Source organism: Lampris incognitus, chromosome 21 (assembly GCF_029633865.1).
Source record: "Lampris incognitus isolate fLamInc1 chromosome 21, fLamInc1.hap2, whole genome shotgun sequence".
Classification (NCBI taxonomy): Eukaryota; Metazoa; Chordata; class Actinopteri; order Lampriformes; family Lampridae; genus Lampris; species Lampris incognitus.
This window is the reverse complement of record NC_079231.1, coordinates 10799210-10856721: the sequence shown is the minus strand read 5'-3', so window position 1 is coordinate 10856721 and position 57512 is coordinate 10799210. Positions and strand designations below refer to the sequence as shown.

At 45.8% G+C, this 57512-nt stretch overlaps 3 protein-coding genes across 3 annotated transcripts; 1 reads left to right on the top strand and 2 right to left on the bottom strand.

Annotated features, from left to right (window-relative positions):
- Window positions 1-5619: 5619 nt before the first annotated feature.
- Window positions 5620-25235, bottom strand: map3k2 (mitogen-activated protein kinase kinase kinase 2). Its single transcript, XM_056301334.1, has 17 exons — window positions 24925-25235; window positions 23824-23896; window positions 23014-23132; window positions 22523-22563; window positions 22334-22433; window positions 20591-20704; window positions 19967-20063; window positions 18815-18945; window positions 17635-17714; window positions 17363-17427; window positions 17069-17161; window positions 16141-16374; window positions 15425-15573; window positions 14719-14850; window positions 12899-13028; window positions 12412-12589; window positions 5620-11761 (listed from the first exon to the last, which is right to left on the bottom strand). Exons 2-17 carry the CDS (start codon window positions 23876-23878, stop codon window positions 11542-11544), a joined length of 1938 nt encoding a protein of 645 aa, XP_056157309.1. The 5' UTR covers window positions 23879-23896; window positions 24925-25235; the 3' UTR covers window positions 5620-11541.
- Window positions 25236-29790: 4555 nt separating this feature from the next.
- sumo1 (small ubiquitin like modifier 1) lies at window positions 29791-39120 on the top strand. The gene is made up of 5 exons (XM_056301043.1): window positions 29791-29876; window positions 30538-30612; window positions 32299-32376; window positions 32769-32840; window positions 32965-39120. Exons 1-5 carry the CDS (start codon window positions 29865-29867, stop codon window positions 33031-33033), a joined length of 306 nt encoding a protein of 101 aa, XP_056157018.1. The 5' UTR covers window positions 29791-29864; the 3' UTR covers window positions 33034-39120.
- Window positions 39121-47621: 8501 nt separating this feature from the next.
- On the bottom strand, window positions 47622-50817 carry fzd7b (frizzled class receptor 7b). Its single transcript, XM_056300981.1, has one exon. It carries the CDS (start codon window positions 50238-50240, stop codon window positions 48564-48566), a length of 1677 nt encoding a protein of 558 aa, XP_056156956.1. The 5' UTR covers window positions 50241-50817; the 3' UTR covers window positions 47622-48563.
- Window positions 50818-57512: the final 6695 nt, after the last annotated feature.

Genomic DNA, 57512 nt, shown 5'->3' with positions numbered 1-57512 from the left:
AGAAGTGATAGAGTTCATATATATATATATATATATATATATATATATATACACACACACACACACGTATGTGTGTGTTTTGTTTTATAGGGGTTATATTTGCCTTTTCCCCTTCCTTCTCTTACGTACCTGGACTGGTTTTCGTTGAGAAACGATTAGGGGCGTGATTAAGCGGCGTTTATAAGATGACGTCACTGTGAGGCGCCTGCGCATCCCCTGGAGGTAGTTAATGGCGGCAGTTTGCATCCGTACGCCTCAGGATACATCGCTTTGAACACGCTGTTCGGGACGCTACGCTTCACACCTTTCCAGATCAACGCCGTCAACCTAAACTGAACTAGAACACCAAGACGGAGTCCGGCGCTTACCGGAGCTGAGACCCATACGGACGAGGCCTTGTCGGAGGGACCTACTAACTGCTAACCCGCTACCTCGGTAAGCTAGCCCACCTCCCGCCTGTTTCTCTGGTCCTGGAAATCAACCCTTCTCTGTTTCTGCCCTCATTCATATATTCTCTACACACTCCTGGTTAGGACTAGTGTTGCATGCTTCACCCCTGACCCCCTAGAGCCGAACTAGTCCGTAACATAATGCGGGGGCTCGTCAGGGATTTATTCGAAGAGCCATGCATATTAATGTTTGATAAAAGCGGTTAGCGATCAGTTAGTGGGGTACATCCAAGCGTCGTGTTTGTGAGAAGAGGCGCAACTGAGTTGGGATCAGCAGCGTGTTGCCGGTGTAACCGGTTATTTTCTTGCCCGGTGCGGGATTCGATACGGGGTGTACTGCGCCACAAGGCGACGTCACTAACCGCTCGGCTAAAGGGTCAGACCCGTTAGCTAGTGGCTAACGTGTCTTATTAGTAGTTTACACTAGGTTTAGAAGTAGGCCGCGGGCATACAGCTACGCGCGGAGTAGCTGCACGGTGCTGACCTATCACTTAAAACAGACGGCTGTGTATTGTAACGTGCATGGATAAGAAGACACGCTGGCCGCTGGCTGGCGGGTCTGACCCTTTAGTCTAGCGGTTAGCGATGCCTCCTGCGGTGCGGGCGATACGGGTTCGCTTCCCGGCCGCGGCAGTTCCTGTGGTTGCGTTGGCCCCCGAATTCAATACAGTATGTATGTTAAACTAAGCTAGCTAGAAGGGAAGTTAGTGAATGCATTTATAGTGTGTGTTGATGTTAAAACGCGGATATGGGTCTACAGGTTGATAACAGGTCGGCTTGGCTGGTTAGCTGATAGCTACTTGGCTAACGGTGGCAGGTGCTTTGCTGATGCGTGCTGCAGGGTATCGGTTTGTGGTCTGCGAGAAACGGCATTGCCGTGAGCGCTCTGTGTGTGGCCTGTTCTTATCAGCTTCTGGGAATATAGCGTATATATGAGCTTTGACACTGGGTAAGCATAAAACATTTTAATACACTTAATTACACATTGTGCCAAGCACAAATGTTATGGGTGAGTGCAGTGTCAAGGAAATACCATTCAGGGAAATTGATGCCCTTGAACCCGCTAATAAACCATAAGCGGAGTGTTACAGTGGCGGACTTGATGATCAAATTACCAAAAAAATAAAAAATTGCCGGTCGCGACATAATGTTCCAAAGCAAGGGCCACACACTTCGCCCTTCGCTCATCGATTGCCTCAATCGGATCGTTTTGGATCTTATTGGAAAGGCCAGAGAAAACGGCAGACGAGCTTAAATGGGTGGCTAAATTTGCATCATCCTTTGCAATGAGATGAATGAGTTCCACGCAGTTGCCACGGTTGAAGGGGTTGCCTTCCTCATCGCCCCGAAATGCTATTTCTTGCTTAGCTAAATAGCAGGTGGCATCAGTCAGTGTGTTTAGAATATCTCTGGTCTGCCTAAGCTTCCGGTTTGCTCATCGAGAGCTGAGTCGATGCGGCTGGTGCCAGATGTCTTCAGTGCTGCTTGGCTTCTGATGTGTGCTGCGGTCTTCTGGTGTTTACTGAGCGCCTGTCAGGTTATTAGTGTAACCCGGTGGTAAAGGAGTATTAGTGTAGAATGTAAAGAAATTCATTTAAATCCTTATAAACTCGGAAACCACCATCCAAGCCCCTGTTTCTGTTCTATTGACATTTATGCTACTGTCGCTTTAAGAATGGATGCGTATTGCTGACGCCATCACGCTGTCAGTAACAGTGGCGCCCCCAGAAATTTTTCATAGGGGTGGCCAAATGGGGGCCACTGAAAATCTTGGGGTGGCACACCAAAACCAAAAGCCATGACTGAATTTCGGGAATTCTATGATGCTGTTGTAGTATACTGTATAAGCTAGCTGAAAACTGTCAATATGAGAGTTAAGAAAAATATACATTATTGATTTAAATGAACAGCACCTAATGTAAAATATCAGATAGAAGCATATTATGCATAATCAGAAGCATATTCTGCATGTGCGACTCGTGGCTGGGGGAGCCAGCGGTGTGGGGGGGGGGCAGGGGTAGTATCAGGGTGGCCGTGGCCGCCCCTTGGGGGCGCCACTGGTCAAGAAGTGAACAATGTTCAGCGTGGCCACGTTTTGTTGGACGGTGCAGAGCAGAGAAGGCGAACAACTGCGGACCAGATGATGGCGAGGGTTTTGCGTCCGCCATAAGAGCTTTCAACCTTTTGAGGTTTGTTAAAACCGTTTACAAATGTGAGTCGGGCGGTAAGAGTTTTGTTTGTCTAACTTTGAGTTGCATATGTATGTTTGTGCATAAGAACAAGAGTTAGCTAATCGATTTCGCTGTTGTAGACTTCAAGACGATAGGCTAATGCTAGTACAACAGTAGGCTAATGCTAGTACAACAATAGGCTAATGCTAATACAACAGTGTAGTAGAGGTTGTTTTATTTTTATATTTTCTCATTGGATTTGGATTTATACAAGTTTCTGTTGTTGTTGTTGTTTTGTTTTTGTATTTCGAGCTGCATTGAATTGAATTGAAACAGCTGTTCCCTCCAGAAGCCCCCTCTCACACCCACAGAGCTAAAGTGGCATGTTGTGAACCCCTCACCTTTTACCTATCCATATTTTTACTATCGGAATAAAGACCCTGAAATTATATTTGAATGTCCCGTGTGTAATTCCCCCGGCTTCATTAAGGTGCCCGTAGCCCGCCTTAGTCCGCACGCTATAACGACGTACAGGAGCAGCGGAGGAGGCGGCTGGTCGCTGCGCAGCCACGTAGCCGTTTCTTACGTCCGTACCAGGCTTGTTGGAATCCCCTCACGGCCCTTCCCCTTTTAGTGTGAAGGTCTTTCAACGCTGATTTCTGGCGGCCTTTAGAAAGTAACTCAGTTTCCCGCGTGAAATCCAATTTGCGAAACCCCCGGAGGTCACTGGTGTTTACAGGACTACGGTCCGTTTCCACTGTAACGTTAAAAATGGTCGACAGTGGTTAGCTAGGCGCTAGCACACAGACCCGTTGCGTGGAGGTGGACGTGATGACGTCGATAAGGAACGAACTACTGATTGGTTTGTCACCCAGGGCATGTTAGTAGTGGGCTGAGGGAACAAGTTCAACGCCCGTGGTGGATAATGCATTTTTCTAGGGGGGGCGGGGGGGGGTGATTGAGAGAGATTACACCTGCCGACAAAATTAATGACTGCGGTTTATATATTTGCACTTTTAATATTTCAGTGTTATTTTTTTCTCTTTTCATTGGGTAAACACTGCTTGCCTTGCTGATATGCACGACACGTCCCTAGAATATAGTGACTTATGAGCGACCTCCTGTTTCGGGTTATATGTTTTGTCGGTAAGGCTATTTGATAATGGTTACGTTTGAGGTAATTTTGTGAGAGTCTTGTCTCTTTTGTTTAGCCTATTTTTGTGAGAATTTGATAACAATAACCATGGCAATGTTCAACGTAGAGGGGTTTTGTGGGAGTGATTTTGGGTGCAAGGAATTGCGTAAGCTTAAAAAAAATGCTTGCAGTAGCTCAATATTGTGAGGTAGACGTTACTCCAGAGACTAAAAAGCCACAGATTGTTGAGACCCTGATTTCAGTGTTACACCTAAAAGATGCCGTATATGAAGGAGCAGATCGAGAGGTTAGTCAGATTCCGCCTTGATGAGAAGCGCTGTACTTTTAACAGTTATTGGGATAGAAAAAAGGAATACAGGAGTGCAAGCAGACTATGGCATAAGACCACAAGAACTGTGAGGCTTTAGTTTCCTGGCGCAGTGGTTAGCGCGGTTGCCTTGCAGCAAGAAGGTCCTGGGTTTGAGCCCCAGGGTAGTCCAACCTTGGGAGTCGTCCCGGGTCATCCTCTGTGTGGAGTTTGCATGTTCTCCCCGTGTCTGGATGGGTTTCCTCCGCATGCTGTGGTTTCCTCCCACGGTCCAAAGACATGTAGGTCAGGTGAATCGGCCGTACTAAATTGTCCCTAGATGTGAATGTGTGTGTCGGCCCTACGATGGACTGTTGGGCTGTCCAGGGTGTCTTCCCGCCTGCCACCCAATAACTGCTGGGATAGGCTCCAGCATCCACGACCCTGAGAGCAGGATAAGCGGTTTGGATAATGGATGGATTATATCAAAATTTTAGACAACCTCTCAGCATTGGTAACTTGTCCCACACAAACATACTCTTTGTCCCACATTTGGTTTGTTGGGATCTGGTCACCCTAGTTGTAGTACATCAGGAAAAAGTGAACAAGTTCACAACCCCCTTCAATAGGACACCCCACAGAGTCGTGAGTAAAACAGGGAATCAAGTAGTTGTAGAATCTCCAGAAGGGAGCACACTATTCTAGAAACACTACATTTGTTAAGAGATACCGATCCAGTGGACCAACAGTCACTCTGTGCACTGGAGGAGACGAAGAGGGGAGAGGACAGGACAGTGGACCAGGATACACATACTATCACTGTGACACAGATGATACCCACACCAACAAACAACCAGACCTCAAATGATTAAAAAAATCACCCGATAGAATGTGATTACATCACATTGTAATCTGTGCAGAAACTGTATGTGTGACGTGTAGTGTGTAGACAGTAGCAGATGTTGAAACATGTCTCTAAGCACCAGTTGTTTGGGAAGATACAGGTTTGAAAACTGTAAGAAAAAAAATGTGCAATGTCACTGTTGACAGCTGTTTGCAAATTGGTTTCCAAGGAAAAGGGGACGTCATGGATTGGTTATTTGTGATACCGCTCAGTACCCGTAGTGAGGACGTCATGGGGAGACGCACTGTAAATTGAACATTGATGTTATAAAGAGAGCAAACTGTTTGATACGTCTGTCATGGATATGATTTAATTCATTATAGCTACTCGTCTGATTGAATGTATTAAGACAGACAACAGCGCCCTTTTCGCTAGCACGTGAGCTAGCTACCTCACGTGCTAGCGAAAATGAGGGAATTTATTTGGACAAATTTAAATCTACACCCCTACATCTACACATTTTCATTTAGTTAGGAGTTATCTAACCTGCAGATGAAAGTTATTTCATAGCTTTAAACAATGGAGTCTGATTACCCAAACGATGTCCCGCTAGCTCGTGTTTTACTTTGGAAATTACTGAATTTGTTTTCCGTACTTTTTCAGACCCGTGTTGAAAACCCCGCCAAGATCACAGAAGTGACTCGTTAGTGTGAAATAAATATTTTATTGTTTGTCATAGTCATAATTGTTGTCATAATTATGAACACAGAGCGCCAGCTGTTCCAATAATCCAGAGTTTTGCCAAAAACAGCAACCATTTCAACGGCACCGGTGTGTCTCTCAAGACGCAACCATGCATAAAATCTCCCATTAAAAAAAAGAAACAAAAGAAAGTAAAAAATATATTAAAAAAATTATGCATACCACTGATATACAGATCTGATATAAACAGGCTTATTGGTCACAAACCAATTAGAATTATAAACATGGCTTCTTTTACAATACAGAGACCAAACGTGTGGGATACAAGTGTACTTTTCTTTTTAAAAAGGGTACTTTTTCATTTTATACATTTGTACAGAACCTTTTTTTTTGTAATTTTGTTTTTATTTTGTCCCCTACAGTTAAAATGCCCAAGGCATTTTGGGCACCTAGTCCATTGAGCACAATTTGCAAGGTACGCACGTGTACAAGTACACTTGTGCACCTCACACACACACACACGCACACAATCTCTCTCTCACACACACACATACACAAAAAGGAGTGGCAGCAGTGGCTATAGACACAAAAAACTTGTAAAACTATTGTGTGTCTGAGGAAAGGGTGGTGGGGAGGTGGTGCTTGCTTGCTATTGGCAAATACTGTCCCATTTCCAGGTACCAAGGATTTGAATCCACTGCAGTGAATTAGGCCATCTAATGGTGAAAATGAAACATTACATTCATATACGAGTCATCACAACTGAACCACAAATCAAAACACGGACACACACGCACGCACACACACAAACCTGTGTAAAAATAAGAAGTCTTAAATGTGCAAAAAAGGTCATCATTGCTAACAGAAGACACGTACAGTCGACACTCAGCCGAGCTGCGTGACAGACAGCCAGACAGGAATCGCGAGGAAGCATCAGTGAATTAAAAAAAGAAATAAAATAAAAAAGCTAAGCAACGTACCTTTCAAATAGTGCATACTGGTAGTGCGTATTAAGGTCAAACCGTGCCCATGGCACAGTTAATCGTATCATTGATTTTAAGCGTATCCATCTGTATTGAGCAGGCATTATGGTTATATGTGGAACTACTTGACGCTCCCAACTCCACCCACACACACCGAATCGCTGACCAGTTTACTTTCCGTCCCTCTCTGAGAACTTTTCTTCTTTGTTGTTGCGAGGCAACAGGAGCTTTTTATTTTGACGTGAATTGGTGGAGGCCATGACTGCGATGCCACTGAGGGAGATATTTGTTTCAAACAGGGCCCTGATTATACCCGCGAAATGCAAACCCCTACTATCCGTGTGACGGTGCTATCAACGATTCCCATCTCTCCGTACGAGCTAAAATCATGACGGCGTGTGACAGGGAGGGCTGCAGACCAGGACAACACGGCCATTCACAACAACGGTGACGGTCTGCATGTTGTATGAGCTCAACAAGTTTCTTTTCAGGAAACCAGGACTGGCTGGCCTGTGTGGAAGTTTAACTCGTCCACAAGAGATTTTTACGGGAGTTCTGTACACCGACAGAAACGCCCTCCTCTGCAGGACATCATGATTGTTTCCGTGGTTGAATCTTACAATTTTCTTCAACGCAAGTGGCAGCAAAAACTGCAAACGGGTTGAGATGAATTGCAATAAAAGTTTGACTGTATTCAAGAATCGTTTTTGTCTCGAGACAGTTCCTCAAACAGATTTTATCATCTCTCTGGTGGCAGACCATAATACACAATTCACAAGCAGAGTCTGCCTGCACTTGACCAACGGCTGGAGTTAATCCTCCATCCTGGATTAACCCGAAGGACCCTTCACGAAAAAACTACTGAAGCAGATTTGCAGATATACAGCCTGGAATACAGGGTGAAGACATGAACAACTATCATCTATCAGTCTGGCGCGTGTCCGCTGAAGTAAGGGTGAGAAACTAACTAACGTACCAATGAGACATGCTTGCTTTCAGTACCTACAAAATTACGTACTACTCTAACATGTACCAGGAAAGTTAATTTTCAGAGCAGCAAAGTATAACGGGTCGTTACTTGACAAAAGTGGTTGGTGGTTCAAACTCGTTTAAACTCCTAAATGACAGCGTGTTCTCTCAAACTTCTTCCCAAAAGTGCTATAAACTTGGCTCACTCTTGGCCCCGCTGGTATCCTTATCAGACAACCAAACGAATCTCTCTCGCACTTCAGAGATAGAGAAAATCTGTTACCTTACGAGTTCACCAGCATTCAGCCTAGGGCTGCACCATAAGGACAAAAAAGACCAAAAAAAACAAAAAACAAATTCAGAATATTTTAGTATCTATTGTAATTTGAATTGAGATATACTGAACACTGGAGCTAAAACCTCATCTCTTCTTGTGACGAGGGCAGAAGCAAGCATACATGCCTGCATAGCAAGGTGATGTTCATAGTAAAGCACTGGGCTAGCTGTAGGAGGTCTTTTGGTATAAGGTCTCATCTGTGTGCAGATATCATAACAAATCATCTCATCTCATCATTGGCTGCTTCTCCAGGGTCGGGTTGCAGTGGCAGCAAGCTAAGTGGGGCACTTCAGATGTCCCTCTCCCTCGCCCTCCAGCTCATCCTGGGGGATCCCAAGGCATTCCCAGGCCAGATTGGACATGTAGTCCCTCCAGCAAGTTCTGGGTCTACCCCAAGGTCTCCTCCCAGTTGGACGTGCCCAGAAAATCTCCAAAGGAGATGCCTGAACCACTTCAACTGGCTCCTTTTGATGCGAAGGAGCAGAAGCTCTACTCCGACCTCCCACCGGATGTACGACCTCCTCACCCTATCTCTAAGGCTGAACCCAGACACCCTATGGAGGGAACTCATTTCAGCTGCTTGCATCCGCGATCTCACCCTTTCGGTCACTACCCAAAGTTCATGACCATAGGTGAGGGTTTGGAATGAAAATTGGCTGGTAAATTGAGAGCTTTGCCTTCCAGCTCAGCTCCCTCTTCACCACAACGGTCTGGTACAACGTCTGCATTACTGCTGATGCTGCACCAAACATAAGCATAACAAGTCATTTCAGTGCTTAATGCTTCTGACCCTGCCACATGGATAGTATGTGCGGCAACTGTGACAAAATGACCGACTTTTTTTTTTTTTTGGATAGTGACTGCATCACTGTGCCGACCCTGCCTTTGGGCGTATGGCAAGCTACGTCGTACCTGACGGGAGGAACAAAGCTCAGCGATGCTGTGAGCTTGTATACCGTACCGACTCAGTCAAACCATGGTGTAAGCCGGAAGAAGGAAAAAAGGGATGTTTGACGGTGAAAACACTGATATGGCACGTGTGTCATGTTTGACACTGTTATCTAGAATCTCTGGTTCTACAAGCTCCCAACTTTCCTTTCAACGTGTATAAAACTGACGCAACAGCCTCAGAAAGCGTCAAGTCACACATATACAACCTTGACTGTGCTAATTTCCCACATCTTCCAAAAACCTGTAAAATCATTACCAAATTCCCATTTCCCCTCAGGGATGAATAAAGTATTCTGAAATTATTTTCTCCGTATTTTTCCAGATCTGCATGGGAACAGCATATGATCTCACCCATGAGAGTTGTCCTTTCACAGGCGAACAGCTCTACAAGCCTTTAGACAAAGTAAGAAATTATTTTCAGGCTTAACAAGCAAAGGAGATCCACTCAGCATGAAACGCCGGTGACAACAGCATCATACAGCCAGACCAGTGGCCAATCAGCTGTGTGCTCCTCTTCCTGGGGCAGTCATATGGCTCCAATAGACAGACTAAAGGACCAGTACCAACACTCCTGCTGAGACAACTCTGAGACCTGTTGAAAACTGTCTGGTCACGTGACAACAAAACAACTAAAGATCAGGGTTTGAACTGGTTTTTGCTTCAGACATTTATTTTTTCTATACCTGAACTTCTTGATCTGATTTAATGGCTAACCACTTCCACAGTGGGTGGGTAAATTTAAAATGTAACTAAAAGAATTTAAGTCAGTCGTCAATTCAATTCACCTTTACCTATGAGAGTGGAAAAACTACACCAGAAACAGACAATATTTATCGGCCACTGACTAAAGGTAAATTTCCACCCACAACGCACCTCTCCTGATTCTGTACACCAAATTGACAGGCGATCTGCCATGTCAGAGCTGGTGATGTCACCAGGTGTACGCCTGCTTTGACCAATCCAGTCAATGAACACTTAAAGGAGCATAGAGGGGAGAGGTTCACTTGAAAAGTAGATCCTCAGCTAAAGAATGTCCCGCGAGCAAGAGGTTAAAGGTGCACTGTGTAATGTCTACTGTCTACCTAAGCGCTGACCTCTATTGTTAAGTCATGTGAATAACAATAAAAAAATGTTTTTTTAAATAGACTCAAAGCTATGCGCATCCTCAAGAGGCCTGTGAAACAACAAAACCGCTCCACCTGCCCGGCTTCTGTGGAAACCAGAAAACTGAAGAGGCATTGGGGGTCATAAGCCACTACCACTAACAACCTGCTGCCATTTACAAGTCATATTAGCTTTCAGGAAGGAAGAAATATTACACAATGCACCTATTAGAAGAGGCACCGATCTATGTGTAAGTACCTGGGGTTCTGCTTTGGTGAATTGGCTGACTGACATTCAGGCATTCAATCTCTTTTGCAAAGCAGAAAACTAGCTTTTACCATTGACCAGCCACAATGGCAGGTGCCTTCCAGAATTCATCAGCGACATTCAAAACTCTAAAAGCCAATTGAATTTCTAATATAGAATACAAATCTTAATGACGGCGATTACCTGCTAATGTGACTGGTCAAGACAGACCAACCAAAACACTGTGCAGTATTTGGCTGGTGGGTGGTGTTAGGTTCTGCCCTGGTATCAAGATGCCTGAGCTGATTCAGGACCAGGCAGAGATCATAAATCCCTGTTACAGAGAAGGTAGAGATGCACCTTAGGGCTGAGCTGAGATCAGCTAGAATTGAGCAAAAACGGTGCGAAGGCAGTACAGTAAATTGGAGCAGCACAAACACTGAAAGATCCCACTCCACCCATCTTGTTCTGTGCCATTCAGAAAAATTTACAAAAATTCTGTTCCGTAAACCCAAATAGAAAAAAGAACTAAACAAAAGGCACGTGTCAAAGAATGAAGAGTGAAGGAGTCAAACAGAGTGAGGACAGACAACCTGACAGACACTTTAGTAAACAGACAGGACAAGCCAGAGAAAATGGGATCCACTGCTAGAGTGGATCAACAGGTGAGGACCTAACAGTCACAGTTAGCCAGATCAAATGCCTACTGCACAGGAAGCTGTGACACAGAGGGACCCTGGTTAAGGGCAGAATCGTGACTGTGTTTAGGAGTGGGGGGGTTGTGTATGGCGTATTCTGATAGGGTTCGGTTCTATAGCAGCGGGTCCAGGATAAACCTAGCGCTCTGGGTTTTGGCAGCAGAGTACATTCTGGGGTCGGGTCAATGGGGAGAGGAGGGGTGGGAGGAGCCACTCCAGAGCCATTCACCATTAAGGTCCACAACACCAACATCATCCCACTCCAAAACAAACAAAACACAGGAGAGAAGATGTACAAACGTAAAAAAAGGAGACATATTTAAAAAAATTTCATCGTTTAAGAGGGAAGTGCATACCCCCTTATATCTGTGAAATTAAGGTGCAGCTTTGCGGAAAATAAAAACTATTTACGGCCCCTATAGCAGTCTCCTAAAAACAGAGACTGAGGAGCAGGTACCCGCCCCTTCCCCCTCATATGCACATCCCTTCTTTAGAACGCTAAATCTTCCCATCTAGTCCTCTCTGGTCCAACGGGGTTCCTGCATTTAACTGAAGGGTGTGAGGTCAGAGGCGGGGAAACCCTATCAGGTAAGGCCATGTCTGGCAGTTCAGCAGGAGGCGGGGTCAAGAGTCAGGGGGATCAGGCTAATGTACAAATATGTGCCTCAGTAGCTCATCGGCGGACGGCCGCTGTTTGGTCTCCACAAAGATTCGCTTGAGGAATTCTCGGCAGTGATCTGAAACGTGAGCGGGCAGCACTGGGTTCGTTGGCTGGGTAGCAATCTTAAAGATGGCTGCCATGGCCTCAAACTCTGCCCAGGGGGGGCGTTGGGTCAGCATCTCCACCACGGTGCAGCCTACGCTCCTGTGGGTGAGAAACAGCACCAACTTCAACAGACAAGGCAAAACATCGGTTGTATACTTCAACTAAAGTCAAATTTACCTTTCAAAAGACTCAGCTTGTGTCAACATAAACATGGGTCTAATGTGTGGGACGAGAGTTGTGCAAACATTTTATTAATATTACATACAGGCAGGTAAACAGAAATTCTACTGTTATTGCTAATCATGCGCATCTAAATGTATACAAGGTGGTTGTGGGGGCAGGACAGTGATGTCTGTAATGTTAAGTAACATTAACTGGGGGGATTTTACAAGAGGGGAAATAGATCTTCTATCAAAGACCTTCATAATTATTTTTTTTTATTGTGTCAGTAATTCTTTGTTGCTATGACAGCTGAAATTCCATACAGGACAAATTAAACACCTTCCTTCTCACCCATCGAAAGGAGAAGAAATGATGATGAGGAATGAGGAGACTGGTGCCCACAGATAGAGTGGGTATATCTGTCATCCTTTAGGTCACATGTAGCCCCGCTAGCTTGAGATCAAATCCCACTAGGATGTACATCTTCATCTCCCCCTCAGTCTTTCAGATATCTGAATTACGGCTTGGACCACTGCTGGCATGTTTGTGCTGATGTGTGTGTTGGTTTAATGATGTTCAAGCCTTACCAGATGTCAGCCTTTCTGCCGTAACCCTCTCCACTGATCACTTCCGGACTCATCCAGTAGGGGGTGCCGGTCACAGACTTGATGCCCGTTCCTGAAAGGCAGATGGTCTGCAGTCGTCGGCTGGCCCCAAAGTCCCCCAGTTTCACGTTGCCCACAGAGTCCCGTAATATGTTGGCTCCTTGAAAAAGAGGAGGATAACTGTCATGTCAAAGTTAAAATGGTGAATTTTAATTTTCTGCTCATTAGATTCTACGGAACGTAGCACAAGCTGCTTTAACTGTATCTCCCTCCACAACTGACTCTAAAAATTACCTTTCATCTTGGCTCTAATTTAATTTCTGACTGCTCTGTTATTTCATATTGTGATGGACAGAGGTTACAATTACAATCTGTAGTCAGGGTACTGTGGTGCTGACCTTTGACCTCCATTAGATTTTAAGATGTACCATCAAGTATGTGAGTGTTCCTTCACCCTGCCTCCACCTACCTTTGATGTCTCTGTGGACAATCATGTTACTGTGCAGGTAGGACACACCCTCCAGGATCTGACGGGTGTAGCGGCGCGTCACATTTTCCGTCAGTGCCCCGTACGATTTCAGCTGGTCCTTGATTGAGCCCTGAAAACCACAATTGGACCCCCCCAACCCTGGCAGTGTTAGCGCCATTGTCTACCCATTGAGCAACAAAGAATCATGTTTGTAATTTTTCAGGAGTGGAACAAATTGAGCTTAAAGGGGAAAATTGACAGTTTTCAGCCGTATAATCTCTATCCATCTGCAACAGGGATGGCGTATGAAAAACACCTGTGGTTGTTCCTGTACCTCTGGGCCAGCAGTGAAAATTTGATTTTTTTTTCTGTCCGCCAAGTGGACACATCATGACGTCATCTGGCAGATAGAAAATCAATAGCTTAGTGTAGCTTGGGTTTCTTATCTCCACTCTACTCTGAAGGTGCCATTCAAAATCACATCCTTATTCCCTCAGCTAAGCTTTGTTTCCAACAGCGGCGATGACGTCCCACAACATTAAAGCAGAGGATTTAATACATGACGATACAGAAGCTTGCGCGCAATCTTTTTTGGATTTCACCCCCTTTTTTTCTCCCCAATTGTCAGTTGTACTTGGCCAATTACCCCACTCTTCCGAGCTGTCGTGGTTGCTGCCCCCCCCGCCGATCTGGGGAGGACTGCAGACTACCACATGCCTCCTCTGATACATGTGGGGTTACCAGCCGCTTCTTTTCACCTGACAGTGAGAAGTTTCACCAGCGGGACGTAGCGCATGGGAGGATCACGCTATTCCCCCCAGTTCCCCCTCCCAGCCGAACGGTGCCTCGACTGACCAGAGGAGGTGCTAGTGCAGCGACCAGGACACATACCCACCCACAAACACGGCAAATTGTGACTGTAGGGACCCCGACCAAGCCGGAGGTAACACGGGGATTCGAACCGCCGATACCTGTGTTAGTAGGCAATGGTATAGACTACCACGCCACCTGGACGCCCCCACGCAATCTTTTCTGGTATGTGTAGGCACTATGGGAAACTGGGCATAACACCAATTTCTCCATCAATATCTTATGAAGTGAGGATTTTATTGCTTCAACGGACTATATTACCCATTAGTGCTGACTGCACATGCCCCAAGCTATCAGCAAAATTCTACAAAAAAATAAATTCAATATGTACTCGACTCGGAAACCCAATTTCTCTCAGTATATATTGCCATATTGCAGCTGCAGCTGATGAACCCAGCCACTGAGGATGCACAAGCCAGTGCATCCTTAGTGCCGGTCCCAAGCCCGGACAAATGGGGAGGGTTGCGTCAGGAAGGGCACCCGGCGTAAAATCTTTGCCAAATCAAATATGCGGATCATAAATGAGACTTACATACCGGATCGGTCGAGGCCCGGGTTACCAACGACCCCCACCGGTACTGTTAACCAGCAGGGTGTCGGTGGAAACTATGCTACTATTGGGCGAAGGAGAGGGAGAGGGGGAAAGCATGTACGCAGAAGACAGGAAGAAATGGAAACGGATGATCTGCTGTGGCGACCCCTAACGGGAGCAGCCGAAAGTAGTAGTAGTAGCAGCTGCAGCGGATGGAAAGGCTGGCAGACATATATCCTTGCTTGACATTAAACCTTTGTGTCTGAAGAACAAACGTCACGTCTGAGTGACAGCCTGGCAAATTGAAGTGGAAAAAAATTATGTATCATTTCAGTCAGTTTATTAACTGAGTGGGCTGCCTCAGTATGATCTGTACAAATGAAACCTCGTGTTCTGTATGTCTGTGAGCAGGACTCACGCCAGGCATATACTCCATGAAGATGGAGAGTGTCCGCTCCATGGAGTCCCTCAGACAGCCGTAGTACTGGACGATACGCTCATGGCACAGGTTCTTCAGCAGCTGGATCTCACACTCCAGGGCGCTCACCTCCTAAACCAGAACAAAACAAACAAATGGCATTTCCTACGGTTTGGAATTTAAATAGAGATGAACTAATGGCTGCCACACACATTCCATCAAAAAATTTCAAACTGTCTCCAGCCCAACACTTCTTAACAAGATTTGATGTTCAGTCTGACTTTCAATATAAACAGTGTTCAGTATCATGTATGCAAATTATAGCTGTGCAATATGACTGCTATCTAGGTCATATCACTGCCGATAAAGAATACGGGAAATACTGTGAAATGGCCGTGGGGCATCAGTAAGTAAATTAACTATGCCCATCTGTAAAGAAATTCAATAGTTTCATGCCAATCAGCTTTGAAACGACACCATATGAAAAACTATCCCATAAATTCTCCCCCAGGTTTTACACCTGCTTTTCAATGGTGCATCACCACTCTCAGGACAGACAAACATTTTGCTGCATCTGTCAGAAGGAGAGACACAGAGAACTAAGATAACTTCCTGCTTTGGATTGAATACATGGGAAGGTAACGTCACATCGTGGCTATCAGAAATGTTTATACCCCACAAATGAAAATGACCCGAGGTCTCTCACCTTGCTGGTCTCAGGGCTCTCGGGGTCAAACTGAACCTGTTTAACAGCCAGCTCCCTCCCTGTGTCTGCATCATAGCAGAGGAAAACTCGTCCAAATGCCCCCTGGCCCAAAAGCTTACCCAGTCGCCAGTTGGTGGGGGCACGTGGGGCTGGACACACAGATTGGAAGAAATTCAAAATTATATGAGACATCAAATACAAATCTCACCACCAGCAAATAACCCCCCCTTCAACAGTCCTACCTCTGGCTGATGAATATGAATTTTACTGCAACAGTCGCCTTGTCTTAGTTATACTGGATTTTCATAAATATGACTGATTGTATCATGTGATACATAAACATTATGTAAACAACTCTTCAGTAAACTGATGTTCGTTTTAATACAGGAAAACAATCTGTCAAAGCAGGCATCAAGGATTAGGAATCTAATTCGCCTGAATTTAAGTTAAAACATTTTTATCAGCATTTACACTTAAGCAGGATAATGAGAGTGCTGTACAGTGTGTGTGTGTGTGTGTGTGTGTGTATAATATATATATATATAAGTAGTATCAAGGACCTTCTTGCTGTGAGGCAACCGTGCTAACCACTGCACCACCGTGCCGCCCCACTATGAATAACATGCACTATATAAATAAATTCTGAATGATTGATTGTGTTTTGCAAATGAAAAAGGCTCTCTTTCTAATGAGTACATGGCCCACTTGGTACTCACAGCGGCTGGGGGGACTAATATCCATGACGGAGAGGGTGGGCGTTGGGGCTGGATTGGGCTCGATGTCGCTGCCCCGCCTCGGTCGCCTAGCGGGCCCCGGAGCCTCTTCCAGGTCGGGGGTGAAGACACTGCTGCCACTGCTGGTGCTGGGAGACTGCTCTGTGGGGCTGAAGTTGACTGGGGACCGGAAGCCGTGGACCTGGGTCCGCCGGGCCCGGGGGAAGGTCTTCCTCCCTGCCATGGAGGGGATGAAGAGAGTGGAGGGTATGGAGGGAAAATGAGCTTGAATCAAGGAATGAACAGTTCTTGAGACCTAAATATAACACATGGTCTGTTTTGTTAGCTATTTTTGAGCTGCATGTTTTAAGGACTATACTAATCCAACAAGGAGATTTTTTTTTTGGTTGGTTTTTGGACCACCCTCCATAGGAAGGTCAGAGGTGAGTGACAGCTATGCCCATTACAAGTTCCCAGAGCCCAAAATGATGTCTTAAAATTGTTTACTTCATCTGACTAGCAGCCAAAATGGCCCTTAAGTATTCATTTCATAATCATATGACTTGGAGAAAGAACCATATATTATCCAAGTGACCTCTCCAGTCTGAAGAGGTCACTTGGATAATATTTGGTTACGTTTCATCACTCATCCAAGAGACCTCATCAGTCTGAAGAGGTCACTTGGATGAGTGATGAAACGTTTCTCCCACTAAATGTGTCCAGATGAACTGATTCAACTTTCTGTTTTTTCCTAACCTGGAATTACTGAGTATGTATAAAGACAAATACATATTAGCATTTGTGAAGCTGTAACCAACAAGTGTTTGGTATTTTCACTTGATAAATGACCAAGATGACTCAAAATCAACTCAACAATGCTATGTGCAATTCATATCTAAGCTCATGCAAGTGCCTCTACACACTGACTCACCGTCACTGTAGTCCTGTAGGCCAAACGGGATGCCATATCGCCGAGGATAAGTCCCGCCCTTCCCTGACTTCTCAAACACTGGGATGTCGTACTCTGAAGGATATGTGTGTGTGTGTGTGTGTGTGTGTGTGTGTAGGGGTAGTTCAGGAAAGTTAAGAGTAAACACGTTAGACATTGAAATTATAGTCACATGACCACACACAGGATATACAAAAGAGAAGAAAAAAAAACCATACCAAGTCAAAAATGCATGGGGTTTGCAGCCACATGAATGTGCGCACACACACACACTACCTGGAAAGTCTTGGTGGTTGTCTGGGTAGCTCTGTGCCCTTGGCATTCTGGACTTGGGGTAGTCACTGTGTCAAACAAACACAAAGTAACAATGTAAATGGAACAAGAATAAAATTAAATGAGGAGGTTGAAATCTCTCACACAGAATTTAACCCTCATTTATTCAGGGCTTGGATTCAACCTCTATATACAATTGAGGTCTCTTAATTAATCTTGATTAATCATTCAATCACAGCATGTGGTGGCTTTTCTCTGCACATGGAGGTCCTAACCTGTCCAGTGGGCTGTCTAAAGAGGGACAGCTTCCAGATGCAGAGTTCTCAGGACTGCTCATTGACAGTGGGTCCAGCATCTGGAGAAAAAATACAAGAAGAGAATGTCAGGATGAGGGATACATACTTTAGATCCCTCACAGTCTCGATCTTTCATTCTTTAGACATGAAGCTATCTTTTAGCCCACCTGTCACAGTGGCTGCTAGTGGCCAAAACTCCCCAGCCAGAGTAGATGACACATAACAGATCAGCCTTCACGTTTAATGGCTTAAACAGAGGCACAAAGCCCTGCATGTATGAACCTGAGGGCCTCTGCTTTGGCAAGTTTACCAGGAGGCGTTCAGGGCTATGTTTCAATCAGGCAGGTTTTTTTTGGGGGGGACTCCCCCCCTTTTCTCCCCAATTACCCGACTCTACCGAGCCATCCCGGTTGCAGCTCCACCCCCTCTGTCGATCCGGGGGAGGTCTGCAGACTACCACATGCCTACAATACGTGTGGAGTCGCCAGCCGCTTCTTTTCACCTGACAGGAGTTTCACCAGGGGGACGTAGCGCATGGGAGGATCATGCTATTCCCCTCAGTTCCCCCTCCCCCCTGAACAGGCACCCTAGCCGACCAGAGGAGGCGCTAGTGCAGAAACCAGGACACATACCCACATCCGGCTTCCCACCCGCAGACATGGCCAATTGTGTCTGTAGGGACACCTGACCAAGCCGGAGGTAACACTGGGGATTCGAACCGGCGATCCCCGTGTTGGTAGGCAACGGAACAGACCACCATGCCACTGGGAAGCCAATTGGGCAGGCGTTTAATTCTCTGGGGCCCACAGAAGTCATCAGCAGGCAAAAAAAAAAGAGTCAGATACTCAAAGAAATGACAATTCAGTACATCCTTAACGGGAATCGCTCACACACACTTCAAAACACAGAAGGAAACAGAGTATGAGAAAGAGAAGAAGAAACAACGCATTAGAAAGAGAGAGATCATAGAAATATTCAACAAATAGCATTCTGCATTTTCTGTCTGCTATCAGCCTGCTAACTTCTGGTGTCAACACACCCACCACTTCATCTAATCTTTTCTTGGCTCATGTAATCCTTTCAATTCTACCCCTTGTGCATCCACACGACACAGGTGGCTGAACATACCTGGTCCATGCTCTCAGGTGGGTGAACGTACCTGGTCCATGCTCTCAGGAATGAATTCTCCCTCGCTGTTGATGCTGGTGAAGGAGCCGTTCCTCGCCACCTGCTGGAGGGCATCAGGAATGTAACCGGGGGGAGGGGAGCTACGGTCCGTGGAATGGGAACCTGGGAAGGTAAAGGTAGGAGTGGGGGGATGGCAGGCAAGTGAGAGGCTTTTTATTATTGACACAGGTATCAAATTACTCATTGCCTCATTGATCGGTAAAGCGTCTGCCTGCAGCGGCAGCGGAGGAAGACTCCTTTTACAAAACGCTATATCTCCATTTGAGAGAAAAGTCCATCATTCAGCGTCTCTAAACTCTGATAATGCCTGTAAAAGTAATTTCGTTTTGAGCAGAAACTAAACTTACCTGTTATCCTTGAATAGATGTCACTGTCTGAGTCGATGACTCTAATTTTGTAATAAAAAATGTTGCCCCCCTCCCTTTTTCTCCTCAATTGTATGTACTTAGATAATTACCCTATTTTCCGAGACGTCCCAGTCGCTGCTCCACCCCCTCTGCTGATTTGGGGAGGGCTGCAGACTACCACATGCCTCCTCCCATACATGTGGAGTCGCCAGCAACTTCTTTACACCTGACAGTGAGGAGTTTCACCAGTGATGGGAGGACCGAGCTATTCCCCCCAGTTCCCCATACCCCCCGAACAGGCACCCCGACCGACCAGAGGAGGCGCTAGAGCAGCGACCAGGACACATACCCACATCCGGCTTCCCACCCGCAGACACGGCCAATTGTGTCTATAGGGACGCCCGACCAAGCCGGAGGTAACAGTCGCCATTTTCAAATGGTGAAAATCTCATTTTGGAAAACTCCATAATTTTCTAGAACTCACAAACCATAAATGAAGGTCATTAAACAAAAATGATTTCACTCCATTACACAGATGAAATACCTTACATATGAAATGTAGATGTTAATGTACTGTTTTCTGACCTGTTATGCGGCATAATCTACAAGCATCTCGTAATTGAGAAATAAAATCTATTGATCTCTTTCTTTAACCTCTTTATCAGATTCAGGGTCAGAGCCATTCCCAGCAGGCACTGGGTGTAAGGTTGGAAAATATTAGGATGTCATGAATGAACAGCATTATGCCAGGGGAGCATCAATGAGATGGGGTTTACCTATCAAGGCCAGCATACTCTTCTTGTCAGTGACCCTGAACCCTGTGTTGTCCAGCTCTTCATGGGATGGCAACAGGTCCATGTTAGAGGAAGAGGTCTGGAGGCAAACCAAGACACAATGTGCCATTAACATTTGAGAAACAGCACTGTTTGTCAGGAGCAAGCGGTAAACTACTGAGACAAGCAGCCTCTTTGTTGCTGTTTCCTTGTTAAAAATATTAATTTTGTCAGTCTTAGCCTTTAATAGATAAGACAGGAGATGTCAGGTGAAGGGAGAGAGGGAGAGACATACAGCAAAGGTCCAAAATTATATTAGAACCAGCGACCAGTGCCAGCAGGCATGCTAGCACAAGGTTGAGTATCTTAGCTGATTTAACATGTATTGAGTGCTAATTGCAGCTAGGCAATGTAACTTTCAAGGAGGCAATATCACTCAGACTCAAGATTATCTATAACAGGTATCACAATATAAGAAAGACAGTCAAAAAAGTATCTTCCAGACATGCTCTCAATTGACAAACTTTTCAAGACCTGGGAAATTTTCTAAATAATTTTCCATACTTTTCCCAGTCCCAACAAAGGACCCCGTGTTTGACAAGGACTTTCTCCCTTGATGCTGCTGACCTGGGAGGAGATCTGGAGCACAAGCAGGATCTTCAGGCTCTTCATGTGGATGCTCCGGTCCAGGAGCTCCACTGCCTTGTCCAGATCATCTTGAGTAGTCAGCGGGATCACCAACTAGAAACAGGGAGGGTAGGAGTAGGAAGGGTGAAGAACAGTTGGGAAGATGTGGAGGAACAGAGAAATGCCTTGTCTACACTGGCTGAGATTGAGCCAGGTCTTGGTACTGTTTGGCTTGAACCCAACATCACTGCAGTTGACAGAGCCTGGCAAAACCACATTTCGGCTCACTGCAGTTCACAATGTGACTAGGCAGGCTTGATATGAAGCTGCCCTAAAGCTCCAACATAATGGATATTTACAAGGTTTTTTTTTCCTGATATATGTTAAATGTGTTGCAGAGAAGGTACATATAATTCAGTTTATCAGGATTAGGTTTATGAGATGCAAGTAGGCAGCAGGAAGTTGGCTAGAGATAAAACTATCTCTTCCTCAACTGTCAGCCATTATCTGCTTTCTTACAGTCATACTTCAAATTAAGTTGAGTCAGTTCATCTGGATACAACATTTACTGACAAACATTTCATCGCTCACCTAAGGGCCCTGACACACCATGCTTACCAATGTCGGGCCATTGGTAAGCATCTGTGACCCTAGTTTTTGCGGTGTGTCCCACACCGTCGGCACTAGTCAGACCCCTGTCGGCAGCTTTTCGGCCAATTCAGCATGTTGAATCGGCAGAGCCCATCGATGAGAGAGAGATCACTCTGATTGGCTGTTCAGCTTAGTGAATCAGTGCAGAACGTACACATTAGTTGGCCGTTGGCTGTAGTTTGCAGTGTGTTCTTTAAGTGCTATTTTTTGGCCCAGACAGTAGGCGACATGAGGCGATGCAACAGTCGGCCTTTGTTGCCGCTAGTAAGTTTGGTGTGTCTGGGCCCTAAGTAAACTCTTCAGTCTCATCTGATTGCAGGTATCCCCACCCTTCTAAGCAATACAGTTACATAATGACTGTTTACAATAACAACATTGTAAGATGGCGACAGATGTAGTCTTACCCCCCCCCCCCCCCCCCAGTTCAGGGATGGTCCTTCCCTCTTCACATAGATGGTTCTTCACCATCCCTGAACCGGGGGGGGGGGGGGGGGGGGGCTAAGAGTACATCTGTCGCCATCTTACAATGCTGTGATTGAACACATTCTCAAATCCTCTGTGAATAGTACACAAGGCCATTGAAACTCTAGTTAATGGTCACGCCTATTTGCGTATGACACTGATCGTTGGTTTCGGTCATTATGCAACTATATTGTTTATAGGGGTGGGGATACCTGCAGTCAGTTTGAAGAGGTCACTTAGATGAGTGATGAAACGTTTCTGTCAGTAAACGTATCCAGATGAACTGATCTAACCGACTTTCTTACCTGGATTATTGAGCATGCATGAAGACATACAGTCATGCTTATTGTAACACTTATTTGAGATGAAGAGGATATTTTGTATTTTCAAATCCTGCTGTTATCTGGCTTGTAGGTTATTCAATGGAAATAACAACAAAACCACAACATGGATATCAGGTTATGTGCAAGCTCAAGTGTATTCTTTATTGAGGGAGACAAAAGCAAATGGCCCTCCATGAAACAATGCAATGTTTTTATTTAATCAAAACTGAGCTCATTATAGAGTTGATATAAAATCCCAAGCTTTGGAATTTGTACCAGTATCCAAGGATAGTGTGTGCTCCATTACCTCATTGTTGGTGTAATGAAGGTCCATCGCCTGACCAAAAGCCACTTTGGCCTTGGCCTTCAGGTCATCCAGCTTAACAGGACGTGGGAACTGCAAGATCCTGTGGTGGGTGAGAAAGGAGAGGTCAGACACACCATTGCTATCGGTCTGCAATGAAGCTGTAAGAAATGTGCTTGATTAACACCTTACCGCTTCTCCCCTTTGAACTCAAACTTCACTCGTACGTCATTCTGTGGACAGAGACATCCTTTCAATACCACAGAAGGAGAACATTCATAGTCACACAAATATAGTTTGAATACCTTATCTAATGAATGTTGAGGTCAAAAGATAATGGACTGGTTCCAATCATGGAATTCAGCCCCAATCCCTGCCCATTTCAATTCCATCACAGATTGAGAATGCTAACCGTATGGGAGCCTAATTTTAGTGTGGACCGAGGTTCAGGCTGGTGCCCATTCCAGGACTGGTTCCCATAGGTGTATCATTTGGTCATGTTATTATATTTAAACAACTGTGCTGGAATTGCATTTCTATATATTTTGTTATCTACCAAGAACGATTGGGGCAATTTAATGATTTTCACTGTGTATATTTCTTGAGATGTGAGAAGCTTTTTTTGTGGCTTAACAAACATAGAAAGGTAAAAAAAAAAACCTTTACAAGATCAGACAAGTCACCTGGTTCTTAGGCGAGGAGGCTTTGGGTTTGCTGAGATCTGCCAGGCACATGGCAGGACGGCTGGAGCGGTGCAGTTCGGCCAGGTCCTGCATGATTGAATTCAGTGCCTCCTGCTCATCTGAACCAACCGGACAGTTAAAGTTTATTCATTAACTCTCCAAATGATAAAACAAAAGATGTTATAAAATACATTGAAAAATATATTTGTCAGGTGAGAGAACATAAAGGAGTTCATAAAGACATCTGATCTGAAAACGCACAAAATGAACTGGATGATAGGCTCTAATGCAATGTGAGAGAAACTCAGTCCTAAATATTACTGTGTCATAAATTAAAGTTCTGATTGTTTTTTTGGTCAAAATTTAATCCTTTTTCCAGACTTTAAATTCCGCACAGCATTGAAACCTGATATGGTTTCTATGATATAACCTGATATGGCAGTGATCAGTATGGTGTAGGCTAACCCAGATTTTGCAAGTAACAGGATGGTCAACTTTGCCATAAAAATCAGATAGGTCACATGCTGCGCAGTACAGACAGACAATTTCTCTATACTTTTTCCAACACGTTCTAAACTTTACACTTCAGGCAGTCAAATTCCACACCCATGTAGAATTCATGTCACTGAGCACAACATAATAGGTGACATGTCATCACTAAACCGTAAAAAATTGTAAACTCAATTACCAGAAAGTCTGAAATGCCTCAGTAGATGAGATAATCTACTCATGTGTAACAAAGAGACAAAAGAGGATGGTTTAAGCTGGACGCTCGTTTCAAATAGACAAATGATCTCATGACACACGTACCCATCATCTTGGCACGTTGATTGACCCAGGAGTCCAGGAAAGAGGATTCTCCCATCAAAGGGATTCCTTTCTCCTATAACATCATAAATACATATAAGGACTTGAATTTGAATATGGGCTATGGCCTATGACTGCTGGTTGTCTAGTGAATTTTACTAATTTGTAAATAGTGACAACATGCAATTTGACAGTGCCCCCCTCTTGTACAGTCACCTATTGCGACAACAAGAACATACTGTGTTGCTGTGAGGATGTGGATATAAACAATACTAGCTAGATACCTTAAGCCCTTCTCTGTCTGCACACTCAGAATCATAGACTCTGCAAATGAAATCATGTCTGGTGAAGCAACATGGCTTCTTCTCTTGTCATTTATCTGGACGGTTGGTTACTCATAGGGGTCTTCGCCATCGTCCATATATCTCTATATGCATGGGACGCATTATTTCACAACATCACAACGTTATTTAGGGAATGGCACGTTCAGTTGAACCACTGAAATAATCTTCAACATAAAAGGCCATTACAACCCATCTAAGCTAACTGAACAATTTACAACCCAATTGTCATGGCCATCACAAAGCCAGTATTTAGATTAATATAATACCAGCCACTGTGAAATTATCAGCGAGTTTCGACGTTTATTTCAACTTATTCACCTTAACTCTGGCTTCCTCCACTAAACCAGCTGGTTAGCAAACGTTAGCTTCTAGCATTAACTATGTCAGAAAGGCGTGGGAACGACTAGCTTTAGTTTTATGAAGCCAGCGGCGTCCCGAAATGCAAACAAAACATAATAACTGTTTTTATTGTCTAGTGTAGTCAAAGTTGAACAAGGCGATGGTCAAAGTAAAGGTGGCCGTGAGCTCCGTGTGTCGTTGGGGCAGCTAGCTGTCAAGCTAACACTCGCTGTGGTTAGCTTTAGTGTTAATAACCTAAGGTTAGCTAGTAACGCTGCCTAAGCTAATGCTAGCTAGGGTTAGCTGTAAGGCTTAGTTAGTCGGGCAGCGACTCCGAGCAAGTAATAAAAGGCAACGATTAATCAAATGAACTTTAATTTTTTTCCCATTTCATCAGACTGTTCCGTCTCTTTTGTCTTGCCTGGGTTGGCTAGGTTTTTCTTCACTTCCTCATCCGCAGGGGCGGTGACAGGAGCCCCGGGCACCGCGGAGATAAGTTTGTAGTCCGGCTCGAACTTCACTTGAGTCTCGGGGCCGCGACTGCAGCGAGGCCCCGATAGTCGAGTGGCTTCCGTACAAAATCGTCCCCGACACGGAAAAACACAAAACGACGACGTTTCGGCTGAGCAGCCTCTAATTCACAGCGTTGAAAAGTACCGAAGTAAATCGACCCCGTTCGGCTTATTACACATTACACCGAGCGTTACCTGGCCCGTTACGGACTAACCCCGAAACAGCAACACACGGCCTGTGACGTCACATGAACTGTCCAACAACAACACACGTTCTGTGAGGTCAGGCAAGCTGTCCAACAACACGCACACACCGTGACGTCAGACAGATGAATGACAACGACATACGGTCTGCGATATCAGACAAATGTATGGACAACAGCAGTCTGTGATGTCAGACTAATGTATGGACAATGACATACACACTGTGATGTCAGATGTTAGCAGTGTTTTTGGATTAGTCCAAACCAAACCCCAAACCATCATCAGAATGGGATTAACCATCTTAGATTACATTTAAAATGTGCTGCTGTGTTGCCCCTTATATCCTTCCCTGTCCCTGAGTTTAATCAGTTTTATGGTTTTGTTTGTCCACCCATAACTTTATTTATCGTTCCCTTGTTTTTTCCCCTGTTGTACTTGTTTATCATTTCCCTTTTTTCCCCTTATTGTATTTAGTAACTCTGGTTTAGATTGTTAATATAATGTTATTGATTATTTGTATACTGGAATGATATGAATATTCTTAACCTCATCATCATCGGCGGTCACTTGAGATCGCGTATGATGGTCCTCCCTCTGGGTCCCTCTGGATCCTCAGGTGGGTGTAGAGGCTGATCCTGGATCCACATAATGGGAGGACGCCCCCGCATGACAGCTTTTTACATGGAGAGGCTGATGCGCCTGCTGCCACCACACGATCCGTGATAGGTGGTGGTCAGAATCCAATAGCATGGAGAACCAAGACGATTGGGGACCACCCCCTGTTGCAGCCTTCATCCACCTTCACTACCATTGTGACCTGGAGACATCTTCTGCCATTTCCTCAGTTGGGGTCTTTGTTGGATCGCGCGTCGCCTGGAACATCCCCCTTGACCTATCTGCCTTGGGTGACCCTACCAGGAGCCAACCTTCGGACGGCATAGCTCTTGGGATCATTGGTACACGCAAACTTCTCCACCATGGCAAGGTGGAGATCCAGGAGAAGTTCCACCTACCAAGAAGACGTGTCCATATTGTTAAAAGTGCCAGCTTTTCTTTCCCTTAAAATTACAAGGAGACTGATTGTTGGCACCAAGTTTGTACTTGGTAACGCTTTACAAATATTGGATTTAGCAGTCTAGCATAGTGTTATTACTTTATTGGTAGAATAGTATATTAGTATAATATCTTATTCTAAAAGTATAATTGTATAATACGAAAGAATAATAGTGTTAGTACAAAAGTATAATTTTTAGTCTAGTTCAACTCTGCCACCTCCAGCTCCACCTCCTGTCTTTTCATCAGTGCCACTGTCTCCAAACCATATAACATAGCTTGTAAACCTTCCCTTTAACTCTTGCTGGTACCCTTCTGTCACAAATCACTCCTGACACTCTTCTCCACCCACTCCACCCTGCCTACACTGTTTTCTATACCTCTCTTCCGCACTCCCCATTACTTTGAGCAGTTGACCCCAAGTATTTACACTCATACGCCTTCATCACCTCCACTCCTTGCATCCTCACCATTCCACTGTCCTCCCTCTCATTCACGCATAGGTAGTCCATCTTGCTCCTACTGGCTTTCATTCCTCTTCTCTCCAGTGCATACCTCCACCTCTCCAGGCTCTCCTGAACCGGCGCCCTATTCTCACTACAGATCACAATGTCATTTGCAAACATCATAGTCCACGGAGACTCCTGCCTGATCTCATCCGTCAACCTGTCTATCACCATTGCGAACAAGAAAGGGCTCAGAGCCGATCCTTGATGTAATCCCACCTCCACCTTGAACCCATCCGTCGTTCCAACCACACACCTCACCACTGTCCCACTTCCCTCATACATATCCTGCACCACTCCTACATACTTCTCTGCAACTCCCGAGTCCCCCCTTCCTCATACAATACCACACTTCCTCTCTCGGCACCCTGTCATATGCTTTCTCTAAATCTACAAAGACACAATGCAACTCCTTCTGGCCTTCTCTATACTTCTCCATCAACATTCTCAAAGCAAACATCACATCTGTGGTGCTCCTTTGTGGCATGAAACCATACTGCTGCTCGCTAATCATCACCCCTCCCCTTAACCTAGTTTCTATTACTCTTTCCCATATCTTCATGCTCCACATCCTTCCCAGCTCCGTCCCTCTGTCTAGCTAATAGGTACAAGTCATTTTGTCCTTCCTTAGTGTCCAACCTCTCATACAACTCACCATATGCCTTTTCCTTTGCCACCTCTCTCTTTGCTTTATGCCGCATCTCCTTGTACTCCTGTCTACTCTCTTCATCTCTGACTATCTCACTTCTTGATTGCTGACCGCTTTGCTGTACTTCCTCATTCCATCACCAGGTCTCCTTGTCTTCCATCCTCTGTACAGGTAACACACCAGGTACCTTCCTAGCTGTCTCCCTCACTATTTCTGCAATGTTTCTGCAGTATTTCTTTTTTTTTTCGGATTCCTCCCTCCTTTTTCTCCCCAATTATATCCAGCCAATTACCCCTCTCTGCTGCACCCCCTCTGCCGATCCGGGGAGGTCTGCAGATTACCACATAACTCCTCTGATACATGTGGAGTCACCAGTCGCTTCGTTTCACCTGACAGTGAGGCGTTTCACCAGGGGGACGTAGCACGTGGGAGGACCACGCTATCCCCCCCCCCCACCCCCAACAGGTGCCTGACTGACCAGCGGAGGTGCTAGTGCAGCGACCAGGACACATACCCACATCCGGCTCCCCACCCGCAGACACGGTCAGTTGTGTCTGTAGGGAAACCCAGCCAAGTATATGAATGAGATGACAATAAATCTTTCCTGATTCCTGAAACTGGGGGTAACATGGGGCTTCGAACTGGCAATCCCATGTTGGTAGGCCATGCTACCCGGACGACCACCGTTTCAGCAGTATTTCTGCAGGCCATCTATGTGAAGAGGGAACAACCATCCCTGAACCGGGGGGGGGGGGGCTAAGAGTACATCAGTTTTCATCTTACAATGCTGTGATTGCAAACATTTCTAAATCCTCTGTGAATAGCACACATGGCCACTATAACTTTAGTTAATGGTCATGCCTATTTGTGTATGAAACTGATCATTGGTTTCAGTCGTTATGCAACTGTATTGTTTATAAGGGTGGAGGTATCTGCAGTCAGTTGAGACTGAAGAGGTCACGTCGATGAGTGATGAAACGTTTCTCTCAATAAACGTTGTGTCCAAATGAACTGATTCAACCTTCTTTGGTATTTCTGCAGTGGTTGCCCAGCCATCCAGCAACTCTTCACTACCACCCAGTGCCTGTTTTCACTCCTCCCTGAAGTCCACACAACAATCTCTCTTCTTCAATGTTCACCACTTGATCCTTGGCTCTGCCTTCACTCTCTTCCTCCTCTCAGTCTCCAAAGTCATCATACAGACCACCATCTGATGCTGCTTAACTATGTTCTCCCCTGTCACCACCTTGCAGTCTCCAATCCCTTCCAGTTCAAGCATTCTACATAAGATATATTCCACCTATGTGCACTTTCCTCCACTCTCATACGTCACCCTGCGTTCCTCCCTGTTCTTGAAATATCAGAGTCAGAATCATGTTTACTGGTCATGTAGGTTTGCACAGACATGGAATTTGATTCCGGTTTCATGGCTTTCTCAGTGTACTTAGCATAGAATAACAACACAACAACATCAACAATACAAATATGTATTCACCCCAGTCATTTACATCCTTTTCGCAAAATCCATCCATCAATTATTATTATTCTGTGTTGTGCCATTCTGTTGGTCAGCGTCTGTTTGGTTTCCCCGATGTACAAGCCACAGCAATCCTTCTGGCACTTAACAGCATACACTATATTGCTCTGTTTGTGCCGGGGGACCCCATGCTTGGGATGGACCAATTTCTACCAGACACAAACAGAGCAATGTTGTGAGACAAGAATCTAAGGGGGACAGGTCAGTAAGGAAGCTTGCTGAGTTTTGCTTTTGTAAGGACCAGATAAAGTTTTTGGCATTTTTGGCAATGGTAATTAAGTGCACTGCTGGAGTAGAAAGAAAATGCACCGAGGACATTTCTGGGTGTTGTGAGAGTGTCTGGAGAATGTGTGAAGCGGTTGTCGAGAGAGGCTTTTAGCTCCTCTCAGAAATCTGAGAAATAACTTGTTTAATTGTCCCTAGGTGTGTGTGTGTGTGTGTGTGTGTGTGTGTGTGTGTGTGTGTGTGTGTGTGTGTGTGTGTGTGTGTGTGTGTGTGTGTGTGTGTGTGTGTGTGTCCAGGGTGTCTCTTCACCTGCCGCCCAATGACTGCCGGGACAGGCTCCAGCGACCCTGAGAGCAGGATGAGTGGTTTGGATGAGTGGAATTGAGAAGACATGAGGTTTTATTTTATTTTACTTTTTTCTTTTTAGTAAATAAATTTGATTTGACTCGACTTAAACGGACGTTCTGGTCCACTCAATAGTCCAGTTGGTGGCGGTAATTCACCAAATCGTTGTTTGCCAACCGCCAATAGACCTAACGAAGAAGAAAAAGACGAAGAAAAAAAATAGCTTCTCTTCCGGGTTAATGCAGAATTCTCATAACAAGCTAGAAGCCCAGCAAACTGGTTGTGGCTACATCCGTTGTCAACAGATCTCCGCCACCACAGATAAACATCATGTCAGATATGGTAAAGTGTACAGAACGAAACGATGGTTTGTTTTTCTGTCTACGCGAAACGGAAAAAGGGATCAGTATGTGTTTCGAAGTGCATGTAGTAGGCGTCTGTGATGTTAGCTAGCATCTATAGCATAAGGCCCCTAACTGAAGGCTAGTGTGAATCTGTTTCTGACGATAGCTACCTTTGTTGTCTTTTCAGACATATAAATAGACAGACAAGTCAATAGACAGACAAATGGATTGGTTGAAGGGGGTGGGGTGTATTTTACACCGCAGTAGGACAATATACAGTAGCAGAACAAGAGCATGAATATAAGACATGGCAGGAGAATCATTAACCACTCTTACAAGAATAATAAAAACCTTGAAAATTCTCCCATTCCACACAGTGGTGGTCTGGTCAACAGGCACTTTGTTGCATGGTGGTAGACTGTAATGGATAGGAAGTACAGTTGTACAAAAGAGCCATCAATTAACGTCGATAAATATAAGTGAATGCTACTAACATAAGAAACGTATATGGATAAAAAAAACTGGCAGACTGTATAAACCAGGCTCTGTTACAAATGGACGATTACTTGTATTTTTTTTAAATGTCTGAATCAGATGCTCAGGCCAGTTCAACATGTTTGTTTTATATTTGCAATGTATTATTTGTTGATGTATTACAGGAGACAAAGCCATCCAGCCAAGATGGGGGCGGTAAGAAGGGGGGCGAGTACATCAAACTGAAAGTGATTGGGCAGGTATGAAAAGACATTTTTACCGACCATAACATTCCTACTTTGAGCTTTAATCGTTTAAAATCGTAGAATTTAGAGTGGGTTCCAGTATTTTGATCTATTGACCATGCGGAATGACACCTTTATGAAAGCTCAATGATCAAGGCTCAGCGTTTTCGGTTTTTACCGATTTTCACAGAAAAATACCCAGGTTTTTTTAAAAGGAGCAGATTGATTTAAACTGATTTTCACCCGGATTTTATGTTTCCACGGGTCCAAAAGTTGTTCCTGTTCATGTGAGGTTATGTAACAGTGTCCTCTTGTGGCGAAATTCGGCATGCTGGATGGCTTTGAAAATTAAAAACCGAAAATGCGGAGCCTTGTCAATGATCCATGTAAGGAAATCACAGAAAGTTGAATGAGTTCATCTGGACACAACGTTTATTGAGAGAAACATTTCACCGCTAAGTGGCCTCTTCAGTCTCAACTGACGGCAGGTATCCCCACCCTCATAAACAATACAGTGGCATAACGACTGAAAGCAACGATCGGTTTCATATGCAGATTGCCATGACCCTTAACTAGCGTTACAATGATAATGTGTACTATTCACAGAGGATTGGAGAATGGTGGCAATCAAAGCATTGTAAGAAGGTGACAGTTGCTTTCAAACACCAAAACACGCTGCGCCAGAAATTGGTCCACCCCAAAGATCAGGTCCCCCGGCACAAACAGAGCAATCTAGTGTATGCTGTTAAGTGCCAGGAGGATTGCTGTGACTGTACATTGGGAAAACTAAACAGACACTGGCCAAGAAGATGGCACAACACAGAAGAGCTAATATGTCAGGCCAGGACTCCACAGTCTACACCCATCTACAGGCCAGTGGCCACTCTTTCAAGGATGAGGATGTGCACATCCTTGATAGGGAGGAATGCGGGTTTGAACGGGGAGTTAAAGGCCATCTATGTAAAGAGGGAAGGACCATCCCTGAACCGAGGAGTGGGGCTTAGAGTACATCTGTCGCCATCTTATTTCCACTTGAATCCTTCACGCTGTTGTTAAGCAAAGGGAATAATAACAATTCACTTTGTTTCAATCACTATGATATTGTGATTGTGATTGTCATATTGTGCTTCGAGGAAACTGAAATATTACACGAATCATCTTTTATAATGAGTTTGAAATATGCATATTGTCTGCCATACTTGTATTAAAAATTTAATTTCCCTTGGCAAAATAAATGTTGCTGTAATATCGCTGCAAAATGTGAAACAGAAACAACTCTAACCCTAAGCGTAATGCAGCATGTACAAACTCTAACTACAATAATAGTGTGTAAAACAAATAACATGTAGATGCAGTATTTGGTGAAAAAATATTAAGCCAAGAGCTCAGCATTTCTCTCTCTCTCTCTCTCTCTCTCTCTCTCTCTCTCTCTCTCTCTCTCTCTCTCTCTCTCTCTCTCTCTCTCTCTCTCTCTCTCTCTCTCTCTCTCTCTCTCTCTCTCTCTCTCTCTCTCTCTCTCTCTCTCTCTCTCTCTCACTCACACACACCACGAGCTTGGGACAAGAAATCTCACACAACCCAAATCATTAGCCGGAGATCAATAAGATGCTTGCTTTAGTTAGTGTAATTTTACTGTTACCATGATAAATCTGATATGGTCACCCCAGTCTCATGCTGACCTCTTTCTCTGCTGACCCACAGGACAACAGTGAAATTCACTTCAAAGTGAAAATGACAACGCATCTAAAGAAGCTGAAGGAGTCATACAGCCAGAGACAGGTAACAGGAAAGCCATAACTTTATTAAGCAGCCCATGCAGACCAGCAGTTCCGACAGTCATCATGGCTGGCATTCGTTCCCTTGGACAGTGAATTTTTTGTTTAGTTTAAATATATGTATTAGTTTGGATATGTGTGTTCTTGTAGTTTTTGGATGTGTTTTTGTCTTCGTGATGTACTGCTATGGGCTGGGGGAAACGGCATTTCGTCCTGATTCCTGAGGAGGGAATCATCAGCCACATACCCAAAGGTGGTTGATACTGTCTGTGGCTGGTAAGCTTGTCTTATGGCAGCTCACCAGCTCTCATTTGGAAGTCCCATTCTGTTCCCATTCAGTCATAATAGAAAACAGTCTGTGAAGTTAAATGATATTTCTTTATGCCTCTGTCACAGGGAGTCCCAATGAACACGCTAAGGTTTCTTTTCGAAGGCCAGAGAATCGCAGACAACCAAACCCCTAAAGAGGTGGACCATTCTCTATTCCCTTTATTTTATTATTATTGTTTGTTTCTTTGTTGTTGGTAATCAAACAATCATACCGAGCCATTCCTTCATATTTCCTGTTCCTGTCTTGTCTTGATCTCTTCAGCTGGGAATGGAAGATGAGGACGTGATTGAAGTCTATCAAGAACAGACTGGTGGACTTTGGAATGATTAAAAGTTTCTATGTTTATTTTAATTTTTTTTCTTTCTTATTTTTGATTTTATTTTGTATGTATGTATGGTCCCCCCCCTTGTTTTCAAACCATCTGGATCAAACCAACTCTAATCAGGCTTCCGTGTATCAGGGCAGAGAGATAACTGCAAGGTATGAGAGAGGCTAAGGATTTTCTTGATCTCACTCACGCCTTCTCCGAAACGCAGGCGTACTCGTGTTGAGTCGGGCATTAGCATCACGTCGATGACTCGTATGACTTGAATGTTCGAGCAGAGCTGAATCAGCAAAATAGATTTTAATTTTTGTGTTTGCTTGATTTGCTTTTGTTTGAGTTGTATTTCAAGGCACTGATAGCCCCTCAGCTGTGTAGTGTGTGTTCGAACACGTGACCAAAAGTCAACAAAAATGTATTGTCGGCCATGTTGGAGGATAAGAACGCTGTGGGCGAATTGCACTTTAGCAGCAAAATTGTCGTCGTTGTCATCAGACGTGCCTTCATTTTTTTTTTATTTACAAATGTAATGATAGCGATAAATGTAAACACTTATCGTTTTGTCATGTTCCAAAAATCATTAGGCACCAAGGAGAACAAGCCGAAGAACTGTCAAGTGAGCAACGTAGGCTATGGTTTGCTGCTATCAGTCAAGAAGGCCTAATCAAAAAGATTTTGAAAAGTGATCTTGTTTGCAGTGAGCAAACACTGACACTGACACTTGCTATGTGCGAGCAACATTCGCCCAATCCGGCCATACAACCAGTACAGTGGGCAGAAAGAACCACACCATCTTCAGTTGTTATGATCCACAGCTGGACAAGTGGATCATTCGTCCGTTGAGAATGCCTAACTTTCGCAACCAAAACATATGTCTTGTTTATAATACAACCAAGAACGCTATGAATAAATCCAGAAACCATGTGATTGTAGACTTGAACAACAGTCTTCGTAAAAATCAAAATGGATTTCATAAGAACAGATCAACAGTTGGTCAAATACTGACTGAGGCGAATCATCGAGAGTGTAAAGGCAAACAATCTACCGGCTGTAATTTTGTCTGTCGATTTTTCAAAGGCCTTTGATTCGAGCAACCATGATAGAATGGAGAAAATCATGCTAGCAGCCATCATGATGTTCTACAAAGACACGCTCGAAAGTTCACTCTCCAAATGGAGACACAGAGTTTTTTGATATTGCTGCTGGTGTGTTACAAGGTCACATGCTAGCACCATTTCTTTTTATCCTGTGTCTCGATTATGTACTAAGAACCTCCATCAACACAATCAAGGAGCTTGGCCTTCCACTGAAGCCCAGGAGAAGCAGTTGACATCCTGCTCAAAGTGTCTGTGAATGTTCTCATTCTTTAACTGATGTCGACTACGCAGATGATCTTGCCCTTCTCGCTGATAACATTAAGCATGCTACCTCGCTGTTGCACAGTCTTGAAAATGCAGCGAAACAAGTAGGCCTCCACATCAATGCTAGGAAAACTGAATTCATCAGCTACAACCAAGAAGGAATCATCTCCCATCAGATGGTCATAACATCAAATCTGTCTCTGAATTCATATACTTGGGAGGCAACATCGAATCCACCGAAAGAGATGTGCAGCTTCGAATTGGAAAGGCTTGGGGTGCCACTGAGGGACTTAACGTCATCTGGAAGCCCACGTTACCAGACAAACTGAAGCGGGAATTTTTTCGAGCAACAGTTGAGTCCGTTTTCACTTATGGATCATCTTGTTGGACCCTCACTAAATGGCTTGAACCCAAACTTGATGGGGCTTTCACGAGAATGCTGCGGGCTGCACTCAATGCATCCTGGAAGAAGCACCCTACAAAGAAGTGGCTCTATGGCAACATACCCGCCGTCTCAAACACTATCTGAGAACGAAGGGTTTGATTTACTGGTCATTGCTGCAGTAGCAAGAAAGAACTTGCAAGCGACACTCTGCTTTTGTCACCCAAACGTGGAAAGACATGTGTGGGAAGGCCTGCAAGAAATTACATCAATGAACTGGTCGACGACACAGTATCTGAGGATCTTCCAGCTGCTATGCAGGATAGAGACGGGTGGCGTAAGAGGGTCAGAGCCATCCAAGGATACTCGACCTGATGATGATGATGATGTAGGCTTGAAGGCTTCGAAATGCTCGGAACTGATTTTTTTGTGTAACAGCTTGTGTCCAAAACAAGATACAAGAGAATGTCACGGGATTCAATTGGTGGTAGGCATTCTGGACTGAACTTTTGAGCTGGAATGAGCAATGGATCTATTCCAATCTTTTTGATTTATCTTCTGTTGGTAGCGGCTTTTCACATCTCCTTCGAGTTTATCTGCAGATGCCGATAGCATTAGTTTCGTGTTTACATCGTCAATTACGTTAAGTTCTCCAACATGGTCGCGGCCTCGTATTGAAATCGTGTGACGTCATGCGAACATACACTATTAGCTTACCGAGAAGCTATTTATTAAGCCTGATTATAAGTTGCGTGCGTTGATAAATCCCCCTGTTCAATTCAATTAAATTTTATTTTTGTAGCCCAATATCACAAATTACAAATTTGCCTCAGTGGGCTTAACAGCTACGCAACATCCTGTCCTTAGACCCTCTCATCGGATGAGGAACAACTCCCTAAAAACTCAGCTCAACTGTTCCGTACAGTGAAAGTTTGTTTACAAACACTTAGTTCGGTCCCTTTTATTTGCCAAGTAACTTTTAACACAGCAGGAATTTGACTTTAGCTGTGATAGATTAGCTGCTCTAGAGGAACATCGTCACATGCAGTGGAGATGTGGTCATTTGGATGCGAGGAAATTAATTTGACATCTCGACTACATAGCCATCTGTTTTAGAGACCGGTCAGAGGATCGTTTACTGGTGCAGTCTTTCTCGGGGTTGTTGAGTGATATTGTGGGAATTAAACCTGTGATTTTTTGGGTAACTAGGCGGTCGCTGTAACCACTACACTCTCTGGCCACCCTGGGATAGAATCTGGTCTGTAAGCCCTGACACAGATCCCGGGTGTCAGTGTGAATCAGGGGCCCCCTTTCCACCTGGGCTTAACCCGTGTCCCCAGTTGTTTCCAGTCACGTGATTCTGATGATGCTCGAGATTCAGATGGAGGGCAGGAAGTGAAAAGCAGAATGGACGAGATGGCGCTAGTTTAGCCTGAACTGTGTTAGTCTAGACGACATTATGAGAGGAAGGTGTAAACAGGAAGTAAGACATGTTGGACATGATCTTATGTTATGAAGAGGGATTTTTTTTGACGAAGTGGTGACTGCACACACGTGCGTTATCTGACTCCGCTCCCCCCGACCGCAGACAACGCTTCGCGAGCCATTTTTTACGGCGTTTTCTGTCAGGTTCTTGCACCCCCCCCCCCCAGCCCATGAAAACAACTTTTGGTACTCAGTAAAAACTCCTTGTGGTTTCTCAGTTAATGACGTCAAACATAGGCATTTGGAAAGTTTCTGATAGTGCTTCCTATGTAGAAAGTCACCTCCTGCCCTCCATCTGTAGTTCGTGATGTCATAGGCAAACAACCTATAACATAAAAACACCTAAAACCCTTATGGACATGTGTCAAAGATCCAATTTCCCAAACTAATCCCAGAGGTGGCGAGAGACTCGTTTGGACACTGTCTGCATTGTGTGAATGCAGTGTTGTCTCCAGTCAACCTCCAGCAGGGACGTAGGTCCAGCCAGGAAGGAGTCACGGTGCAGACAGGTCCAAGGCAGATTTGATGATAACACGCTCATCAAGAGAGGGATGCCAGGACACGTAGAGATGTGCAACGCCAGTCATTTGCTTGGTGTTCACAGTCAATTTTGAGCAACATAAACATTTCGGAAGGAAATGATGTGTGCTGTAATCTGACTTATGGCCACAGAATGAGAAATGCATTTGTTTCTCCTTTCTTTGAGTGTATAATGTATCATGGTTTGAGTAATTAATTCCAGAAAATGGAGAAAGACTCTTCCACCACGAGCAGAGATTTTGCTGCCTTGGCTTTTCTTTCTGCCTTTGCAGCCTCACTTTTAAATTTATCCATCCTGTTTTAAAACTGAGAATGCAAAAATAATGTGATGAATATTGTTATATAATAATTGATGACTGCAGCTGATTGCCCCAACACGATCATGCTAAAGATTTGAGATGTTTTAATCAATCAATAACTATTTAATATGACTATTGTGATTAACTTGTATATGTTGTAAACAGTATTAGTGTGTTTTTGAGTGAAATGCCATATTTATCTCAAGCGTTGTCCTATTGAAAGGGTTTTATTCTGAAAAGTTGACTCTCAATTTTGGATTTTTTTTTTACTTGCTGGAGCTTTTCATTTGATAATGCAAAAGCGGACAGTTCAAACTTCTGAAGCCATAACACTGCAGGCAGGCAAAAAACAAGTCTTGCAGGTCATTTATAACACCAGTAGTAATCATGGATGCTTTTTTTCAATTATTATTTTTTTGGCATCTTATACCTTTATTAGACAGTGAAAGTGTAGAAGCAGACAGGAAGTGTGGAAGAGAGAGGGGGGGTATGACATGGAACAAAGGTTGCTGTCTGGAATCGAACTGGTGACAGTTGGGACCACGTGTCATGTGCTGTAAGCATTTGGCCATGGAGGCACATCATGGATGCTTTTTTATGTGGAGGAACCAGTCTGTTCATCCCCATCCAACTGCCAGCCATGGTGAATGTGTGGCTTTGGAGTGAAACGGTGTGTTTGGCTGAGACATAAAGGCCGTCCGGGTCATTGAGGCAGATGGTACTGAAATCTGTGTTGGGGGTGTCTGACGGTAGAGACGCTCATCCCAGATAACAGCAATGGGTGTTAGCATCAACCAGCAGTCTTTAGCTACTCAAGTCTTCATATTTACTTGGAATTTCTTGTTCTTGCTGCCTTAGATTACAGTCATGGCTCACCCCTGAGTCCACCTCTGTCCTAGAAGTTGACTTCCATGGAGTTTTTCCTTGTTTTCTTGGCACTCGGCTCCTTCTTATGATTTTTGCTGCAGTTGACTTTCAAACTTTACCTCCTTTATGTCTGTGCTGCTTCACCTCACTTTTTTTTTCGGGGGGAAGGGGGAATTTTCCAACTTTTTCTCCCCAGTTGTATCCGGCCAGTTACCCCACTCTTCCAAGCCATCCTGGTCACTGCTCCACCCCCTCTGCCGATCTGGGGAGGGCTGCAGACTACCACATGCCTCCTCCCATACATGTGGAGTCGCCAGCTGCTACTTCTCACCTGACAGTGAGGAGTTTCACCAGGGGGACGTAGTGCTATTCCCCCCAGTTCCCCCTCCCTCCTGAACAGGCGCCCCGACCGACCAGAGGAGGCGCTAGTGCAGCAACCAGGACACATACCCACATCCGGCTTCCCATGCGCAGACACGGCCAATTGTGTCTGTAGGGACGCCCGACCAAGCCGAAGGTAACACGGGGATATCGAACCGGCGATCCCCGTGTTGGTAGGCAAGCTATGCTATCTGGATGCCCTCACCGGACTGCATTTATATGCTTTTCTAGTCTACCAACCACTCAAAGTGCTTTACAGTGTATGCCTCACATCCACCCATTCACACACGCATTCACACACTGATGGTGGAGGCTGCCATGCGAGGCACCAACCTGCTCATCAGGAGCAGTTAGGGGTTCAGTGACTTGCTCAAGGACACTTTGACACGCTCTTTGCAGGAGCTGGGGATTGAACCAGTGACCTTCTGATTACTAGACGACCTGCTCTACCTCCCGAGCCTTGCCGCCCCTTTTTAACATCTACTAATAAGATTCCCCCTAAAACCTCTGGTCCGGGATGTAGAGTGAACCTTTTTTGTTTGCTCCTAGCGTAGGATGGGTAAATGAATTTTGTTGTATGTATGTACAATGACATAATTATAAAGTGTCTGTTAATTGGATTAGTCATAATAAGACCACACCAAACCCCGACCAAGAGCAGCTGTCGTCTCCCACCGATGCTATAGAAGTCAGAGGACTGCTGTTCACCAGAGGAACATTGATGTAGATGGTTTGAAATTCTTGCAATGATGTTTTTGGTTTTTGGAATAAAATATTAAAAACGAACACACTGGCCTCCGTTATGTTCTTTAGTTCAGGGCTGCGTGTACTTTTACTCCACCTGTGCATTTTGACATACATACCTGCAGCCTGTTGGAGTAATTTCTATAATGACTTGTGGTACACTTGAAAGGCAACATATCTGCATTTATGCAAAATCTACAGGTACAAGGCACCGTTAACTGTTTTTACATCGAACACAACACCAAATAGTCATGCACGAATGTGCAGGGGGGAAAAAATCTAAATTCACTGAAACATCTCACCAGTAAGAGAAAGTAAAGACAATCTTTGGACAGTATCTCTGGTCTACTGCGAAGCGTTTGCCATGTCAGAAGAGGCGTAGAGAGGCTTGGAAACCTCACTTTGTGAAAACAAACGGATAAATAATCTACTTACACATCTTTGATAATGCACATTGGGTACATGTAGATTGAAGTGGAATAGTGCTTAACATGAATACTGCCCCCTTTCATAAGAAGGAACAGGTTGAGTGTTGTCCTGAGACACCAGTATTCACTAAAGCTACAACTGTCCTCCATCCAGGACAGCTTTCTATATTTTACATACATACATAAATAAATCGAGCTCTTCCCGGTGCTTTTAGTTTGCCCCATGGGATACCTTCCCTTCCTTACGAGGTTTTAAATTCCTTGTTTTCCAGAGTCAAGTCAGTTTTGTTGGCTAAGTGTGACCATATTTGAGGAATGTGACTTAGTTGTTGTTCGCAATTACACTCATTGTACACAGCACGAGAAGATAAGTATAAGGTAAAGATAAACAACAGCTAAATCCATCCATCCATTATCCAAACCGTTTCTCCTGCTGTTGGGGGTCGCGGGGATGCTGGAGCCTCTCCCAGCAGCCACTGGGTAGCAGGCAGGGAGACACCCTGGACAGGCCACCAGGCCATCACAGGGCAGACACACACACACACACACACACACACACATACGACATTATTATATTATCAAATCAATCAAATTGTGAATGAGTCAGACCCGGCGCTAGCCCAGATAGCAGAGTTGCTGTGGCCCGGACCTGTCCCACACCCGACACTTTAATCCAGCCCACGTACTGCGTGGAATGATGGCACTAGGGCGGTCTGCTCCTGTTTGCCAGATCTGGGCCAGAACCAAACCATAGCAATGCCGCATGTGCCACATATTTGCCAAAGGTGGCCCATATTTGTTTTGTGATATTTGGGCCATACTCACCATTTACCACGCGGGCCACTTCAGGGTCACATCTAGATTACACGTTGCCGAGAGCACCACATCTTTGCCAAAAAAGGCCCACGTTTGATTTGGCATGTTTTGGCCAAACATGTGGGCCACTTTAGGCTCACATCCATCTTGTGTCCATTTTGCCAGAAGAAGGCCATCAGTGCCGCATCATTGCCTGAAGTGGCCCACGTCCGGATGCTATCTGGGGAGCAAATCAACAGGATGGACATTTGATTTACTGACGGGACAAAATCACCACTTCAACAGCATCACTGCATGCGCACTGCCACAGCACTTCATTTTTTCGTTAGTGAAAAAGCGTTTTCTAATTATGTTATTATTATTGCCCGGTGCGGGATTCGATACGGGGTGTACTGCACCACAAGGCGACATCACTAACCGCTCGGCAGAAGGGTCAGACCCGTTAGCTAGGGACTAACGTGTTTTATTAGTAGTTTACATTATCATTTGTAATCTGTGATATTAGGCTATACAAATAAAATTGACTTGATTTATTGGCGACCCTGTACTGTTGGGAGCGCTGACTGGCGGAGTCAAGTCTGTCACACCCGGCTCTCCGCCAACGACGGGAATGCACGTTACGTCGGTCCGTGTGCGTGCCTGTGATTGGTGGAGCAGAGCGGGGAGGGGCGTGTCCGCGAATTACTAATTGTTCTTCGTTGGTTGGCACGTGCGGGTTGTTTAGATAATGGCGGTCTGTACGGCGTGGCTGTGGCCAACAACAGCCGAGAATAAATACGTCGTTCGGTTTATTAATTGGGCAAGTGTGAGTTTATATAGCGGTGAGCGCCACAGTATTGCTGGTATAGGCTCCAGCAGCCCTGCCCTTGCGGTAAGGAAAACAAAAGGCTGTGTGAGCTTTAACCGAATATTCCGGCCAGGGTCCGCAGCGGTACGGTGCAGCGGCACAAGTCCGTTTCGAACCTGAAGTCATTCGAGCTGGAAACGAGTCCAGTTTTACCTGGTTGGACGTATTATCACCGAGATAGGACAATTTCCGAGAAAGGACGGTAGTTTTGATAAATATATTATGCTAGCTAACGTAGCTGACTAGCCGAGCATTGTCACGGCAACGAAGGATTTTTTTGTTTTTTTTGGCAAGGAAGGCATCACGTGCTTTGACAGGCGGACCACGAACGGCAGAGCGCCAACGTTTCACCGGCCAATCAGGTAGCGCTTCTTTTCTGAATATTAATGAGCCTTCTCCTGCTACCCTGCATTTCGGAAATTCGCCACCCGGGCAGCTGATCGCTTCGGGGTGCTTCCTCCGGTCTGACCCGAGTGGCAGGAGCAGCTGTTGTCGAGGCTGGTTGTGGCGTCAGGAGGGGTGGAGGCCTCGGGCTGGTGGCGCTGAGAGTGGGGACACGGACGTGCTGGTTGAGACGGGTCTTGATGCGTGCTCAATAATCCAGGTAAGAAAATCAAAGAAGGTTGAATCAGGTCATCTGGATACGAGTTTATTAACAGACACGGTTCATCACTCAGCCAAGTGACCTCTTCAGTCTAAACTGGCTGCAGGTATCCCCACCCTTATATAAACAATACCGTCGCATAACGATCAAACCAACCACCAGTTTCATACGCAAATATGAACGGGGTGTCGAAGAGGCCATCTATGTTAAGAGGGAACGACCGTCCCTGAACCGGGGGGAGGGGAGGAGAAGTGCTTCTGTCACCATCTTGGAATGCTGTGATTGCAAACATTCCCAAATCCTCTGTGAATAGTACACATGGCCATTATAACTCTAGTTAATGGTCACACCCGTATTTGCATATGAAACGGGTCGTTGGTTTCAGTCGTTATGCAGCTGTATTGTTTATAAGGGGTGGGGATACCTGCAGTCAGTTGAGACTGAAAATGGTAATAATAATAAATCAGACTTATATGGCGCTTTTTTAACACTCAAAGTCGCTTTACAATGAACAACAGTGAAACAAGACCACAGATAAACATAACACAGACATACAGGGGTGGATGGGAAGGGGGGCTACGAGAGGGAGAAGCGGCAGCCACACACGACGTCCGCAGTAATCTCCAACTTCAACACATACAAAAGGGCAAGAAAAACAAAACACAACAGCACTGTAGACGTTGATTTTGTGAAGGGGTTTACTCCCGTAGCCTATTCCTCTCCCGAGGTTTCCACCAGGTAGTGCCACTATTTAATCCATAGCTGGGGGTGGTTTGTGGGCATCAAGGAATGTCCACACATTGGTGGGTCTGCGTACCGCACGTCTAGGGGCCAGACCTCCTCCGAGTCCCTTGTAGTTCAGCCAGGGTCCAAGGTGTACCCAGTTACCGTGTGTCGCCACGAGGAGGCGCTACATAGGGCTTGCTTTTGGAGAGGCTATGGACTGGCAGGGAGAGAGACTTGCATGCTCAGCTCTCCTGTTCGCATTTCTGCTAGCCAGCAGTGAAGGTTGAGAGTGAGACGTGACAGACACACAACACTACACCAACACACTAGATGCTTCACAACAACCTGACTCCTTACACAAGCGTGTCAGACACAGAAGATGTCACTTAGATGAGTGATGGAACATATCTGCAATAAACTCGTATCCGGATGAACTGATTCAACCTTCTTTAGTTGAGATAGGCTTATTTTTCCCCAACTAAGTTCTGATGTCCATTTTGTTAGCCCAATGCCATCGTATCAATGAAGTGGTGGTCTAGCCTTACGGTTCTACACTGTAGGCTAATTCCACCCGCCAATTTAATTCAAAGTCAAGTCAAAACTTGAGTCAAGTGATGCGACGCTGTGACAGGTCAAAAACTGACATCAGTCACAAATAAGTTTATATGTGGGGGCAGGGCCACAGTCAGCAGGTAAGGAGGCCCGTCCCCAACACCGGCCATGGCTTCACCTGTACTGTATGACCAGTACAGGTGCAGGGATAGGCAACATGATCCGGAAAGGGCTGGTGTGGGTGCAGATCTTTACACACCTGAGTCTACAAATCAAGGTCCTTAGCAAAGACCATTGGTTGAGTAATGGAATCAGGTGTGTAACTGCTTGGTTGGAACAAAGACCTGCACCCACACCGGCCCTTTCTTGATCATGTTGCCCAGGCTATCACCAGGCCGGTTATTTACTGGGAGGCATGCAGCTAAATATGCACAGTAGTAAATGATGATGCACAGATCCTGTTACACAGGTTAGTTTTTGCATCGGGTAGGTGCAGGAATGCATCATGGATGAAAGTGAATATGTGGCTGTGAACAAGACAGGACTCAGTCGTAAATTAATTTCCGACCCTGTGATGGCCTGGCGGCCTGTCCAGGGTGTCTCCCCCGCCTGTCGCCCGATGACTGCTGCGGTAGGCTCCAGCATCCCCGCAACCCTGAGAGCAGGATAAGCTGCTTGGATAATGGCTGTATGGATGATTCGTGGCTTTTGTTCAACATGCCACTGAAAGTCACCTTTTACAACGGACAGCACTAGGAGCAGCTGGGTCGAATCGTGTTTGACAAAATGCTTTCTGGCCAGGAGGGGGCAGCATAACTCTATTAATGGTGAGAGATGTGCGTTCACAACAGTTAGACATTTAGTTTTTGAATCATAAGATTTCAGCGCTTGTTAGGGCTTCAGAATTTGGCAGTGCATCCTAAATTAAAACCGGTGCCAGAGTAACCCACAACAAATTAATACAAGAAGGGGAGTGAGCAGTTTCTCATGAACAACATTTGAATGTATAAAACGTTTCTAAGAGGTTTTTGTGCGGCATTTTAAGGCGGCTTGGTCTTGGTGAAAGTGCAGAAGAAACCCTGACTCACTTCTCAGCATACAGAAAGTCAACCGTCTTCCTCCGACCTCTTGAGTCGGTGGTTCAGAGGGCACCGGCGGCTTAAACGCACAACAAATTCATTCATTCATCATCCAAACCGCTTATCCTGCTCCCAGGGTCGCAGGGATGCTGGAGCCTATCCCAGCAGTCCCACACAACAAATATCTTTTATAACTCAGCAAAACGCCAAAAAACCTCTCAGGTTATCAGTTAATAACTGAATTCTTTCGTCAACGACTCCAAAAGATCCATCCATCTTCAAAAACACATTGGACCTGCGAGTGAGTTAACGGCTTTGGAAAACACACAGATCATCTTATGAGCTGATTTGGTGTTTGTCCAGCAGTAATCTTTTCTGAGCTTTTTTTCCCCTCCTTTTGGAGTGAAAGTATTCATTTTGCTGAGAGCCAATGGAAGTCCTGCAGAGTGAAAGTTACATTCTTCCAAATGTCTTGACTGGAAAAAGACGAATGTATACAAGACAGGAAGGGGGGGTGGGGGGAGGTACATGCTATACCCAGAGAATATTTATTTGGACAGAGTCTGATTTCACGGAGGCCCGACCGGGGGAGGAGAGCCGGGAGTGAAAAAAAAGGAGGAGGCGGAGGTGGTGGTGGTGGTGTGTGGAGGAGGTAGAGCAAGACGGAGAAAAAGGGAAGGAGGGGGGAGTCATTGACTAGTCAGGGAGAGAGACTGTGTGTGTGTGTGTGTGTGTGTGTGTGTGTGTGTGTGTGTGTGTGTGTGTGTGTGTGTGTGTGTGTGTGTGTGTGTGTGTGTGTGTGAGAGAGAGAGAGAGAGAGAGAGAGAGAGAGAGAGAGAGAGAGAGAGAGAGAGAGAGAGAGAGAGAGAGAGAGAGAGAGAGAGAGAGAGAGAGAGAGAGAGAGAGAGAGAGAGAGAGAGAGAGAGAGAGAGAGAGAGAGAGAGAGAGAGAGAGAGAGAGTGTGTGTGTGTGGAGGGGTCAGGGCAGTAAACAGAGCCTCTGTCAGTCCCAAGGTCCCCGGGCCCCGGGTTAAGCCTCTGCCTTCAGGAGATCACGTTTCCAAGACTGGGATACCTCACATTGGCAAAACATTACCAGATGTGGGCCAGCCAGGAGAGAGAGAGGGAGAGAGGGGTGTGTGTGTGGGGGGGGGGGGGTTGGTCTTTGTATGAAGGGCAGAGAAATGTGGGCTGTAATCTCAAATCGACAACCAGTTTCTCTACAACAATACATTTGCGTGTTTGCTTCACTTAGCGAGCGATATGTGTGTTGGGCCGCTTCCCACCGAGACAGACGGTGTATTTATTTGACTTGTGGATCCGGGCTCCGGCCTGGTTTGGTTTAGGATTTACCACTTCCATTTCATGCCGCGCTCCGCTGCCTGTACAACAACATCAACAACAACAACAACGACGGTATAGGCTGGAGAGCCGACTGTGACGAGCCAGAGGAAAAGGGGTTGCGTTATTCCCATCTCTCCCATCTCTGAAAGGATAAAAATCTAAAAAGCGCATAAAACGCTTAAAATTGCTTTGAGATCTGTGTTGGTTTAGTTCCGCTGACTGACGCTGGCTGAGCTTTTCCTGTTTTGTGGCTTTTTCCAAACACTGGAGGGCTCATTGAGCAGGAAACCAAATTTTTTACGTGGTCACATATGGGCGAGATTTTGCACAACAAATCTACTGTTTCACCGGGCCAGACGCTCGGATGAAGCGCTCATCGATCCGCGTCACGGTGAGTGACACCGAAACGTGGATCAGATGATGAATTCGCCGACCGCCCTGTAAAACAACGTGCAGCTCTTTTTGTCAGTTTCGCTCATGTAAATGAGATGAAGGCCGATGCCCCCCCACCCCCACCCCACAGGGAGGCTGAGCTGTTGCAGCAGCAAAACGGATGCAGTAAAGCAGGGTCATAAAAGTAGACGCATAATTCAAATTTCCTACCCGCCAACTGTGCCGCGTCCCAAAACTCCACAATGCACTGTGAGTGTGGATTATCATGGAGCAGTGGACCGACACCGTGGAGGACAGGACAGCTGTAAAGCCACCTGTGCTCCCCCAGCCCATATAACGCAGCTGAGGGGAGGGGGGGGGGCGCGGTGGTTTGGGGTTAGCAAATAGGAGCCTACCGTCCCCCCTCCCCCCATCACATACCCATCTCACACTCATGCATGTGTTCTGATACACAGGCTCGTTTCCTCTGTCGTCTGGCTGCTGTGTCTCTGACCTCTCCGCCTTGCTGCCGGCGTGTGGATATATTGGTAAACCGAGGATCGAAGCTTCTGCAACTGGTTGCAGGGTTTTTCTTTTTTTCCCGAACAGCTCTGGATGCTAAAATGTGACCAGATGACCATAATCCATTTCACAGAGCGAAAAGGAAAAGGCCGGCGCTGACCCGCCCGACCTGACAAGAGCCGGGTGATGAACAGGCGTCGAGGCGCTGGGTTTTCACTTGTGGCATGACATGGATTAAGAGCTGTTTCCCGTTAGAAATAATGTCCCACACATCCTCTCAAAGGAGACCTCTGTGTCCAAGTTAGCTGTCTTCATAAAAAAAAAAAAAAATGGATGTAAAGTCGATTGGAAGAAACGCTGGCCCTGTGACATACCCCTGGCACGCAACTTCATCCGAGCTGCAAAGCAGAAGTTATCATCTACCGCATGAAGACACTGAATGAGGGGGTTCTTGATTCTCTTAAACTTTTTCCATGTTCTCGTTGCGTACTTCTGCAAAAGCCCAATTTGTGGACGGGACCGAAACAGCCGTGTCATTCTTCAGGCCCCAGCATTATTCTTTAAATTAAATAAGATGTGAATTGACAGCGAGCCTGCAGCCACATAAAAAGTGCAGTCAAATGCAGACCAGGCTTCAGGGCCGCTAGTTTTCCGTACTTTTCCCTGACACCCCCCCCCCCCCGCAATTCCCCAAACTTTTCCAGACCTGGTAATGATAAAATTCATTTTCCATACTTTTCCTGACTATAATGACCCCTGTAGTTAGGTTACGTTTCTCTCTCTCTCTCACACACACACACACACACACAGAGGGCCGCCTTGTTACTCCCGACATTTTCTCGAGCCGGGACAAAAGGCCTTAAAAAAAGAGCAATCTGAAAAAGAGGGATCAGATTTCGTCAGGAAAGGAGGGATAAGCCGTGGAGAGACACTGCCGAGACAGAACAAGCCTACTTTTTACATCGATGCTCCGCTTTACCATAAATCACCGCAGTAATCTGCCAGAGTAAATGGCGGCTATCGATACTTCTCCAGAAACCCAGGTTTAGCGTGACTTGTTTGGAATCTGCTCACAGAAGCACTGAAATGCAAGTGGAAAAGCTGCAGAGGTGCATGAGCCGAGAGAAACCCCATAAGACTGGCTGCAGAAAATGCCGATGGCCTCATCCCTGTTTCTTTCCTGTAACTCGGGATGGAGTTTGGCAAAGCCTCCAGTTTGCTCAATGACACGCGGGAGGATGTGAAAAATTTAAAAACTGTACCATTTTATTCTGTAAAACTGTACAAGTACAAGCTGTGTAGCATTTTTTAAATTGAAAAAACAATTAAATTCTCATAAATACATTTCTTTTCGAAGAGTGTATATTTACAAAATATGTGGAGCTATAAATGAGGCAGTTTTGCTTTTTTCTTTTCTTTTTTCTTTTTTCCTTTTTTTTTGCTGACAGCTTTTACACAAGCCTGACGTTAACTCCCCTTTAAAATTGAGTTTTCTCTGTCCGTTCAGTCTGGGACATGTGATAGTTCGGGGGATGCTTGTGGAGTTTGTCTTGTGTCGAATAAAAACCAGCAGCAATGAGCAAAAACACAATCATGAGGGGAGAAAACACATTCCAGAGCCTTTAACTTGTCTTTTGTAATGAACAAACAGGTAATAAGGGGAGCGGGGGGCATGAAAATGGCACAGGTGGGCTTTATTCCACAAGGTCTGAAAATTGTGTCTTTGATTTGTATATGAATATGAAAAAATAAAAACTACACATATGGACTGGGGCGGGAAACCAAGAAAGCTGAATAAAAAACAAAAAAAACAGACTTTCATTGTGTCAGAGGATCAAATATAAAAATAGTCCTTTGGATATGGCATGTCCTCCAGGGCATCATATTCATGTTTCAATAGCTCGACTCAGTTCTCTCTCTCCGTCTCAGGGTTTGAAAGAGGACTCAGAGAGCCCGCATGCCAGATTTCCACCCGTCCTCTTGGCGAACAAAAGGCTCAGTCAAAAAAACAAAACAAAAAAAATAGACGCTCAGTGAGCCAGACAGGACGTTCTCCGCACAACATCGTTTATTCTTTTTTAGAAACGGAGTCCAGCGTCCATAACAAGTCCAAGTCAACGCCTGGGTTCTAATTCAACCCTCACTTATGGTTCTCATTTACTTCAACCTCCCCCCACCCCACCACACACACTACACCGTCGTCTCTCCCTGGTTGTTGGTGCCGAGCCTCTTGTAGAACCGGCGCCAAGACTGCAGCGTCTTTCCTGACCAGATCCAGAAGCCCGACGTGATGCCCACGATCATTGTCATCAGGTACTTGATCATGAAGACCGTGAAGTCAGGCGTCATCGGCGCGAAGTTGCCCGCCGGGCATGGCACGGCAAAGCGCTTGCACGTCTGCATGTGCCAGGTCCGCTCCCACTGCTCGCGGAAGGCCTGCTCGTAGAAGTAGCAGGCGATGACGATGGTGGCAGGCACAGTGTAGAGCACGCTGAACACGCCAATCCGCACCATCAGCTTCTCCAGCTTCTCCGTCTTGGTGCCGTCATGCTTCATGATGGTGCGGATGCGGAACAGCGACACAAAGCCCGCCAACAGGAAGGACGTCCCGATGAAGAGGTAGACAAAGAGCGGTGCCAGGACGAAGCCACGCAGGGCATCCACGTTGTAGATGCCCACGTAGCACACGCCGGTCAGCAGGTCGCCGTCCACCTGACCCATGGCCAGGATGGTGATGGTCTTGACCGCCGGGACGGCCCAGGCCGCCAGGTGGAAGTACTGGGAGTTGGCCTCAATGGCTTCATGGCCCCACTTCATCCCCGCTGACAGGAACCACGTTAGCGACAGGATAACCCACCAGATGGAGCTGGCCATGCCAAAGAAATAGAGGATCATGAAGAGAATAGTGCAGCCCTCTTTCTTGGTGCCCTGGGCCACCGTCTTGTAGCCGTCCTCTTTGAATTTATCTATGCACACCACCTTGTCCTCCAGCAGGAAACCAGCCGTGTAGGCAACAGCCACCATGAAGTAACACCCTGACAGGAAGATAATGGGCCGCTCCGGGTAGCGGAACCGCCTCATGTCCACCAAGTATGTGAGCACGGTGAACAGGGTGCTCACACAGCATAAAATCGACCAAATACCGACCCACAACCTGCCAAATTTCAACTCCTCTTCACGGAAATACATGAGTCCATTGGGCTTGGACACCTCGCAGGGCGCGCCACAGTCCTTCACTCCCAGGAACTGGTAGTTGAGGTATGAGGGCACCTGGAGCTGCAGGGGGCAGGAGAAGGGCTGGGCGGGGCGGCCGATGAATGGCGGCAAGGTCACAGGGTCAGGGATCTTGGGGGTGGGATCTGATGTGGGGACGTCGGTGTCTGATGTGTTCTGACCCACACAGATATCCCCTGCGCCGTGCACAGGGAAGTTCTCGCAGCGCAGCCGCTCCGGCCACTGGAACCCGAATTTGTTCATGAGAGCCTCACAGCCCTGCCGTGCACGCTCACACAGGGAACGGCACGGGGGGATGGCCTGCTCCAGGACCGTGCACACCGGGGCATACATGGAGCACAGAAAAAACTTGAGGTCCATCGAGCACTGCACCTTCACCAGCGGGTAGAACTGGTGGACCTCCAGCCCGGCGTCCTCCTGGTTGGTGTGACCCAAAAGGTTAGGCATGATGGTCTGGTTGTAGGCGATGTCGGTGCACAGAGGGATGGAGATGGGCTGGCAGAAACCGTGTTCGGGGATTGAGATGCCTTTCTCTCCGTGGTACTGCCCCGCACACGGCGGAACCAGAACCAGAACCGCCACCAGCGCGCAGCCCGTTATCCAAAGGCACCGCCAGCTTCCCCCCACCGCCATGATACCAGCAGCCGGTTTACTCCAACTGGAGAAAATAGTTAACCAAAACTCCGAATAATTATATAATCGTTAGTCGTCGACAAACAAAATAAAAAAGGTAGCGCTGATTTTTGCCGCTGCGTGAAACGGAACCGACTCGTCTTTTTTCCCCGGACGCCTTCAGAGTCACTCCGTCTGCTGCATTCCTTATTCCAGGGCAGTTTTCGTAACTCTCCAAGAAAATGGTGGATTACAGGATTTATTCATACTCCACTTTCGGGCCGAATACAGTGAATTATAATCCCGAAGAAAAGAAAAAGTTTCCAAAGCGCCTCGAGTGAAGTTGCTGGCCGGTTAGTTAGCTGACCTTATTGCGCTGCGGGGTGAAATAATGATTTCTTCCGAGCCCCCTCGTCAGCTTTTACACCGCATGCAAAGAAATCCAAGTCTCCCAACTCCGCATCACTTTTCTTTTTTGTCCCCACCGCTAAGTCAGAAAGAGGATAAAATGCGCGGATCGTAAAGTTTCCTTTTTCGTAAATATTAGTCGGTTTTTGATTGAATAACCGAAGTGAGTCCATAAGTTATTCCTCCCTCGGTGAGAGCTGCAGGAGTGAAGCGACTCCTCGGAGTGACTCCACACACTCCACTCGGCGCGCACCGTTTCCAGGCGCCCTTCTATTCACCCACTTGACTTCCGTGGCCGGGGCGCCTTGAAACCCCCTCCGCTCACTTCGTCCAATCGCGTTGTTTGTTTTCTCACACATCCCGCCGCCGATTGGTCAGAGTGGATGCAGTGGGCGGGACGTCGTGCAGGGGTTTTACCGTGCGCCTCTGCTCGCAATTAGAGATGGATAGCACGCACTGCAGATATGATGGTGGCTGAAGAGAAATGTGTTTAAAGTGCGTGATTTGTGACCATATTCATCTAGAGGCAAAGTGAAACACAATGCATATAGGTTTAACTTATTTGAAAAACGTAGTCCTGACTGATACACACAGACAGATGATCAGACAGCACCTTTTTTTTAGTTTATGTTAATTTGTTAATCAAGTTCCACCACAATAACCTCAAAATTTGACAAAAGATGTCAATGCAACATTATGTATACTCTAAAATGGAAATTTTATCACCAGACTTTAAGACTGAAACTGGTGAATGAGAATGATTCTGTAACCCCCCCCCCCCCACACACACACACACACACAATCACACGCCGTTTTTAGCAAAGAGACTTTCTAGTGTGAGGCTCATTTGTCAGGTTCGAAGTGGACCAGTACTCACCGGTACACAGTACCGCCAGTTATACATTTTCCTTTTTAGGGTACTGTGACCTTTTCTTGCCCACCAGCACTTTTCACAAGCTGCTGGTACTCTTTCCTGCCCTCTCTATATCAGGTTCTCTGGTCGATTCCTAAATAAACTGCATTACCCAGGGGGCACTGGGGGCACTACGTGACGCTCACCTGTTCCCGTTCTGGCCTGCCTGCCTGCTTTTCTCTGTCGGCGGCGAGTCTATGTAATGTTACATTAACCTTACAATAATAGCCTGGGGGACAACTGGACGCAGAGCAGAGAGCATGGTGATGCAGAGCTGCGTAGCTTTTGTGACACACTAAAAGTAGAGAGAAGAGAAAGTATCGGATTTCGCCGGGAATACCAGGAACTAAAGGTCTGATGACTTCACTGCACCACACACTAGTGTACTTAGTCAAATATTTTTTACTATGATAATTGAAATGATTGCCCCCTTGATTAAATGAATTTATCTTGTGAACAGCAATATCTCCTCATATATTTCATTTATTCAGAATGCAGTAATGATTTGCTGATACCAGCTGATGCACACACCAACATGTGAGTAAAGGGGGGGGTTACAGCTCATACCGCACGGTCACAACGTCACTGGTTTGATTCCAACCGGTGACCTTTGTGCATACCTCTCTCTCGCTCATTTCCTGTCTACCTCTCCACTGTCTAATGAAAAGGTAAAAATAATCTTTAGAAAAAAAACAACAACAACATGTGAATAAGGGGAGCACTGGCACTTATTTTTCCACTTCAAGCCCGGTCAGGCCTATGACAAACTGCAGCAATAATGGCCATATTTATAGCATTGTGTAGCGTGGAGAATGTAGGCCATTCCCAGTAAGTCCCAGTGGTATGTGGCGACTGTTTAGCCAAGAACTCCATTCAGCAAATGGATTGAAACTCCTCAGCTGTTTGTCTGTGGGTGTGTATGTGCATGTGTTTGGTTTTGTGTATGTGTGTGTGCAAGAGAGAGAAAGAGGTATATTGAGAAACAGACGGACAAAGAAATATATTTGGTTATTATTATTTATTCATTCCACAGGGCCCACACACACGATCACTCACAAGCTCTTCATACCGACGGGAAATGTCGACAGTGGGAGGAAGCCCCTGCAAACGCAGGAGGAGCATTTATGCTCATCATATTCTTTTTTGTATAATCATTGTTATCATTACTATTATTATTATTCGCTCTGCTCTCCTGTTGAGACCTCAAGAGAAGCTGGAGCCCCCCTCCCCTCCCCTAGTAGAGTGGCAGAACAGAGGCCCCCTGAGGCCTGCAAACACAGGCTCTGTATTTATACCAGCCGTACTCCTGTAGTCCTGCATCCACACAAACACACGGGAATGCTTTCCACCCCAGGATGAAAGAGGGCTGCAAATGAGCTCTCTCATTGAGCGTGTGCTTGTGCTTGTATATGTGTGTGTGCTTGTGCGTGTATGTGTGTGTGTGTGTGTGTGTGTGCTTGTGCATGCGTGTGTGTGTGTTACTGAGTGTGCGTCCTGCATCTGCGTTTGAGAAAGTGTGTTTTCAGTTAAATTACAGTTTCCGAGGGATTCTGTCAGTGTAATTGCAAACACTCCTACACACCCAAACACACACACCCAAACACACACACACACACACACACACACACACACACATACACACAAAACGAGCATGGCTTTGAAATCCAATGAGAGCCGAGAGATAGACACACAGCTGCGTGACTCATCCTAGTATTTCACATGCATTTCAAGTGTAAAGGGAACGTGCACTCCTCCACGTCATACACACTGAAACCTCCTATAGAGACCTGTCACTGTGGAACGTTTTCCCCGCCAGTGTCAGGGAACAAGACCCTGTCGCCACCCTGAAGCCCTGATCCAGGAGCCGTTTTACTGATGCATGGTTTATAGTCTACCTTTACCTCCACTTTACCAACTGTTTCTTTCCTCTGGGTTCATTGTGTTTGTATCGTTGGGCATGAAACTGACCCCGTTTGTCCTGGGAGACTTGCAACAAGTGCAGCCGTCGATTAAGCTATGAGTGAAGAGGTCAAGGGTAAGAGATACAGTGTCCTGACAATAACTTAGATTAATCCTATTTGTAAAATTGTTAGTCTTGCTGTTTGCATGCTGTATTGAACACCGAGAGTGGTCTGACAGGACATGGAAGCGGGGCAGGCTAAGCTAACTGCTAGCCCATGCAGACCGGTAGTTCTGATAACACCGAGGGCAGTCTGGCAGCGGCCTCACCTGGCATTGACTGTGGTGTTTTTGGTTTTGTGGGGAGGTGTGACGAGGGTGCCTGGCTGGGAGAACTAGCATTGGATCGGCTGGAGGAGCCTGGTCTGCTGCGTCCGGTGGGCCCAAGGACCACGGCCCCTGCCTGGAACTGCGCCTGAAGAGGAAACACCGAGGGTGGTCTGACAGGACGTGGAAGCGGGGCATGCTAAGCTAACTGCTAGCCCATGCAGACCGGCAGTTCCGACAGTCATCCTGCTGGCGTTCGCTCTCTTGGACAGTGCTTTGTTTTTGTGTTTAGTTTAGATGGATATGTGTTTGTTTGGATACATGTGTTCTTGTGGTTCTTGTCATTTGGATATGTGTTTTTGTCTTGTGTTGCACTGCTGTGGGCGGGGGGAAACCATGTTTCAAGATTCGAGATTTCGAGGTTTACTGAAATGACAAAGTGTTCCTGATTCCTGAAAGGATAGCTCTCATTACCAACATCTCTTCACCTGCTTGCTTACCAAACAGATGTTCTTATCTTAGACGTTCCACTTTACAATATTGTGTGCGGTCCTAGGACTGTTTTTGTTACTGTCCCACTATGTCACATTTGTATGTGCAAATGTATTTTGGCTAAAGAATAGTTTCTGGTAACACTGACGGATCCTTAATTGTGGTTCTTAATTTTCCCTGCAGCGCCAACAGATTGCCCTGTACACTCATATCCATTATACACGTTTGTGTGCACATGGGAACGCATTAACCAACACACGTTTACCAAAACAGGGCGTATGGTGTTACACGCCCTGTATCATGAGCATTCCCACCAGAGGCGAACTCAGACAATCTAATGTCCTGATGTGCAAGGTAGACTTTCTGATTGAATTTCACCCATACTGACAGGAATGCGTGCACACTTGCAGACTCTGTCAGCCAGCACCTCGACTCAGAAGTGATTTGACCTTCTGATTACGGACCATGTTCACAGAGACGTGAGCCACCAGACCTGTGATCTGTGGCAAAACCTCTACGTTTGTGGCAGTGTCTCGCGTGCACGCAGATGCCGTGTACCTCCTCTGCACCCTGGCTGAGCGCCATGTTTTTGCTATCTGTTAATGGCAACAGTGTGCTATACTTAACACTGCTGTGGCAGCCACGGGCTGTGTAGGTGGGCCGTCAGACCAGCCGCCTGTTCTCCTTTGTCAGCCATGTGAAGGGGAGGAGAGGGTTAGCAGAGGTGGTGAGGGTTAGTTTGCTGTTAGATTTACTGAATTTGTTGGGGTGTTTTTTGCAGTTTTTTCGGATGTTTATGCTCGTGTTTACTGTGAATAACTCGAATTTGGGGTTCTTTTAAACCTAAAGGAAGACGGGGTTGTTTATTGTGTGTATGTGCTTTTGTTCAGTAGCGCCCCCTACATCAGTCTGTTTTAGTTTGTGGTATGTAATCAGAATCAGAAACATTTTGTCATTTCATTTCATGCACTTACGCACATGAAATTAAACAAAACATGGTTTCCCCCAGCCCACAGCAGTGCAACACAAAGACAAAAACACGCATCCAAAACTAAAAGAACTACAAGAACACATATATCCGAAATTAACATATATATCTAAACTAAAAAAACGAAACGAAAATCACTCTCAAGGAGAATGAATGCCAGCTGGAACTGCTGGTCTGCATGGGCTAGCAGTTAGCTTAGCCTGGCCCACTTCCACGTCCTGTCAGACTGCCCTCGGTGTTTCCTCTTCGGACGCCGCTCTGGTCAGAGCCGTGGTTCTTGGGCCCACAGGATGCAGCAGACCAGGCTCCCTCAGCTGACCCAATGCCAGCTCCCCCAGCCAGACACCTTCAACACACCTCCCCGCACTCCACACGACGACACTAAAAACACAGTCGGAACTGTTATCGGAACTGCCAGTCTGCATGGGCTAGCAGTTAGCTTAGCCTGCCCCGCGTCCTGTCAGACCACCCTCGGTGTTACTGCTTCAGGCACAGCTCCAGGCAGGGCCGTGGTCCCTGGACCAACAGGACGCAACAGACCAAGCTCTTCCAGCCGATCCAGTGCCAGCTGTCCCAGCCATCAAACAAAGACAAACTTAAGACACAGACACGGACAAAGATACTGCATGGATGGTACTTGGTGAGGCCGCCGCAAACATGAATTTGCGCGGCCATCTTTCCACATTGGTACTGGGTGAGGCCGCTGCAAATGTGAATTCCCGTTGCCATCTTTGCACACCGGAAGCGGAACGTGTTGGTCGCTAAGAAGTTTTGCTTTTGAGTGTGACGTCACTGGTAATTGTAAAATGAGATTGAGATATTTTGTCCTTTATCTCACAGATAGTAGTGGTGGATCCAGCCGTACGTATTGCACTTACTTTGTGAACGTTTCATTGAAACTGGCTTGTTCATACATGTACTATTTGTAAGCGTACAACTACAGCCACATATCTGCTGTAAAAAAAATGTCTCTTCAATCAGCCAATGACAGGAAGGGTAATTTATGATTCATACACAGGTGTGTTGTTCAGAGGTGAGATGTGATTGGTCGTGGAAGTGTGCCGTGTGAGTCGGGTCAGCCAATGATGCGTCCCACTCAGAGGCTCCGCCTACTTCAGAGAAAGAGGGGTGATTTAACCAATGAAGTTGGAGAAAGCGTTGGCATAGCATTGATAGTAGCATTTTAATAAACAGGTTACAGTGTCTTGCTTAAGGGCATATAGAAAGGACATATAATGGGAAGTCATGGATACTTTGGCTTTTGCAGGAATTAACCCCCAGCCCATCCCTGCTTGATAATTGTAGTTAAAGGTACAATCCGTAATGACATGCGCTGCCTTGGCTATGTGGAGCACTGCGACACCACGAGTGCGACCAACAACCAGAAACATAGCGAATGTCTCAGCTGGGGAAATGGAGACAACTGAAACCCTCAAAAAGAAGTGAAAGTGGTGAAACAGCAGCTGATTTTCTCATGAAATCTGACCAAAATAAGCAGAAATGGGACAGACAGCCGTTGTGTGCATCAATTGCGGATTGTAACGCCAACCAATGAATTTAGAAAGTGCTGAGACTGACAGTTCCGTCGACCAATAGGATCAGAGAATGTCCCGGTGATTGATGTAGTGCAGTGGAAATGTGGTTCTGCGCTTTCAGCACATAGAAAGTTATAGGATTTTAAGAAAAGAGATATGAGCCATCAAAGGAGGAAGACAGCAGGTTTAGCTAGCCTTCATCCCATCCCATCCTCTCTCTCTTTTTCTGTCTGTCTGTCTGTCACCCTTTTGTTGTCTCTCTGTATCTTTCCTTTTCCCTGACATTTTGCTTATTTCTCCCTCTCTGTCGCTCTATTTATCTCTGTTTCTCTGTTCGTCTCTGTCTCTCTATCTGTGAGTCTGTCTCACTTTCTTTCTCTCCATCTGTTCATCATTCAGCTGTATGTCTGCCTCTCTCTCTCTCTCTCTCTCTCTCTCTCTCTCTCTCTCTTTTACTCTCATTTTCACAGTAGGGGGAGTCTGGAAAAAAAACCATCAACCAATCAATTAATCATGTACATCAGCACTCGGCTGCATCTCCTGCGGATGTGATTTGGTTATTGATTAATTCAGGCCGGCTCTCTGTCACAAACTCAAAAACCAAATCCTCTCTTACATGTCGAGAGCCTTTAAAAATAGATCATAGCCGTGGAAGCATGAGTCCTGGCTTCCCGGGTCTATATGTAAATTGGGGGGGGGGGGTCCAACGCACCTCCCGTCAGCGCTGCTGC

Bases quoted from the DNA above. Each gene is read 5' to 3' on its own strand.
- fzd7b (XM_056300981.1), bottom strand. From the start codon at position 50,240: ATGGCGGTGGGGGGAAGCTGGCGGTGCCTTTGGATAACGGGCTGCGCG.
- map3k2 (XM_056301334.1), bottom strand. From the start codon at position 23,878: ATGGGAGAATCCTCTTTCCTGGACTCCTGGGTCAATCAACGTGCCAAG. The intron at 13,029-14,718 runs GTGAGTCCTGCT...TGTGGTTTTCAG, and splicing joins TCATGGAGTATATGCCTGGC to GGCTCAATCAAGGACCAGCT. The intron at 12,590-12,898 runs GTAGGTGGAGGC...CTCTTTTTCAAG, and splicing joins TGTCCACAGAGACATCAAAG to GAGCCAACATATTACGGGAC.
- sumo1 (XM_056301043.1), top strand. The intron at 32,377-32,768 runs GTAACAGGAAAG...CCTCTGTCACAG, and splicing joins AGTCATACAGCCAGAGACAG to GGAGTCCCAATGAACACGCT. The intron at 32,841-32,964 runs GTGGACCATTCT...TGATCTCTTCAG, and splicing joins ACAACCAAACCCCTAAAGAG to CTGGGAATGGAAGATGAGGA.